The sequence below is a fragment of the Apodemus sylvaticus genome, chromosome 10 (genome assembly GCF_947179515.1).
Source record: "Apodemus sylvaticus chromosome 10, mApoSyl1.1, whole genome shotgun sequence".
NCBI lineage: Eukaryota > Metazoa > Chordata > Mammalia > Rodentia > Muridae > Apodemus > Apodemus sylvaticus.
In genome coordinates, this window is record NC_067481.1 from 61,335,497 (window position 1) to 61,407,585 (window position 72,089).

The following is a 72,089-nucleotide window of genomic DNA, read 5'->3' on the forward strand; positions in this document are numbered from 1 at the left end:
CCTTCTCTGCTGACCAGGAGCTTGGGTTTGTAAAAGCCTGTACAAAACACTGGACAAAGCCAGCTCCTAGTTCTGAATTCCAAAGTGAGCACCATACCTAAGACCTCCCTACAGGGCCCTAAACTCACTGAATAAGGCTATAACCTCAGTGCCTCCCCACCACACCACTGCTCTCTCCTCCTCCCCTTTAAGAATCCCCTACCCCAGCCCAGACTTTCCATGACCCCCTCCCGTGAGGTCAGAAAACCCCCTGAGAGCTGCCCCCAGTAAACCTGCCTTTATACTTACAATTTGGCTCAGTTCAGTTTATTGCATTGGTGGAGAAGCCTTCCACACTACTCATAAATGAGTAAATAAATGATCACTGGGCTATAGTCAATTTAGTTGTCTGCTTTACTCAATGCTCAGCAATTATGTTTTAGTGATAGAGCAGTTGTTAACATAAATTTATTCATCGAAAGGAGACTCAATGCAGAGGATGATTTAATCACATCTCTATAGTATATGGATTATAATAATTGCCTAATCACATGCTCTTGATCTTAAGCATATCAAGCTATGAGAATGAGGCAGAGCTTGTGGTAACAAGGAAGGGAATTAAAGGACCAAAATAACATAATTTCAAGTCCCCAAGATAAGCTGTAATGTAACCACAGAGGCAGGTACCATGTTGACGATGGCTAGGTGTACGTGCCCCATTACATCACTTAACACTCAGCCCTGTGATGCAGGTACCATAATGTCTCAGAAAGGCTGAACACATGTGAGTTGTATGGTTAGTGAGTGAACGAGCCATGATTTGAATGCCTGATTCCTGGATCCCAGGTCCTGATTCCACCTGGGTCTATGTTGGCTTTTCATTGCAAGTTAGACCAATTTCTAAAGTGAAATGATTCAAGAGCAAACATATGTGGAGACAATGACAGAATTAAATATATAAATACTAACAATACTTCTTCCCCAGTCTAGAGAAGTCACCAAGAAAACATTTTCCTTTCTTTCAAAGAGTGGTCTGAGTGGCCACACCTTCAAGAACCTGATGAGGCCAGCACACGTAAGCCTTCATCCAGTCTCTCACCCTGTCCACTTTTGGCTTCTTCTAAACTGCAGGAGAGTTGGAGAGACCGTGTCAAAGATTTGGACTAGACACTCACTAAACTCAGCTTGTGAATAAACAGGAAACCCAACTGCAGAATGTATGATGCCAAGCAAAGACTCCTAGGACAGATGAAATAGATTTCAAATGTCAGTACAGCCACCAGGGGGAGAACTTCAGAATGCTCTGTAAGCTCTAAAAACACAGAAATCAGATCATTTCTGTACAACAGAATGTTGGGGCCAGAGAGATACCTTAGTTAAAAGTTCTGGCTGCTCTTCCAGAGGACCCAGTTATGATTCCAGCATCCACATGGTGGCTCACAACCATCTATAACTCCAGTCCAAGGGATCAGATGCCCTCTCCTGATCTTTGCAGGCACCAGGCAAGCAAGGCCACAGAGGAGTGCTACTCACTGGCTTGGTCCTTGTGGCTTGCTTATGCTACTTTCTTACACACCCCAGGAACACTTGCCAGAGGTGACACCAGCCATAGTGGTCTGGGCCCTCCCACATCAATCACTAATGATCTGCAGGTTTACCTATAGGACAATCCTATGGAGGCATTTTCTCAGTTGAGGATCTCTCTTCCTAAACAACTTTAACTTGTGTCAAATTGACAAAAGATTAACCAATGAAATGAGCAATCAGAACTGCCTGTAACTCCAGTTCTAGGATGCCTAACCTCTTCTTTTAGGCTTTGTAGGAAACTGTACTCCAGTGTACTCATCTAAACATGGGCACATAATTTTTTGAAAAGGTACCAAAAATGATTGTATGTAGTAACAATTTTGGCATTTTTTTATTTTTTAAAGATTTATTTATTTATTATGTGTAAGTACACTGTAGCTGTCTTCAGACACTCCAGAAGAGGATGTCAGATCTCATTATGGATGGTTGTAAGCCACCATGTGGTTGCTGGGATTTGAACCCAGGACCTTCGGAAGAGCAGTCAGTGCTCTTAACTGCTGAGCCATCTCTCCAGCTCAGCATTTTTTTTTAAACACAGCAATATTATAAAAATATATTTTCATTTTAATCCCAGGAATGGGATACGGGGCTGCTGCAGATTGTCCATAACTGCTGACTATGATTTGCCTCATGCTCTGGTCGGGGTGTGATTCTGCCAGCAGTAGATAGTTTCTGTGATGGTATGATGTTTGAATTTCTGGGGACCTTTCAGAGGGTATAAATACTAGGACCCTGAGAGGCAGGGTGGCTTGTTGGTTGGTTGCTGTTGGTTGTGGTTGGTAGCAGTTTGTTAGGTACACAAAGAAGAAACAAGAGGAAGAAATTAGATATCCTGATGGTGAAGATCAAACTTGCCCCAAGGAATTTAATGCCTCTAAGCAGCAGGAAGTAGTCCAACAATAACCTCTCCCCCTTTCCTCTATCCTTTCTTCTCTTTTATCCAGTGTTAGGGGCTGAAAGGGTGGAGAAGGGTGAAAAAAACAAAAAGACCCACAAAGTCCAAAAGACCAACTACCATCGTAAACATCATAAGACAAAGCCAAACAAAACTGTTTCCAAACTCTATACATGTGATGGGTCACGGGAAATGTTGCCTCTCTGTGTGACACGTTGGTGTACTGTTTACCAGGATGGGACTAGATAAAAGTACAGAGGCAAGAGAGTCTCTGTGACCAAAACTGCTGAAGGTCCTTAAGGGACAGGTGTTTTTCCTCAGACATAACTTTCCACAGAAGATCACCATGAATCTGAGCACGCAGGCCTGGCTAAGTTGCCATTAGATGTATCTGCATGTCCCTTCATTCTTTGTCAAGTCTACAGATAAGGACATAGCATTCTGGGATTCCTGGCCCTTGAGATCTTTGTTTCTGGGGGCTTTCATGTCATATAAAACTTTGGTTTAATAAATGTGCAATGCTTTTCTCCTACCTGTCTTTATCATAAATCTTATAGCAATCGGGACGAGAGATTTGCCTTTACTTTTCTGTGTGTTTTAAAGCATGAATTATAAAAATGCATTTCTTAAAAGCTGAAAGGGCCTCACAGGATGAAAGGGGAAACATGAGGTCAGAGCTAGGTATACGGGCACTTCTGCTCTTTGTTCAAATCTGAAAGTTAAGCAGCTGTGAGTTCAAGAGCTTTAAGAATTCCAATGTCATAGTAGAGAGAAATAATAAAAGATAACATGGTCAAGACACCGAAGACGTGTTTGCAGTAAAAAGTATATAGTTCCTGTCAAAGCAGGGACATCACAAGCTGTTAACTGTTTTAAAAGCTTGGATGAAGGAATGCTGCAGAGATGCCAATGATAAGGCACAGGGCAGTGATGTGCAGAGAACATGAGCTAAGACAGACAGAGCCACACTGTGTTCTGGAGCTTATAGTTCAGTAGGGTAAGCAAGAAATTCTTAATATAATGACTATATCGTGCTATTCATTATGTTCTTGAATCTATTGTATCAAGCAAAAAACACTTCAGATCAGGAAAATAATCATAAACTGAAGGAAAACAAGAGATTAGAGGTACCTGTGTATTAGCTAAGCCTGCAGAAGTGATTTAAAAAATAACATTTTTCTACCAACTAAGAGGGAAAAAAGCACTATCAGGCCTACTGTGGAGAAAATTAAAGATGAGAAGGCACAAGCACACACAATTAGGAACAAGAAAATTGAGACAGGAAACTAGGGTGACTGTTACCGCTGTCTCCAATGCTCCAGGAAAACAAACTTGGAGATACAGATGAGGGACAGCACTTCCTCTGAAACACATACATTTTAAGACATGTTCAGAATTCAGATGCTTCAACAGGGCACAGATGAGGAGACAAGGATTTGAGAAAGTGCTGGGGGTGCCACCATCTGCTTGATAACTACTCAGCACCAAATCCTATCAACCTTCAGGAAAGCTAGCCATACTCACTGCTCCCAGATGCCCCTGCATTACACACACACACACACACACACACACACACACACACACACACACATATAGTTTCTGTCTTCAAAATGCAAAGTCCTGTGCGAAGCTCCATCTACGTAAAAACTACACCAAAAATCTGGATGAAAAACAGAAAACAAAGCAAGAACAAACCAAAACAAAACCTTACTTTAAAACATGAGGGCAGAAAGAGGGGAAGGTGAGGTCCAGCCAATCAGAAAACAAAGAAACAAACAAAGCACCCAAACCCCACTAAGTCTAGTTAGCCCAAAAGTTTCTTCTGGAATCTCCTTCAGGAATTTCTTTGTGTGTGTGTGTGTGTGTGTGTGTGTGTGTGTGTGTGAACAGCAGATAATGCTTCGAATAAGTTATGTTGCAATGCAGAAAAGCTAAGCAAAGAATTAAGCTCCTCCCCCACCCCACCCTGCTAGGAAAAAGGTGAACAGATCTCAGTGCTTCTAGATAGGAAGTGTGCTCCGAACAGCTGGGTGTGCTTGCCATTCCCTAGACTGCAGCGTCCCAAGCAGAGGGGAAAGCAGGGCCTTCAAAGGTCAGTTTCTAATCAAAACTGCCCTGTTGTAAATTCCTAAGTCCAAAGGATTTCTCTGAAATGCTCAGGACGGAAAGAAAATGTCATAAAACAATCCCCTGGGAGGACCCAAGATTCTGTTGCTAAACAAATGTTAACCCTTCATCCCCATCATTCTGTTTGGCTTCCCTACTGCTGTTTTAGAAGGAAGAAGAATGTCTTCCCTTAAAAAAATAAAATAAACACACAGAGATCTGGAGAGACAGCTCAGTGGTCAAGGACACTTGCGGTACTTGAAGACGATCCAAGTTTGGTTTCCAGCACCCGTGTCAGGTGGCTCACAACACCCGTAATTCCAGCTCCAGGGAATCCAACACCCTCTTCTGGCCTCTGTGGGCACTGCACGGGTGTGCAGAAATCCACACTCAGACACATACATAATCTTTACAAATAAAGCAATTTTTTTAAAAAATGGCTTTAAAAACAATGATCAAACCCACAGAAAAAGAAGATGTTCTATTTTTTAATGAGATGGAGAAGAACAGTTGCGCACACTGCTGCATCTCCCTGGGACATTAGTGTGAGCTTTCACCCCACAGGTGTGACTACACACATAAAATTCATTGGTTCTTAGCAAAGGAAGTATGGAACCACTGCTAGCTCCAGTCTTAGAGCCATCTTCTGCACTATAGGACACATTTCGACTTTCACAAATCCTTTATCCTTACCTGCCCCACCCTCAGCCCTACACAATGACTGACCCACTCCTGTGTGTGCAGTTCTCTTGCTCTCTACCTCACTACGGTAGGCAGGCTTCTGTGAGTAACTCTTCATTGAACATCATGTGTTGAAGCTCCACCCATTTGGTAGCATGTGCTGATATATTATGCCCTTTTACAGATAAAACATGTTCTGTAGCATGAGGAGGTCATATTTATTTCTTAGTTGTCATGGGGGTTGTTTCCATTCCGGAGCTGTTATAACATCCTTGTGTAAGTTTCGATACAGACTTTGAGTTTGTTGCTCTTGGGATTATAGGAGAACAGGATCTGCTAGGACAAACAGTAACCTTAATCCCTTGAGAACCACAAATACATTCTCAAAGTAGACACACTGTTTATATACCCAGAGGTAGCCTGTGAGGGTTCCAGTTCTTCTGCACCCTTACCCTAGTGTGTGGTTAGAGTTTAGATTATAACTATCCTGGTAAAGGAACATCCTACTACCCCGGCTTTTCCTCATGACTAAGGCTATTCGTGTGCTTCTGAGCCAATTCTGTATCTTCCTTAGACAAATATTTAACCAAGGATTATTGTGGGGTTGTTTTTTCTGCTAGAGGGAGGAGAGGTTGAGGCAGGATCTAGCTAGCTATGTAGCCCAGTCTGGCATCAAACTGGGAGCAGTCCTCCTGCTTCTGCCTCCTAAGTCTGGTGATTATAGGTGTGAACAGGTCTTTTGACATTTTTTTTAATTTAGTTATATGGTTTTAATCGAATTGTAGAAGTTGGTTATATAATCTAGGTACAGGTCTCTTGTCTGATACATGATTTGAAAACATTATTAGTTGGTGGAATGCATTATTTTCACTATGTGTCTTTTGAACCACAGAAGGGGTTTTAAAGATTTGATAAAATCCTGTTTGTTTTCACCTTTTCCCACAATTTGTGTACAATATCTAAGAATCTCTGCCAAATTCAAGCTCCTATATTTTCTTCTGCAAGTCTTACAGATTTAGTCCTTCTGTTTTGGTTGTTGAGCCACGTCAAATTAATTTTTGTGTATGGTTTTACACAGGGGCCCAGATACCTATTATTATAATGATCAGTGTTGCTGGGATTTTCAAGATGGGAGTCTCATTATGTAGCTCAGGCTGGCTTCAGACAATGCTTCTGAGCCCCTTGCATGCTAGGATTCTAAGCGTGGATCTCCAGCCCCCGCACCAACATGCAGGCATCTTCTCAATGTGTTGCTGTTTCTGGCCTGTCAGCACCTCATTCTCTTGTTCGCCACTATTTTAGAGCAAGCTTTGAAATCAGGATGTTTGAATCTTAGCACTTTGTTTTAGGCTATCCCGTAGACCTTGTTAATCACTATGATTTATAATCAGCTTCCTGGTGGTCTAGTTTTCTTTCTATTGCTGTAATAAAACATTTGGAGCAAAAACAACTTAGAGGACGAAAGAGTTGGCTTCCATTTGCAGGATACAGACTGGGCCACTGAGGGAAGTCAGAGCCCGAGGCCAGCTAGCTTGCTATTCCACAGAGCATCACCTCCCTACAAGGCACTAAATGCCCAGGAAGTACAGCAGAAACCATGATGGTTCACATAGGTCATGTAGAGCTCGATGCAGCTCAGAACCGCCAGCCCAGGAAATGGTATCACCACCCATAGTGGGCTGGGTCCATCTATATATCAAATAACAACCCAAACAGCTCACCTGATCTTGGCACTTCTCAGTAGAGACACTCTTCTCAGGTTATCCTAGGCTGAGTTAACAGTTAAAGATAAATACCATCTGATAATCTTACAGATTCCAGCATTTCCCCCCTGTCCTTGTTGGGCTGCATTACAGGGCACTGTATTTGGGGATCTTTTCTGTTGAACATACTTAGTTGGTTCAGCTTCCTGAAGGTTTGGAATTTGTTCATTGAATGGCTAGGAAAATATTTTATAAGAATTATATTTGCAACAACATAGTGTCTATTGGGTTCTTTTTCATAATTTCAGTCTCTGAATTTATAGTCTTTACTAAACGCAGTACTACCATATGTCTTCCTTTCTCAATTATGTTTAATTTTTATTATGTGTGTGTGTACACATATGTGTGTCTGTGTGTATGCATGTGTGCATGCATGTGTATGTATGCATGCGTGGTGTGTGTGTGTGTGTGTGTGTGTGTGTGTGAGGGTATTCTGTTAGATAGAATGGAAAGCCCTTGTCTGACGTTTCACATCATGTAATTTCAGCTACTTGTTGTTAACAGCAGTCTGGAATGTTACATGGAAAATTCCGGAAATGAAAACATCATGCATTTTTAGTTAGTTGCCACTCTGAGACATGTAATGAAATCTAACAATGTATGGCTCTGTCTCATCTGGAATACAAGTTTGTCTTTTGTCCAGCATATTCACCCTGTACATCCTACCCAATTGCAAGTCACTTGGAGTCATCCTCATTGTCGCTACATTCCTCCCAACGTCACAGTTCTTATTTCCAAACATCCTTACACGGTGGTCTGACTCTGCTTCACGTCCATTTACTGTGTCTGACCATGTAGGCATCACCGTCACACACTGATAAGAAAAGCTGAATATGGTACAAAATGATAAGGAGCCTAAAATTCATGCAACTTTTGTTATAGCACATTACTAGTGTTTAATCACATTATTATCAATGTCTTACTATACATAATTTACAATGTAAACGTCGTCAAGGGTATGTATTACAGCATAGTATACAGTAGTCTACTATGTCTTCTAGTGTCCACTAGGGGTCTCAGGCAACTATTCCCCATGAAGAGACTACTATGCACTTATCAACTTTATTTCCAAAGAGCATGAGCTGTACTTCTCTTTTTTCTTTTCACATCTTATAGTTTTTATGTGTGAGAAACTGGCTCTCACTTTGTATATGATCGCAGCTGTGAGGAGAGAGCCTTCTCTCTCACCACTTAGCGCTTCCGGTCATTGTTTCATTGCTTATTTATTTAGTGACTGGCTGAATTACTTTGATGAGTTTGTTTCTTGTCTATTGTACTTTGAATATAAAATGTCATCATCTCCAAGTCCCCAAGCCTCATGTATTGAAGCCTCAGTTCCCAGTTGGTGGCGCTACTGGAAGATGATTGGACCATATGGATGTTAACTTCATCAATAGATTAGCCCACAGATGAATCCACAGCTATCTGAACTATTAGAAAGTAAGGCCTGGTTACAAGAAAGAGGTCATGGGTGCTGTGGCTTTAAGGAGTGTGCCTTGTCTCTGATCTCCTGTTTCTCCTTTGCTTTCTGTGGCAAAAGGATCTGGGGAGAAACTTATCAAGATTAACATAAAGAGAAGCCAGTTGGTGGAGAGAGAGCAGAAGCCCTTCCTCACCTGTTTGGTGGAACACATGGAGAATACTCAAGAAAACCGATAGCATACAGATGTGGGGGAGGAGGCAGGTTCATGGAGGGATTCTACACAGCATCATGTGACTTGTAGCCTAGAAATTTTGGGCCTTTCCCTCAGTTCTCTAGGCTAGCCCCATTCTCAGGCTAGCCCCATTCTCAGGCATGTTCTCTCATTCTTAATCCACTCCCTCTAGTCCCACTTCTAAGCATGTATCCCTGGTCCAATTCTTAGTTGCCAGTCACACAGGCCTGGATACTTCTGCAGGTGCTCAGGACTCCACCCATACCTGTAACCCCCCTGCACAACTCTCCTGCCCTGATAATTCTTCTTCAGCAAAGTCGCAATCAATCCAGCCAACCGTGAACAGAAGCCTCAGAAACTGGGCCCACATAAGCCAGTCTTTCAGTGACAGAAAGTTACAAAGTTCCTCCCCTAATGTTCTTCAGAGAGGCAGAGCTTGGGTGTGTCCATAGGTGCCCATGTTGACATTGGTTTGGGAGGACTCTCCTCTGTCCCTTACCACACCCAGTTGTCAAACTCTACTCATTACCAAATAACCCCTCTACTGTTTCTGACGACGACAATGTCCTGGACTGTAATTGTTCTACAAAGAACTTGCCCAGTGTCTTAGTCAGGGTTTCTATTGCTGCACAAACATCATGACCAAGAAGCAAGTTGGGGAGGAAAGGGTTTATTGAGCTTACACTTCCACGTTGTAGTTCATCACTAAAGGAAGTCAGGACTGGAACTCAAGCAGGTCAGGAAGCAGGAGCTGATGCAGAGGCCATGGAGGGATGTTTCTTACTGGCTTGCTTCCCCTGTCTTGCTCAGCCTGCTCTCTTATAGAACCCAAGAATACCAGCCCAGGGATGGCACCACCCACAAGGGGCCCTCCCCGCTTGATCACTAATTGAGAAAATGCCCCACAGCTGGATCTCATGGAGGCACTTCCCCAACTGAAACTCCTTTCCCTGTGATAACTCCAGCCTGTGTCAAGTTGACACACAAAACCAGCCAGTACACCCAGATTTTGACTCCTTTGAAAGAATACTTTGCATGGTTAAGGTTTGGCTTGGTTTGGACCCACCGTCCCATTTCCTGTATGTGTGTTTGGTTTTCCCTCACAAACCAGAGTGCCTGCGCTTGCTTTGCATCTTGGATTATTCCCAGATGTCTTTGCCATAACCTTCCTTTTCCTTCATAGTCCCTTTGGACTTCAATTTCTTCACTCTGAGGCAACTAGTCACTTCCTTAGGGACAGTTTAGGAGCTGTTTGCTCCTTGGCCCATTTTTCCTTCACCCTGGCACTCTGGGAGCTGTGACTCTGGCATTTGGAGTAAGAGCAGCAGCAAGCTTCCCTCAAACGTCTCCTCATCTCTGCTGAGTCAGGTGCCTTGAAGGGCAAACTCCTGTATTAATGTCTTCAATGAGACTTCCTATGTACTTTCGGCTAAATCCCCATGACATGACCTGAGGATATCCAGAGGCATTCCTGTCCACTACTGTAGTTTAATCTTAAACAGTCCTCTCTACAACCTCGAGCTAATTATGACAAAATTAAACAAAGCCATGCTCTGTCTTCTTAAATTAACACCTTTAATCTGAGAGTGAGCTAAGAAGTAACCAACTGAGCATGCTCAGAAATGTGCCCAGTGCTGCAATGCTTCGATTGTGTAGACTCCCAGCATAAAATCTCAATGCTTCACTTCCTGAGGGAAGGCGCTGCTTTGGAAACAGCTCCCAAAATCTCCTTATTTCCTGCAGGGAATCCATCCTTCCCTACCTCGTGCCTTGGTCACGCTCAGTTCAGCTTTTCTCTCACCAAAGTGTGGACCCACTGCTCTCAAGAAGAGCTGCATTCCTTCAAGGATCTGAGCACTGTGAGGGACAGGAGGCTCTGCCTTCCCGGGTGTAACAGAACAAGCATGAGCAGGACCCGGTAATCATAGCACAGAGTTCCTGTGCCTTCGCCTTGAAGGTGAACCTGCCTGAGGAAATGAAGCCCTGTCTTACATTGCACTCAGCTGGGGCTGGCGCTCAGGAGTGGGAAGGAGGGTAGGATGAGAAATGCCAAAGTCGGGCTCCCCAGGGAAGAACGCTCTTTGGCTAGATGTTACAAGGCGGAGCCCTGTGTTTGGCTCTCATAGTTTAGTGTTATCTCAGTCTCAGTGAACTGGGGTAGGAGGGTACCAGAGAGCAATCTTGGTTTGAACAGCAGACTCTTCAACTTTCACCAACATTTCTTGACTGTTTCTATGTAACTTTTCTTGCTATCTGCTGGGTACCGACTGCAGAGCACTATTTTCTGGTGTGACCTCCTCGCCCTGTGGTTTGGTGGAGATCCTCGCCCTGTGGACTGGAAGCCAGTCTCTGTTCTTGCCAAGCTAATGCTGAAGGTTAAGGAAGGATCAATTCCGTGAGATTGCAGCCAGGTTGTGCTCAGGGTAATTTCTGAGCAGGTAATTTCTGGGTAGTTTGGGTGTGTCTCCCAAAGGTTCAGAGCCCCAGAACAGCAATGTTCAGAATGGTAGCACCTTAGATGGTAGAGCCTGGCGGAAGGCGATTATGCCTCTGGAGGCATTGCTATGGCAACCAACTGACTAAATGCTAGACAAGATCGGTGATCAGCCCTCCAGACAGCAGGCTGCCATAAAGCAAGGCTGCATTACATACTCAGCCCTGTTTGCCTTTCACACAGGATGTGGTGCCACTACAGGGCCCTGACCATAGACAACACAAATAGGATTACCTGGTTTTTACACAGTTCAAACTAAGTAAATCTCTCTTCTTTATGAAGTACCTAGGCTCAGGTATTTGTCATAGCATTGGACGAAGACAAAACCACATAATACATAATGGCATTTAGTGCTTAGCATTGGACACCATACGCCCCAGTGCCCAGTCTGCTGTATGTCAGACCCTAGATCAGACTCAGCGTACTGCAGCAGACAGGTCAGCAAGACAGGGAGACCGTCCCAGGACGGAAGGGCTATACAGGCCTTCCAAGGTAACTGGTGACAGAGAGCCATTTCTAGCATCTTTATTGTAGCCTTCTTCTTACTGAATAAAACCTGAGAGTCAAGAGCAGAAAGTAACGCTTGACCCTCAAGCATAGCTGGCGTAAGTTGTCTGGAGATGATACTAGTAATGTCAACTAAGTTTTTAAAAAATACAACTGTACTTTGTCTCGGAACTCTCCCTACCAGGAATTTAATATGAGGGCAAATTCATCAATATCCATGCATGAGAATGTGTGTGGAAACATTTCGGGTAATAATAAAAAGCAAGGCTCACTTCCTCTCATTGGGGGCCAGTAAATGAAGGTTAGTGCAGCTATGTAGTAAAAGACTAAATCAGACTTCATTCAAAGAAGTAGTATGTTCTGACATGAAGTGAGTTCCAGTTTTTATTAGAAAATGAAACAGAACAGTGTGTGTAGTCTGGCCACTTGGTGTCTACTTTATAGATATCAGTGTCCAACCTATTTTGAACAATTTTTTCTAGAATAAATCATAAGCATATATCAGCTTAAAATCCCCATTATTGGTTTTGTGGTTACTTATGTCTAGAGAGTATGAAGTGAAAAAAAGTTTTAAATTTTTGTTAGTCTGTCTAGATATAGATGCTCCAATCCTAGATTTATATGTATTGTATAATATACAGGTATATTATAATATATTAACCAGTGGAATTACTCACACGGGGAGAGTTGGAGGTCATTGTCAGCTTTCATCTTTGTGCATTATCTACACCAATTTAAATAAAGCATTTTAATGTTTAATTTAAATTGCTTTTTAAGGCAATGTGTATGGAATGAGAATGGTTTCAGAGTACAAGCTGTGGAGCCAAAGTCCTGTTTTCCTCAGACACTCACCTGCATCCCATGGCTGGCTGTGGAATTGGGGCCAAAGTCTTTTTGTCAGAAGTATAGGAACAGATCAACGAGGAGCTTCAGATGGGACTTACAACTCTGCCCCCAGTGTTTAGGCAAGTGTCAGGTGGCTGCAGGTGCCGCAGGTGTTCAGGCAGAAGTGTCAGGTGGCTGCAGGTGCTACAGGTGTTCAGGCAGAAGTGTCAGGTGGCTACAGGTGCCACAGGTGTTCAGGAAAAAGTGTTAGGTAGCTATAGGTGCCCAGGTGTTCAGGAAAATGTGTCAGGTGGCTGCAGGTGCCACAGGTGTTCAGGAAGAAGTGTCAGGTGGTTGCAGGTACCACAGATGCTCAGGAAAAAGTGTTAGGTAGCTACAGGTGCTATAGGTGTTCAGGCAAATGTAGGGGGCAGCAGGTGCCACAGGTGTTCAGGCAAATGTCAGGTGGCTGCAGGTGCCACAGGTGTTCAGGCAGGAGTGTCAGGTGGCTGCAGGTGCAACAGGTGTTCAGGAAAAAGTATCAGGTGGCTACAGATCCTACAGGTGTTCAGGCAGAAGTGTCAGGTGGCTTCAGGTGCCACAGATGTTCAGGCAGAAGTGTCAGGTGGCTTCCCTGTAGGCTTCTGCTACTCAAAACATTCTCTGTACACCAGCCTTACCCAGCCACTAGATGGAAATGCAGGATCTCAGGCCCTGCTCATATGTGGATATGAGTCTACAACATTCAGGAATGCCAAGAGCCTCAGAAACACACTGAGGTCTGCTGAGCCTGATGTCACCCTCTAGAGGGACTGATGCTGGTCTTAAACAGCAAACTGGCCCTCAAGAGAGTAGATTGTCATAAAGTGACAGCAGGTCGCCTCCTACGTTTGGTCCCGTCTATTATATAACCATTCCCTTTTCTGCCTTTTTATTGTGATGTGATGCCGCCATCCAAGAAGTGCAGGTGTGTCTGGGTGTGTGGGGGTGGGTGGACAACAGGGTCTGATGTGCTGGCAGGGACAAGACCCAGATAAGCAATCAAGGTCTCCTTCGTGTTCCTCCGAACACTCCTCTAGGGTAATTTGTGGGAACTCATGGAGTGTTTCCTGGAGCCTGGTCACTAATGTCCCCATCATCTCCTTTTGATGCTCACAGCGTGGAGCCTTCACACCAGAATCCATGGCTTACAGATAAGGGAGGAGAGCGAGCTCCTGTTGGGAGGCAGAGCAGGCTCAGGCTTGGGCTGCCTGCTTTCCATGCTCTTTTTTTTTTCTTCTTCTTCTTCTTGGTTTTTCGAGACAGGGTTTCTCTGTATAGCCCTGGCTGTCCTGGAACTCACTCTGTAGACCAGGCTGGCCTTGAACTCAGAAATCCGCCTACCTCTGCCTCCTATTTTCCACACTCTTAATGCCAGCACTCTGGTTTACTTTGCTCACTAAAATTCAATGACAGGAATTCTCTCATTCTTTCTCAACCTCTGGTGCAGCTTAAAATAAGGGGCCAATAAACACGGAAGATGATAAAGCCTGACACAGCGCATCACTGCAAAAGGCTAGGGAGTAACAGGAGCCTGGAGCTAAATAATGCGCATGACCTTTGCCCTCCTGACAGGGTTAGAAGCTCAACTATCGCACTTTACCACCGTTACCATTCACAGCACCCTTCAGCCAACGATTCAGATTCTTTCTCATGATGATCTCTGCACAGGAGCACAACCCCTGCCATGCCCTGTGCTCCCCAGACATGCTGTCCCAGCGCAGGAGTAGATGAACACTGAGGTTCCTTCCAGGCTGCTAACAACCTGACCTCTGATTTCATTTCTCAGCTCTGGACAACCGGCTGGACACTGTACAGACACCCGAAGGCATCACGTGCTCCCTCCACCTGTGACACAGCTATCACCTCACTCCTGAAGCACCACACGGCAACCCAACTCCCAACTGCACCACGGTCTCCACTGAAGTTCTTCAGCTCACTTTCATTTGGGCCATACACACACAGCCAGGACTCACAAAACCCAGGGGGAAGAGACAAGTGAGTTACTCTGATGTTTATTTTAATGCATCTTAGTCCACACAGTTGGTATAAAATCAGAAAAAGCAAGCAAAAACAAGAAAGGTCTGGAGTCTTAGCATCAGAAGGACACCGTATATACATCTACAGTTGGTGGCCAATACAAGTCATCGCCAGACAGTCCTTGGAGGCACAGAACACTCTAGACCTAAAAATCCAGGGAACTAGCTAGTCCCAAGGGTCTAGACACTCGTTCTGACGCTCCGACCATGAGAAAACTGTGGGACTGACGAAGGCTTTGAGATTTATTTATTTATTTATTGTAGTAATAACAACAGCCTAGCTAGGTACGAGAGCAGTTATGAACCGTTTGTATCAGGTCTCCGTTCTGCTGTACGTCATAAAACTGTTAATTGAGTTTCCAGTGAGTGGTTTAAATGATTAGTAAAAACAAGGAATGGTAAATCTATAGCACCAGTTCACAGATTGCTTGTCTCTGACTTCTCATTCTAACGTGTGGCCCCAGTACTCTGTCTACAGGGTCAAGTGTTCCAGAGCCACCAGCTATTGTTTCTGCAGAGGACTCCGGTCAGGGCTTTTCGTCTGTGAGTGCTTAGGGTTTCACACATCGATTCGGGCAATGGATAGTCCTACTAAATGCACTGGGTCACCCATAGTGTAAAGGCCTCTGGCTGTCTGGGGTTTGTCCCCACACTTTGGTTATCCTATGAGGTTGAGTGGGAGGGAGGTATCTGCTTTCAGATGAAAGAGGGCCACGTGGAGTTTTTACGTCTGAGCAAAACAAAAAGATGAAAAAAAAAAAAAAGAAACAAAACAAAGATACTGAGCTAGGTTATAGTGTTAGGATGTAAAGTTGTTTAAGATTCAACACGAGGCTGACGGTCAACATAAAAAGCAAACAATCCTATGTACATATATGTAAAAAGTGTTATAAATAGGTTTTATAAACCATAGATATTATATACATCTTCAATCGACAGCATTCCCCACTCAACTGCATTCTGTTTGGTTTGGCTTGCATTTGGGTTTGGGGCTAGCTCTTTTTGGTTGGTTGGTTTTGTTTTCTGGTCTCTTTCCTCCCTCCCTGTGTACCCTATGCGCGCTCAGAGCCTGGACGGACGGTACGTCGGGCGCCTCATTCGCGTTTCCGCAGGATCACGTAGATGATGCCGCTGAGGAGGGCCAGGGGAAAGGCCACCCAGGCCAGGATGTAGGCAAAGCCATAGGAGTATTCAGTGTTGGGATGCCACTCACTGTGCCTCACTGTGTAGATGGCCGCCGCACTCATCACGCACAGACCTGGGAGGAGAAGACAGCAGATAACTGTGGGGTTCTAGGTAGGGGTGCACATCCACAATGCTAGGTGGGGAGAATCCTGGTAGGCCTCCCAGCTCAGGACTGGGGGTTGGAGGGATTGCTGGAAAACATATGAAAGGCACCCAACGATGGCCACCCAGGCCAAGACCCCCGCTGAGGGGCCAGCACATTCACTCCCTCATTTCTCCTTCTTTCACCATGACACTTTTCCCAGGCCATTGAGACAGGCAATGAGGCCTCAGGCTGCAAAATGAGCCTGCCTAGTTCTTCCAAGAAGCTGCCCTGTGCAGATAATGCTGGTGAAGCTGCAAATCACTGTATGAACGGGCAGTGTCATGCATGACCAAAAAAAACAGCGGAAGTGAGGTGATTCTGTACCGCTGGTGGTGTCACAGATGAACAGCAAAGGCTTGACTCTCTGCAGACCACAGGGGATCTGGTTCCCTTAGGACTGCTGTCCCGTGAATGTAAGTGAGCAGTACCTACTGGTGACGAAGTCAGACAGAGATTTGTGGTGGAGGGGGAAGGGAGGCAAGGAGGAAATAAGGAGGACAGCAAGGGTGCGAGTCAAAAGTCCCAGTGAGAGGTGACAGATAAAGAGCAGCGCCATTCCACTTGGTGACTCCAAGACCAGCCCTGAAGTGCAAAACAGATGAAAGGACTTCAGACACACAGGTAGATCAGGCCATCCCAACTCTTTGGTGCAGTTACCAGGTTCCAGTTTGACCACCTCTGCCCATATGACAGCTCTATCCCTCCACAGAGAAAGGTCCAATGACATCAGTACCCTAGCCTGGAGCTGGACAAAGCCAGATCTGTTCCCTAGTGAAAACAGGGCCTTTGAGCAGCTCTGAAGGACTATTATAAAAGCAGCAGGCTGTGTGGGATTTGTGCAATTCCAGGGCGCCAGTTCCCTGGGCCACCTACAGCTAACCTCACTGCTATTTGGGCTGCTGACATGCTGGACAGTTCAACTTTGTTTGAATAAACAGAAGAAGGGGGAATGATGTCCCACAATACACCCTGATCAGACTGTCCTTTGGCAACTCAGAGGAGAGTATGCCCACTCAGCTAGCCTCCACTGGAAAAGCCACACAATAGTCTTGGGACTGCTGTGGGACGGGACCGAGGACCTGACATTACCTACAGAAAGTGCAGAGACAGCAAAGCTGGCTGTGTCATGAGAAGCCATCATCCTACTGAAGGGCAATAGCAGTTTAGATGTCCTGGGACCTGTTTGATTAGCCTGGATCCAGGGTCCCCAGTCATCTCGCCCTATTTCCCCCTGAGTACCTCTTCTTGCTAAGAGCTACCAGGGCTGTCCCTGTGTGTGAATCAGTATGGCATACTTGCTTAGCATGTGCAAGGCCCATCTCTAGCTCCATATGCACAAAAGGAAAGGAAAATACAAACTAGGCATTTGTGACACAAGCCTCAAAGTCTCAACATTTTGTAAGGCTGAAGCAGGGAGATTTTGAGTTCAAAGCCAGCCTGGGCTAGACTGTGGGACTCCATCTTAAGACATAAGAAAACCAAGACAGGAAGCAAACAAGGAAGGAGAGTAGGACAAAGATGCCCGAGTCTGCAACATTGAATAGTAATGGCAATCCCAGCCAAGCAATTCAATCTCAGCACCTTTGGAAAGAGCCACTACAGGGCCAGTCGAGAGACTCTTGGTAATTCCTCATCATCTCCACCTCTTTGGGTTCTTCCAGCAAGTAAAGGGTGCTCACTATATGCACACCCTGTCCTAGATAGTGAAGGTTTCAGAATAAATGAGACAAGGCTCCGGCCTTCAAGGTGATGCCTGTCCAAAGGACAGATACCCCTTTCAATACTAAATAGTGTAGAAAAGAGGAATATTCCCAGTGCCCCGAAAGATTAGATGGACTGAGCTCCACACAGCAGAACAGAAGTCTTAAGGGGTGATGGTAATTCAGGTGGATCTTAGAGATGTAGAAGAGGTGGCCAGGTGAAGACAGGCAGGATAGAAACTCCAAGAAGAGGAGACAGGTCAAGGCTAAGACTGGGAGAAAGCATTGAAAACTTCCAGCAGGTGGTGGCCCACCTGACATGATGGAAGGCTGGATCTCATCCAGGGCCAGAGTGACATGGCAAGGGGACAGGGAAGGGAAGCTGTGTGGGGATCTCCAGCAAGGAAAAAACATGAGTAGACTCAGGTGCTGGGAAGCTACCCCCAAGGCCAGATGGGATGGCACAGATCTATAATCCCAACACTCAGGAGGCTGATACCAAGCATCTCAGGGGTCAGCCTGATCTACATCGTGATTTAAAAATAAAATCAGAGCTGGGAGAGATGACCCAATGGTTGAGAGTGCTTGCTTTTTCAGAGGATCTGGGTTCAATTCTCAGCACCCACATGACTGTTTAACTCTGGTTCCTGAAGGGATCTGCCATCTTCTTCAGGCCCCTACTATAATGGCAGACAAGTGAGGCACAGACATGCATGCAGGCAAAACAGCCAAACACTTACAATAAAATAATAATAAAATTTAATGAAAAACCCAAAAAGGCAGAAGAGAGATCACTCCAGCAGCTAAGCAGAAATGGGATTTAGGAGTGGGCGTGGGGCAGGAGGGAAGAGGTGCAGGGGTAGGTTTGTACATGGGTGCAGTGCATCAATGAGTACAGAGAAAAGAATTGGCACAGCACCCACAGAGGACACCACATCACAGCAGTGCCAGGTGGTGGACTGGATATGGGAGGAAGAGGAGGAGGGGGAGGAAGAGGAAGAAGAAGAAGAGGAGGAGGAAGAGGAGGAGGAGAAAGAATGGTGGACCACAGCCATCAGCTGTGCATGCATCTGGGACCTGACAATTCAGCAGCCAGGGAAAGACAATTTAGCAGCAGATCTAGTCATTGAGTCCAGAAATCAGTGGTGATGTTCAACCAATGAAAGACTCCCCAGGACCTGGGGGGCCTGTGCAGGGCAGGGGCAGAACCCACAGAGAAGGCAGCTAGAAAGCAGAGCCCAGAAGCCCACCCAGGGTAGCTGATGGTGGAAGACACAGCCATAGACCACCTCACTCTCATCAGCATCATTAGACCCACAAGATGCTTGAAGAGCTGCTACTATCCAGCAGGATAGATTCTGGAGCCTCTGGCCCTGTTTCCAAATGACCACTGCTGCCCACATAGGTGCCCATACATCACTGTGCTGCCACGTGGGCATCACTGGTGAGAAGTTGGTGATGAATCACTGAGAAGGGTTTCTCTATGTGGTGTCTGGCTTATACTACCTCTGAATCACTCAGAGCAGACAGGGCCATGGAGAGTACACTGACCTCCCCGTCAACTGTTTTATTATGTGTTAATTCCTTCTCTCCCTGCACCGTGTGTGTGTGTGTGTGTGTGTGTGTGTGTGTGTGTGTGTGTGTGTATGAAAAGAAATGAAACAAATAGGAAAGATGAGACTCACTTAGGTTGAGTCCCTCTCAACCACAGTAACTGGGACCAGCCTGGCAGAAATGAAGATACTCTAAGGAGACACTTGAGTCCTTCAGTCTGACTCCAGGACACTTGAAACAACAGTGGATTTTCTCTAGAAATCTCATGCTGGGGGGAAAAGGCACCGGCTGGGGGAGAACTTGCCTCCCTGCAAGAGATTTCACAGGGCTCTATGAACTTGTCAGAACATCTTCCAAGATGAGTCTGAAACCCAGATAATAATGGGTCAAGGGTGGGTGGACCACACCCTGACCGGGGATGCTGAGATGTGCATATCCACGGCCCTCTATTTAAACTTGCTTCAGGAGTAAGTACCCTGAAGACAGACTTGGGGGAAATGGGCCCTGGGTCTTTTTGTCCCTCTTCCTAGAATGGCCACATTGGATAGATCTGCTTTCCACTTTTAATGTGGTCCTTTATAAATTGGCTTGTTAAGGAAAGGTGGCTGGCCCTGACATGGACACAAGCTGTGGCTACCGAGTTTGCTAAGATACCTACACATGTGAGTTGAGCTGGATTCTGCCACAGGGACACAATTATATGGAGGGTCTTCCATGTGCCTGCCCAGAGCTAGTTAGTTGCTGAACATTGAAGCACACAACTCTTTACTTATAACTCTGTGTTTGTGTGGGTTTTCTTAATGTTCTCTCATCTAGTAGTCCTGACCCAACACAGCAAATGTAAAGATAACAAATGTGTAGGAACAGAAATGATTCCAACATCTAGAAGCTGGATCAGGGCATTCACCCCTAAGAGGTTTCGGTTCACAGCTTATGAGAGGGCTTCGCTGTGAATGGAAAGGTCCTAGGAGACCTCACAACGAGATCAGCGCATGCTAATAGCTGCACATCAAGTCACCAGGGACAGAGCCCACACAGAGGTACTACCTGAGGCTCTGCAGGGTGAAACCATCTCACCCTGATTCAGATAACAGCTGAGAAGGGGCTTTTCTGTTATTCCTACAGGGACCTGCCAAGCCAATAAAGTGTGTGATCAAGAAACATAGTTCACTCAGAGACTTTGGCAATGATTCAGCAAACCCGAGAGAGCGGCTGTGACTTTGAGGAATGTACAGACAGCAGGAGAGCCCACACAGCGGTCTCCTGTCTTTGCCCTAAGCTCCTACTCACAAGTATGATCCATACAGACCCCAGCATGCCCTTCCAGAGGAAGCTCTAGGGCCTGGAGAGATGGCTCATCAACTTAGAGCACTGGCTCTAAGATCCATCTTGCAGAGGATCCAGGTTCAACTGCCAGCATGGTAGAAGATGGTGGCTCACAGCCAATTTCAGAGCTCCAATGCTGTCTTCTGACTGCCTCAGCACTAGGCATGCACAAACTATACATACATACATTCTGAAACAAAACTTCCATACATGTAAAACAAATAAATCTAAAGAGTGATATAACAGTTTAAAAATTAAAAATAAATTTTCAAGAAGGAAGCAGTGATGACCCCTGTAGCAGTATCTTCTGAAACTCAATGGATTCTCTACGGTTTTCCACTCAATATACTTCAGTGCTCTGAAGACCTGCCCTTCATGGAACATAGCTGTCCAATGTGGTAGCTACACCCAGGTTCCACATGCTACCATGAGGCTACTTTCTCCTTCTTCCTTTCTCTGCCTTTGTCTCCAACTAACTCTTCTCTCTTTCCTTCCCCAGATGCATTCATTTTTCTGAAATCTTCCTTGATACTAAACTATTAATTCCCAAGTGTGCACTAATATCTCATCTCCACCCATGCACTCCTGTCTCCCCTGTTTGAGGAAAACCCCACAAAGTTGACTTAGAACTATCACGCTCTAAGAGAATCTAAGGTAATCTGAGAGAATCTGAGGTAATCTGAGAGAATCTGAGGTAATCTGAGAGAATCTGAGGTCTGTAGGCAAAGCCCCAGTTTTGGGTTTTCAATTTGAGTGGAAAGATCTACCAGCAATTTCAATGAACATTCTGGATACCTGAGATTCCTAGGAGAGCTCCCTTTCAGCTCAGTTTGACTGGAGTTGACGACAGGCCACACAGAATGTTCTTCGGCAATCCCAGCCACTGTTTTACTTCAACATTTCTAACTCCAGATAGCTTATTTATGTAAGGCCCACTCAGATGACAACTCTCATGGCCGAAAACAAGTCTCATGAGAGATGAGCAGCTAGATTCAAAGAGGCCTACGTCAAAGCAAATCAGGTGCTTTGAAAGCCAGAGGCATCTGAGGCACTGTGCTAGAATGTTCACACTGAGTTCAGAGTTGAAGGAAAGATGTAAATCAAGTACCACAGTAAGCAGACTTCTGAACAGTTAGGGGAGCTCTAAGAATATCTAAATGGAGGGAAGGCCCTTAACCCAGAGGCCACTTGGGTCACATGGGTCCTTATCGTTGGACCTCAGAGCTCTTCTCCTAGGCCTTTTGGCTAAAATCAAGCGTAGTATCTAGAATTGGTGAATACTCACTAGAATGATATTGCAGAAAATGCTTTGACATTTACCTCTAATGATGTGCCCAAGTTGTGGCTTCGTTCCCAGTGCTAGATCTGACATGTTGGAGGCTTCTCTTTCAGAGCCTTGACTCTTTTATATGTGTCTCATTCCACAGAGCAATGGAAGGTTTGTAATTTCAAATATATATGCACATGCATGTGTGTGTACACATACTTACACATGTGATAGGATTGTGGGAGAAAGAGACAGAAAGGCACACAGAGAGACACAGAGAGAAAACGTTTCAGGGTAAACATCCCAATGTCCAATTCACAAATATCCAATACTCTGAAAGCATGCCCTTCAAGTCCCATATGGACGTCACCATCACAACTTACCAGCAAGGATTTGGAAGAATCCAGTGATGTAAAACCGGCCGCCTTTGGTGAGAGTGAAGAGCTGGCAGAAGAACAGGAACAGAGACAGGACGCTGAAGATGACAGACAGGATCATGGTGGCCTGAACAGACTGCAGCCATTCTGGGGGAAGAAACACCTGGTTAAACAAGCCTGGGAACGGGGCATGTGGGGACAAGGGAGGCTGAGCCGCCAATCTGGCGGGAACAGTTCACTCCTGCATTTTAAAAAGATAATTGTCAAGTCTTGTTGAACCCTGAACATTTCTGGAAAGGGATATAGGAAAGGTATGTGTCACTAGGAGTTAAGCACCATTTAAAATATACTGAACTGCCTTCCAAGTCCCCCCCCCCCAAATGTGCTGCTTAAGCTAGCAGACAATTCAGGACTTGTATAGTCTAAGTTGTAATTTTTGACTTTACAACAGAAAAGTAATACAGGGCTAGTAAACACTGTAGTTCACACCTGGAATTTGGAGCTTTTCCTGGGCTGGCCTGTTTGTGTGTAGTATAGTTCTCCCATCACAAGGGAGACAGTAGCAAGAAGTGGTAGTGTGAGGCAACTCCCAGCTAGCCACCATCATGAGCAGAATCATTCCAAACTGTAGTGTGCAGTGTGCAGTGTGCAGGGTGCAGGGTGCAGTATGCAGGGTGCAGGGTGCAGTGTGCAATGTGCAGTGTGCAGGGTGCAGTGTGCAGTGTGCAGGGTGCAGTGTGCAGTGTGCAGTGTGCAGGGTGCAGGGTGCAGTGTGCAGGGTGCAGTATGCAGGGTGCAGGGTGCAGTGTGCAGGGTGCAGGGTGCAGTGTGCAATGTGCAGGGTGCAGTGTGCAGGGTGCAGTGTGCAGGGTGCATTGTGCAGTGTGCAGGGTGCAGTGTGCAGGGTGCAGGGTCCTCAACTGGTGCTGCATGCTGAATGTGTCTTTGATTCATATTAGTTTCTACTTACTAAGCCATAAGCCAATAGTAACCAAGGAGTATCTCTATGTTTATGTGCTTGAGAGTTTAAGTAATGTTTATTGCTTTCCAATATTCAAAGCCCCACAAATGGGCCTCTATGGGAACCCCTTTACTATATTCCAAAAATAATAGCTCATAGCCAATATTCAGTAAGTTAGTATCTCCCAAAGAGACCCCAGGGATGGCTTCAGAGCTAGGGGTTCTCTTATAGAAAGCAGGAAAAAAGACTAAAGATGACAGGCATGCCATGTTCTCTGCCAATTCTACCTTTTCTTGGTCAGTCTGGACCAGAGCCTTTGGCTTCAGCCACCTGTGTTCTATCAAATCACCAGATGGAATTGTGGCTCCCGTGTTCTCACTGTTGTCAACCCTCAATGATTTCAGCAAATCTCTAAGCTTCCAATAGAAACTCAGGCGAAGGGGAGTGTCCCCCGTTCAACATCTGCTGCAAGTTAATGTGACCTTAGATGGAATGAGAGAGGGAGTAAGCTGAGCTCACTGTGGCAGGGGGCATTACGGTGTCCACCAGATGGGTTGCACCATGTCTGCCCTACTCTCACCAAAGCAATACACATCACTGATTTCTTTCTCAGTTAAGGCAAGACAACGATGTCTGAGGGTCCAGGAGCAACCCTGATTTCACTTCAAACAGCCACCACTGATGTGTGTGTTTTCCTGACACTGTGGCTTTTCTGAAAAGTCATTCTGCAATAAAGTTGATGTTACCTATGACATTAAAACACATCTAGCTCAGTGAGATGACACGGAAGACACAAGTTCAAGGTCCCAGTCTGAAACCAGAGCTGTGACCTACTGTGGCTGGGTCCTGAGGGACAAAGCTGGAGCAGATACTATACTGGGTCTCTCTCTCCAGTTCTAAGATCTTTCATGAACAACATATGAATTACCTCTAGATTTCACAAATCTAGAGAAACATGAAATATGTATGTGTTAAATTTATACAACTATGAAAAGTACCCGGGACTTAAATTATTAACAGTTGAACTTCATTATACCTGAGTGAACCCCAAACTAGTTCTCAAACCAGTACAGACTGGGGATGAGGGGGATTTATTCTGTGAGCGTTTGCTGAGCATCCGCACTGGCTGTGGGGATAAGAGGAAGAATGTGATTCTCAACCACAAGCACAATAGACAAAGCACATCACTACCCCACAGTGAGAGCAACCCTCTCCTCAACCATAGGACATGGAGTGAGTTCAAATAACAGCTCCTTGAGTTAAGTCATCCTAGCTAACTACCTAAGCGTTCTACCTAACAAACCACAATCTGAAACCAAACAGAAACCCTAAATAAGTCATAATCAAAATCAAATGAATGGAAGCATCCAAGCAAACAGAATTCAAGCTGGAATGTAAGGGGATCAAAGAGAAAAGCTTTCTTATTCCAGGTTTGTAAATCGGAAAGCCAAGACCAGGGGTCAAGTTATTTCACAGCAAGAGTTGACTCGATGCAGCAGATACATAGGAAATTTATGTCCAAATGATAAAAGCTATAAACTAATTTTAAATGCACATGGGATAGGCTTCCAAACTGTGTATTGGGGGGTGGGGGGCAGCGAGGGACATCTTAGGAAAACAGAGATGATCTAAGCATAAAATATAACCAGGAGTTAGAAAAAGAAAAAAAAAAATAAGCCAGGGCAGAGGCTATAGCCTGGGATATAAGTACTTGCCTTGTAAACATAATGAACACCCAGAACAGAAAAATGAAACAAGCACCAAAATAAATGTGCAAACTTAAAGATAAATAAATAAAAGGATTTAAACCATCCTTTAAGGAAACAGGGCTGAAAGGTAAGAATCTCCCCAGCAAGAAACAACACTGATGCTAAATCGGCCTTCAGAGAAGATGTCTGCCTCTTTTGCCTTTAATAAAAAAATAGTAAAATAGGGGGGTTAAACTGTCAACTGAATAAGTAAAAAAAAAAAAAAAAGAATGTAATACATCCAAAAATAATAGAGTTAGCATAGATTGACACTGGGAAACATGAGAACATGCATTTTTAATACCTGTTATGTGAGGGTGGGGTCAGGGGAGGCAAACATCTATATGGTTGACAGCTTTTAGAGAAGAACAAAAAAGCAACATTAATGATGCTCCTGGACAAAAACACTCAAAGCTGTAAGACTCCAATTTTATCAAAAATAATGAGCAATGTAATGCTATTCTTGTAAATATCTCAACTGGGATTTAACAGAGTGATTCAAAACTTCAGCTAAAAGATGACTGTAGCTCAGTTTGCTGAGTACTTGCCCAGTCTGCTCAAGCCCTTGATTGCAGTTCCCAGTACTGTACAATGTAAGGGTGGTGACTTATTCAAAGTTCTAGGTCATTCTTAGCTACATAGCAAATTCAAGGCCAGCCTGGGTTACATGACACCCTGTCTCATTCTTTTTTCTGTAAAAACGAATAAAGGCAAAAAATAACAGCAAAGTTTTTTGAATCAAGCACAGTAACAACAAATACAAGATCAACAATATAAAATAAATAGAAGAAAAACAGAAAAATAAACAAATTAGCAGACATTAAAAATAGACCTCCAGTGCGTCTATTACCTTAAATAATAAATATTAGTGATACACTCAATAAAATGTATCCCTAATATATAATTAAAATGTTGTACATACAAAGCTTATAAAAATTTTAGCAAAGCAAACCATATGTTCTAGCCAAGACAAAGTTAAGAGTAGGGTAGGGCAGAAAGAAGACTTTAGATGTATAGATACAAACTTAGTATACATTAAATAGAGCTCAAAAACCCGAAGGAAGGAAATACTAGTGAGGTTTCAGCTCAGTTAGGTCTCTAGCTATAGATGCACAAGATTAAGCTGTAGAGGGATCAAAGAGCCAAATGTAAAATTAAGAAGTCACATGGATATGTGACTTAAAAGCAGATAACATAAAGCCAGTAAGCTATGAAGACACTCTACCTCACTAGATAACCAGAGGGTGTATAGGAAACTCATGAAGAATGAGATAAAAATTCTTATCTATCCAAGTGTCAAAAAGAAAAAAAACTTTTTAAAAGATAGTACCAGGTCAGGTGAGATGACTCAGTGGGTGAAAGCGATGGAACAAGCTACAGTGGAAGGAGGGAACCAACTCCTAAAAGTTCTCCTCTCACTTCCCACACACATACTGATAACAAATAGAATTTAATGTCAATCACATCACCTGGATCAAAATGATACACTGTTCACAAAAAATAAGTACAACACTATAAACATTTATACCTAGAAATCCAAAAGAATGTATTTAAAAATTTCAGTGCTTAAGACATAACAACCCTATAATTTGATATCTGTATCTGGAAATAAATACTTGAACATACACCCCCAAATGATACTTAAACAGCAAAGAACGGCATTGAAAGTAAAGGAGTCATGCCCAGGAGCCGCAGCCAAAGCAGCCTTCAGAGGACAATGTCGGCCTTTCGTGCCTTTGCTGAAAAAATATTGGCAAGAAGGGGGATTGAACTGTCAACTCAAACAGCTAGAAAAAGAAAGAAAGAAAGTCAAAACCAATGGAGGACAGATTAGTGAAATGAATCCGGGTGTTCACAGTGGTGTCTCTTGTATCATTGGGAGTAATGAATTAGAGTATCTCCCTACAGCCTCTCTTACAGTCTCCCTTTACAGTATCTTGCAGTAGTGAACTAAGCTATCTGTCCACAATAAACTTGCAGAACTTGGAAAGTGACCAATTAGACAGAGGAACCTTATAAGACCTGAAGACAACCATGAGTAAAAATGTGCACACAGCATGGGTCGTTATGTACACACACCAAAAGGCAGTGCTTGCTCCAGTAGATCCTACAGAAAAGTGACAAACGTGTCAATCTGATGCCCAGGGGAACTCCAGGATCTTTGGTCCTAATGAGGGCAGTTGGCTCAAAAATACTTTGACTGGATCTACATCTTTTGATTTCATTTTAATAAGAGAAATATATTCTTCACCTGTCTGAAGCTTTCACCTCTGAAGACTCAACCAGCCAGGCCAAAGACATCTGCGAAAGCTGTGCCCGTAGAGGACACGGCCCTTATCTGCACCCCTTCAACAGTACAATAGCAACTACTCACATGCTTGGGCAGAGGTTATACACAATACTAGCTACCCACTGAATGTGAGGAACTTGAGTTTGTGAGGATTTTGGAATTAGGCCTGGGACAAATCCATGCTCTGTTACGACAGGCAACTTGACATGTATTATTTTAACACTTAAACAGGCTTAAAAATTATAAGGCAATGAAGATGTGACATCAATGGGGGGGGGTCCCAAATGGCAGAATTTCTGGGCATAGAGAAGAGAGACCCTCTTTTCATCAAATGCCACCCATCAGGCTTTGCTTAAGGGCATCAGAGGACAAACGGAACCAGGGCTTGGGGAGAGCAGCCTCCACGACAGTCCCAAGCCTGGCTCAGGCAGATGGCTGCTCAGGGGGAAGCCTGCAGTGCCCTAAAGGGGCTGCTCAGCTCCCTTAACAGTGCTCCCCAGCCAGAATCATCAACAGATTAGGAAGAGAGGGGATGGGCAGGGCAGAGGGCAGGTGCTTGATTCCATGTGAGACCAGGCTCAAGGACGGTGAGCAAAGCCGTGCTCTCCCTAGCGTCACACGCTCCAGTTGGAGCGACCTGGAAGCGACTGCTGTGTGCCTCTGCCGGCCACCTGCTTCTTGCCTCTTAGAGACCTGGACTTCCCTTCTTTAACTTGACTTCCTAAGCCAGATCACAGGGTTGCAATGATTCAAGCTCCTGTGAAAGCCCATTTAAAAGAGGGTATGGAAGCTGGTGCCTGGAGACCCTGGGGTTCAATCCCATTGCATCAGGGAAGGAGGGAGAGAAGAAGAAAGAGCGATGGGAAAGAAAGCCAAGCCCACTCACACAGATGGTGCTGAGCGGCAGAGAAGCAACCTTTTACATAGTGCCTGGAGGCTCCAATTCAGGACTTCCCCACCGGGGTCACACAAAGCAGTGCTATACTGGTGACCACAGAGCTCACAGAAAGGAGGGGATCTGTGCACCAACCAGAACTCCAGAAAGCATTTGAGACCATCTTGATTTCACTGTGTATCTCTTGCCCAGCACAGCAGATGGTAAAGCACCAGAAGATAAGTATCTGTCTCCACGGCAAACAGACTGCAGTCAGCTGGCCGATTAAGTTCTGGAGGTTACTGGACCTTGGCAGTGACTACTCGGCTGCCTTTGTAGGACAAAATCAGGCACAGCCACCATGCAAACCAATGGATGTGGCTGACCTGCCCAACAAACCCTTATTTAGTAGATCAAGTGGCGGCTTTCCTTTGGGACCTAAGGCTAGAGTTTGTCCACTTTTGTACTAGCACAGTAAGAAGCTAGTGAGGACAGTAGAGAGAAACAGAAGGGGGTTGGGGAGAGACTGCTACCAGTTTGGAACTTGTTTCTGCAGATACAGTGAACTGCAAAGGTCAGTATTTCAACGATGAACAAGCCCGGTGTGGTGATGTTGTGTCCCCTCACTGATTACAAGCCTGGGATAACTTGTACGACAACAGAAACCAGGAAAACATCATTCTCCAGATTTCACTCAGTACTGAAGGCACAGTGGATACCTGGCAAATGTCACTAGAATTCTCAGTGCCAAATCTAAGTTGATCTCGGCCCTTGGTGCTGAGTTCCAGAATGGAAAAGCCCTCCTGCTCTCAGCAGGCTTGCTGTTCCAGTGAGACTGCCAGGTTCCAGGACGACAGACAGACAACTTTCTATTGTAGGCTGTGGCTGTGGCTGTGGGCAGGCCCATCCCCCAGAACACACAGGGGATGGTGGCACTGGATCATCTAAGGTTCCCGTCAAGGTCAGATTCCTGCCCAGAGCCAGCAGAGCAGAAGAGGAAGTCCATCTGCCCCCTCAGCTCTGTTCTTAGCCCAGGGCCTACAGTCTGGTTGGTTAAGAGCCCAGGAAACACAGTTCATCTGCTTCTGTCAGCATCAGCATGGAGCCAGCCTCTACCCCTGACCTCTGGTTCCTCCTGGGAAATTCGTGAATGGTTTTTTGATTCATGAAAGAGAACGCCTGGATGTTTGGAATATAGCTGGTAGATCTGTGAGTAGTTTATCATGCTCAATGATACCAGTTAGATTTCCAAGATCACCAAAAATAAAATGTATAAATAAGTTGTTAGAAACATAAGGTAGATTAAGATAGAACTGACGAGATGAAAGAAAGCTATTGGACGGGTAAATCACAAAGGCAAGGGGTCAGCACCTCCCAGAGGCACAGTGCTGCACTATTTTCAATGTCACATGACAATCCTGAGGGCAGAACCCCACCCCCAAATCCAACCCACTACCATCACACAAAAATCACAATTTTCTCTCATTTCTCAATATGAATGTCATTCCAGAAATAGCTGGATTTCCAAGCAGCCTCCACCCTCAACAATGTGACCTCTGCTCACCCTTCGCCCACCGGCCTGATTGCCCAGAGTCCAGTGTGGGTCCTGTCCCGGGGCCTCGGGCCCTTCCCACAGCAGACCAGCAGAAAGTTTGAGGATCAGGGCTCAGGCAAACTCTGCCCGTGACCTCTGAAGCAAGCAAATCAACAGAGAAGCAAGGCATAGCCCTGGGGCTCACAGAGGTCTCTCCAGAGGCCTGTTCAGCTGGCTGGTTTAAGGAGGTGTTTTAGTGGGGAAAGCTGTGGCTGGGCATTAGTGAGAACAAAGTACCCAGGGGTAGAAAGAACCTCACAATCACACACTCCAAAGATACTTGATAGCAAGCTGGGTGCCACTCCTCCAAAAATCCAAAAAGCTCAAAAAATCTGAAACTGTCCCAGAGTCAAGTTCTTCACCTGATCCAATATGATAAAATCTACACAGTCTGACAGTGCGTCCAGCCTTAGCACAGACTACTAGAAGACACCAGGGCACTTGGCCGCCTGCCCATTTTGCTAGAGGTAGACCAGGGTGAAAGAGCATGGATTCCTGGGGCCTCGCAGACTTGTTTTTCCACTACAGTGCTCTGGAAGTGCCAGAAAAGTCAGCCACTTGCTTGAAATCAGAGTCGGCGCCTTCCCTGCCAACTGTGGATTTAGAATCCACAAAGGTAAAGAAGGGGGAGGGAAGAGGATGTGGCATGGAGAGACAGCTTTGATTTTTTTTTTTTTAACCAATCAGTCAGTCAGCTGAGCCAAACCTACAGGTTCAACTCAGAGAGGCAAGTCAACGTCACATTTGTTGTTCACCCAGACCATACAGTAGGGACCCACCCCAGGACCATCTCACTACCTCCAGAGAAGCCAAGGAAAAGAGGAAACTGCAGCCCTCCCTGATTTGAAGAGTTATCAAACAGAACAAAGACAACTATCACCCTGTGGTGGCTCGAAGGTCACTAGAAAGATTTCCACTTCTTGAGGGTGAGCAGTGGGACAGAATAAGCCCGAGTCTAGACCGGTACAGAGGAAGGCAATTTCCCTTTGCTGATCCCTGCTAACTGCTGTCCGGGGCTCAGAACTGTGTCCCCTTCCTTTGCCCTCCCTTCTCCACCTCAGCACCAGAACCCTGAACACCTTCCCTCAGATTGGGGATATCCGAATGTGAGGATCCAGTGAGAGCAGTTCCTAGGGATGGCTAAATCCCAGAGAAGCCTTGCCGACACCTCTGCTGCTCTGGTTTCCTTCAGCTCCACCAGCTCAGTCCAAGACTCCATTTCCTACCTGTTTCTTGCCCTAACAAACCTAGACATCATTTCCAACCATGCTCTCACAAGCCTTCATGGAATGCGGCAGCAAAAGCTATCACCAGCCTACCTCTTCGTCCGTTCCTTGAAATCCGATGCCTCACGGTTCTAATATTGGCTAAATGAAGGGCTCTGAGAAGGCAGCCTGGCCTGGCCTGGCATAGCTGCTTCTATCATCTTTGTCATCAGGACTGTTACTGTCCATCATTCACACCCAGGACCATCAACTGTAGCTCTCACTGGGCCCCAAATTGTTTTCATAATACCCACCCTTCACTGTGGCCTCCTATGACGTGACCCTTCCTCCTCAGGGACAACTTTCTCCCTCCTTCTGAACCCTGCTTTCCACTCTCAGAACTGTTTCTTGATTATAACCCATGCTCCCCGCAAAACTGTGAGGTCCATGAAGCAGAGACCCGGCCCTTCTCACACTACTGTGTGACCAACTTCTGTATGCAGTATGGGATGACTTCCACATATGTGAAGGACAGATAGCTGCACCTCACTGGTATCGCCTCAGAAATGAAAAGCCTTCTTGGAAGCTGGGTGTCCCCTATCACCAGTAGGCTAAACACGCAGTGGTAGTATTGCAGAGGTATCTTCAGACTGATGGGGAAAGCGGTGGACAGTTGGAGGCTCTTGAATGCCAGTGACTGTATCCTCAAGCTCTAGGCTGACAGACACATCTTCCTCTCAAGTGACCATTCCCTCAGGCCAAGCCAGGCCTAATCTGTCCCTGCCATAAAACGCAAAGGGTATTTTCTGGGCCCTGTGAATCCCTAAGGATGTGGCTTAAGTCTGGTTGTTATGAAGCAGGTCCCGCTATGTTAGTCATATAGTACTGCCCTCCTGGGCTCAGGCAATCCCCTCACTTCAGCCTCACACCTCATGGTTTTAAACAGCAAGGACTGTGAATGTTCCATAGTAACTCCCAGATACTGACATCTGATTAGAAAGTCAGGAGTTAAAATATCCCATCCCATCCCCTAAATTCCACTTTTTCTGCCAGAGAAACCATGGGATCCTGAAAAATCAAGAGCCCTTACTGAAGCAGAGATTATAGGCTGGGCTGGGGAGCCGCAGAGATTTTAAACTGTGAAAAACGAGTCCATACATGCAGAGGGCCTTTGGGGGTTTCCTGGAGTCTGACCCAAGGCTGAGCCACAGCAAGGGAATGCTCTGGTAACCTTGCCAGGATGGCAGTGTCACCAGATGAGAGAGTGAGATAAAAAATCTGGCATCATTTTGGAGACAGAGACAGACGAGACCACCGAAAGCGTTCGGCGGAACTGAGGCTGGCAAGATGCATGCTTTCTGGTTTTCAGCCCGAAACAATGCCACCCACAACCTATTGCATGCTATGCATTTGTTGCTGTCATTTAGAATGGAAAATAAAGGCAAGGAAGGTCTGTTGGATTCTGGTCTGGCCCCTATCTGCCCTCTGAGACAGAGAGGTCCTCTGCAGCTGAGAGGCCCAATTTCACCAGAGAGCCTGCAGGGCATCTCGTAAATGATGGGGAGAAAAAGCAGTCTTGTGTGCTTGGTTATTCCCCTCATGTACTGGGATGAGAAGACACTTTCTAAAATCAAAGATGTCTCCAGAATGGACATCTTTGTTATTGTTGTTGCTGTTGTTGTTGTTGGTAGTGGTGGTGGTAGTGGTGGTGGTGGTGGTGGTGGTGGTGGTGGTGGTGGTTACCCAGGTGATGTTTGTATTCTGATATTAATTCTGCTTCCTCAAGAGGGGCTGCCCATGAGTAGGGGTAGATGACTACTCAGGTAATCTTATGTAAACCTTCTTCCCACTCTAACTGGTCAAATAAAGGCTAGAGCCTGTGACTGGGCAGCGGAAGGGAAAGGTGGGACTGGAGGTCTCAGAGAAAGGAGAAGGAGAGGGGATGGAGGAAGAGGAGGTGGAAGCCAATATGGAGCCGAACCACGTGGCCTAGAGAAGCTGCAAGCAGCAAGGGGTTTCATAGCTGGGGAATAAGTTAGTATAGTGATAGATCTGCCCAATCTAGGCATATAGCTTATAAACATAATAACAGGGCTGGGTGGTTTTTATATGGGCTCACTGGGGTAAGAAATGACCTCAGTATGCTGTCGCCGTGTCTCTCGTCTCCAAGACAATAAAGCAATGTTGTAAGCAGGAATGGGATATTAGTCAAGTTCCACCCAAGGCAGGCTCTACTGTGCCTGATCTCCTCTGGGTTCTCTGAAGTCAATGATGATGATGAGACCAAGGCCAGGTTGTGCCCCTGTAACCCTCCCACACCCACGCAGACTGGGATATGAGCCTTCTGCTGCAGGCCGGGTCCACATAGATGAAATCAAGAGCTGGCAATCTCCTCCATGCATTTAAAACAACAGAAACTCAAACACAAGGCATCCATGCACTTTATAGCAAGGCAGATATGTTGCCCAGACCTCAAGCAGTAGCTCTTCAATATATTAGCACCTGAGTTCACAGACTTGACTTATTTGAAAAGCCAAGGTCTAGTCAAAGCTGTAAGACTCCAACTCATCTCTCTTAGATAAAATCCTTTCTATAACTATTTTCTGATCATGAAAATAAAGATCTCCAGGAGGAAAACCTGTAAGGCAGAAAGGTTTGGGTTTTTTTTTTTGTTTGTTTTATTTTTGTTATGTTTTGCTTTAAAGTGTTGAGAATCTTATCAGCCAGATAGTTTGGAACTCCTGGTAGGATTCCCCCAGAGTCTGCCTTGGGAATGCTTCTGTAAGAAAACAGATAGATTCCCTACCATTTAGAGTAGACCAGGTTTCAACCGAATGGGGAGGTTAGATGGGTCTCTTGAGGTAACAGCTCCTTGCTAGAGTCTGGAAGGATCTCTGGACACACCCCACTCTGGTCCTCCTCCACCATTTCACTCTGTTCCTCTTTCCCTGTGATCTTGTGCTCAGTGGGTCCCCCGCCTAGAGCCTCTCCGAGATGTTCACTCAGCATAATCCAGAATCATTCTCCAACTCCAAACAGCTCCCTCCACCCGACACACACACACACCGACACAAGCACACACTGCAAGCTCTCATGATCCCAATCCTGTGTTTCAGTGACACCACCATATCACTTGAGCTCTATGGCTGGCTGCCCAACACACAGAGAGCCCTTGTGCTCTCTTCTCTTCACTGTGGCACAGTGTGGGTACAACGCACAGCTCTGGGTGGACCAATAGGAAGGAGAACAGTGAGGAAGGGAAGCAGGAAGTATAGAGAAGAGAGGAGAATCCTGAGGTCTGGGGTTTACATCCGAGGGGGAAGGAAATGTTGAAAGTCCAGATAAAAGGAGGGGGCCCTTCCAGCCAACTGCCCTGGACCTTGCCAAGGCTGTCACTTGGAAATGGAGGCCAATGGGGCCTCACAAAGCTTGGAAAACCCAGTGATGGGACCAGGTTTTATTCTTAGAAACTTCATCCTGGATTCAGCTTGGAAATCCAATCACAGAGGAACAAGAACAGATCAAAGCCATCTAATCAGAAGCTGCCTCTGTGTCTCTGACACCTGAGGGGACTGCCATGTCAGACATTAGAGGACAGGATGGCTCCGGAGACCCAGGGCTCTGAGAAGGGGGAGAATCACACGAAGGGCAGACTTCAGCTGTTGGGCAGGTTGGGTGGTGAAGCACTATTCACTAAGATACTAGACAGTGAGAAAGATGGTCCAGGAGAGAGGTACAGGGTGCGCCGGCATGATAGATTGGGTGGGGTCTCATCAACAGCCTAGCAGAACTGTCTGGCAGGCTGCAAATGGGATTGTGGAGTTTGGAAGAGAAAACTGGTCAGGAAAAAAACAAATGCCCACACATGGATTAAGGACTCCAAGATTTTGCTCCACTTGAGGAAGAGATCATGGGAAGCAATGGAAGGAGGGATAGAAAGAGGGAGAGGGAGGAGAGAGGGAAGAAGAAAGAGGGAGAGAGAAATTCTGACAGGATTCTACTCCATTTTCCCAATTCTACTCTATTTTACTCCAAGAAATGAGCTGGAAAGTACCTAGTTATCTAAAGATGTCATGAAACTCATGCATCTCCCAGGTTGCCAGGCTTTGTTAAAAGAGGGAGAAATAAACTCATTGGCCGCACTAAGCTTTAAAGATGTTCTACTCAGTGGAGTGAGTCCTAGTACTAACCAGCCAACTGGTCACCCAGACAGAGTCTACCTCCCCTCTTGCCTGTATTTACTTAAGTCCTGCCTACCCTTTGAGGATGGATCATATTCTGCCTCCCACTAGAAACTGCTCTTCCACTTCCTCCCTGAGCTCTGGGACTGTCTGTTGGCCCCCTCTCCTCAGGCACCTGGCCTGGTGTGCCTCCATAGAGACTCATGTCCCCACCCCCATATCCCCTGACTCCTCACTGAGGTTCAGCATCGCCAGGGGCAAGGCCCCTGGCTGCCAAGGCCAAGAGCTCCGGAGCCTCCCGGCGGGCCCCACAGAGCCGGTTCACCTCAGCAAGTGAGTGGAGCCATTTAGAAAAGCTGAGACGGTGATAAGAGGTTAGAGGCACGTGGCTTCAACAGCAGCAAAGCTGGCCCCCGGAGAGAGGGTGGAGCATCCGTGTCCCTTCAGAGATACAGTGGGTGGGAGCTAAATAGTGGTATGTACCTGTGATGTCCCAGCTATTCAAGGAAGATGAGGCAGGGGGATTCCCTTGAACCCAGAACTCCAGACTAGCCTTAGCTGCAGCAAATTCCATCAGAGGTAGGGAGCCCATCATGTAAATGGGAAGTACACATTGAATGCATATCCTCTACAAATCACTACTGAAAACTATCTCCCAACATTCTAAGAACAAACACAACAGGCTTAATTCTAAGAACCAAACACACTTCATTCATGGAGGTGGCCCAAGGCTTAATTTAAAGGGCCTGACGCTTTGAACATTCTGTTCTTTGTAACTGTATTGTTGCACAACTCATTGCTGAACATCACAGAACAGGCAAAGCAGGCCTAGAGGACTGACCGCTCAGAACTTAGGTGTAACATGCTGACACACCCGGAAGACGTCAGCGCGGTAATTACTACTCGGGAAGTGTAAACGGAAACACCTAATTTAAAATAAGCCTAAGTGGAAGCAAGCCCAGCTTCCCTGGGACCTTTCCTGAGTGTCTCGAAGACCCATTATTGTCAGAGCTGTGGCCTGGGGTTCCCAGAAAAGCCACCAAGCACACTTGGAATCGTGCTAAGAAACTGGGCTAGCTCAGGAAGATGAATATGCCAGGCGTGGCGAAGCTGAGAGGCAAATTTCCTCTTTAAAACAGCACTAGTGCCTCTTTAAGATATGGCTCTGGCACCAAGGGACTGCTATTTACTGAGCAGGAAGAGACAGAGTTCCAGCCAGATAACAGGCTGTATCTTCCATATTCTCTCTTGCAGACAGTTTATGCACAGCTTAGTTCCTCTGCCTCCTCGTTTCAGCTGAAACTCAGGCAGCTTTAATAAGCCTGCCAAAACTGTTCCCTTCCGGGCCTAAGAGTCTTGAATTCTGTGCCAACCCCACGTGGCCAGATGCCACTTGGGGACAGCGCCTGTGGACACCAGGCCCAAAGCCCCAGAGAAAGCGCACTTTTGCAGGAGGCCTTGCCACTTTTGACCACTAGATGGCAGGGGAGAGCCAGGAAACGCATATCGTGAATGTGCAAGGAACTTCTGCCAGACCCTAGAGATGAAGTGGTTGAAACCTGATGCTGTGGCTTTGGGGGGGACCAAGAGCAACCTCATCACATTCTCAAGCACTCATAACCAGTGCATTTGCTTGGCTGCCAATAAGCCATGCAACCTCTAGGATGGTTTCAATTTAGTGTGCCACACACGCTTCAGATGAAGACTCCGAAAAAGGACTGAGGTCTTTTGCCTTGTCCCCAGCCCAAGAACGGTGAAAACTTAAAAGAGTTCCTTACCTGTCCTCACTGTAGATATGTTACCGGTTCCCGTCTCTACTGGGACTAAGACTAAGGTCTTTCATTTGCAATGCTTCAATGATATTCCTACAAAGTTTGTATGAAGAAAATTCCAACCGAGGAGGTGGCTCTCACAGCGATGAGTCACGTTGCTGCCTGCTCTGCGGGGCTGGATATGAACTGGTGGTTCCTCTCAGGGAGTGTGGCATCTTCCAGCAAGGGAGGCGGGGCGGGTGAGCAGTTTACAGTAAGAGTGGAAGCTGTCCTTAACTAGCCTTTCAAAGCCGGAATTCCAGGCCTCCGGGGAACACAAGCCCAAGTCCTGGCACCAATCTCAGTTCCACACATCCCTCAGAACAGCCCGGCTCCCTGCTGAGCACCCCTAGTGTTCCTTCAATTCCATCTTCAGCTTTTTCCCCCCAACACCCCATAGCCAAAAATGCTGAGAGCAAAGGAGAAACACAGTCTTTGGAGAAGGGCCTACAGTCTCAGTTCATGATGCCAAATGGTACCACTGTGGCCCAAGACCTAGGAAGGCAGTCTGGTAACCAGGGCATCCAAACCTGGCCAAGCCATCTGCAGGAAGGCCCAATAGCCTGCAGCTGCAGCAGGACGACACAGGGCATTTGTGATAGAGACAGCCACCACACCCAAAATGTCCACAATATCACTTGTTGCTGTGGGATCTGCTTTCAGTGTGTCCTGGCATGTCACCTTCTCTGCTTACCTGTGTCCAAATTTCTTTGCCCACAAAGAACACGACACAAGGCGATTTGGGACAAGCTGAGGGCACTACTCGGGTAGAGTCATGGTGAGACTGAAGACTCCCTCTCATGTTAGACTCATGACTCTATGACACATTCCACCCCACCCAGCAGGGACTTTCTAGACCAGAGCCTCAAGAATTGATCATTTCAGGTGCAAAAGCAGACCCGTTCCGACCAATCTGAACAGGGCACAAAACAAGTCTCTCACCGCTCGCTGATGAGAAGTAGCAGTGCTGCACGGCTCCCAAGGCGGATGTGGTACAGTTCTGCCAGAGATCAGTCGTGTGTCCATTGCCCATGAGCCATTGCTGCAAACAGCCAGACACGCCCCGTCAGTTAAGCAGTGAGGAGCAAAGGAAGAAAGGAGCAGGGCGGTAGACAGGCCTCATCCCTGGGACACCTGGCCCTCCCCTTTCCTCCCTCACCACTCCCTGCTCAAGTTGACATTCATGATCAAAGAATGAGAGGTGACAGTTTGGTACAGACATCACGTGGAGGTGGGAACACAGTTTTGTGTGTGAAAGGCACTTTGGAAACAGAGAGATTCCAGACACCCAAACTCATACAAATGGTACCATGCACAGAAATGTATGGCATAGCAGCAAACAGGGACTTGCCCAAGGACAACTCCACCCTCACTACACTTATACTTTCTGGGTGTCACTCCTAGCCATGCCTTCTCCAAGCCTTCATTTTTACATATATTTGGGGGTGGGGATCAAGGACATGTAGCCTAGGCTGTCCTCAAACTCTCTATGTAGCCAAGGATGATCTTGAATTTCTGACCCTTCTTCTACCTAAGGACGTGCTGAAGTTTCAGGCACTCAAGTTCATGCCATGCTAGGTTTTTATGCATGCAAACCAAGCTCTGTGCCAACTAAGCTTGTATCTCCTACGGCCATGCCAAGATTAGCAACAGCCATAGTCATAATTAAGATCTTGTAAATAATAAAGCAATTAACATAAATACCAATAATCCCAAACATACTTCTCAGAAACCACACTTCTAGCCTGCCTCACTCACGTTACGATGTTAAAGCCAGAATACATCTTCATTTTCAAGAAAGCAAATTTTAAATGCATCAATCCATTGTGTCTGACAGCTCCATACCAGTTATTCCTTTCCCCAGCCCCTATCAGTGGAGGGCACTCCGGCATGAGACTGTTGAGATCTAAGCAGCTACTTTCTTTCAGTTCCTACCCCTGATGCTCGCCTAACTTTTTTCAAAAAAACTGAAAAGAAGCCGGTGGCAAAGAAGTGCAACAACAGAAGTCCTGGGGCCTCTGGGATGCCCAGCTGTCTGCAACTATCACTCCAGTTTGGCACCTAGGGAAGCATGGCTGGAAACCCAAGTAGGGATCGCTGCCGCCCGCAGGGAGCCTCCCTTGCCCCGCTCTGCCCTGCTAGCCCCGCACTCACGCTGACGATGGTGGAGACGAAGAGCAACACTAGCACTGCGACGTGGAGGAACAGGATCCCCAACAAGAGTAGGAGCATGGTGGCTGGGAGTTGGGCTCGGGATCGGTGGAGCGGTGCCTGCGGGGAGAGGAAGGCGGGTGTGAGGGCCCTGGCCCTGGCCCGGGGGCCCAGCTGGCCAAGAGGGGGCGGCCGCAGCCATCCATATCCCCGCCCAGTGCCCGCCCGCGATCCAACATCTTTTGCCTTTGGAACAAAACAAGCAAGTGGTGCGCACGTCTCGATCGCCCCGGGAGGCGCGCAGAGGAGAGAGGAGTTTCCTGAACGATGAGCCGAGGCCACAGCAAGCCTCCGCCCAGCCTGGGCGCCTTTCAGGGCCCGTGGGACTTGGGAGGCTACCGAGGCCAGGTCCCTCCCGAGTCACAGGGCGGATTCCCCCCCCCCCCCGGAGGGGACGGGAGGCTCAGCGGGCCGCACCAGGCACGTAGCCAGAGGCCTGGGGTCGCCCGCTGCTCAAGGCTGGTTTCCCAGACCCCAGCGCGCCCCGCGTTCCGTTACTTGCCTCCAAGTTTCCACCCGTTTTTGCCAGCGGAGAGCAGTCGCCCCGCCCCCGGCTCGGCCTTGATGCTGGCGGCTGGGAAGCCGGAGAGCAGGCGGGCTGGAGGACTGCCCGGCTCCCGAGCTTCCCGCGCGCAGAGTTCCGCGCCTTCCTTGCGCCCCGGGGGGTTAAGAGCTTTCAACCCCGCCAGCTCCACCGGCTCCCCCGGACGGCCCCACGGACAGCTAGGCTGAGCCCACCGCACACGCAGACCCCGTCCAAAGGCCCATCCCAAGTGGATGCACCAGGAGCCCTATCCCAGGGTGCTGCTGACTGGAGGGAAGGAGATAGTGTGTAAAGGGGCTGATCGAGTCTGAGAATTCTCGCAGGTCAGAGCAGGCAAGATGCGTTTCCTAGGTCCGGAAATAACTATCTCCAATCCCCCGCCCCATCCACTTCAGACTTTAGAGAGCTAATGCGTGGGTGACCTGATGGTGAGTGTGCACAACTGTGAAAATCTGGCTGCAGCTGAGTGGACCAGTTAAGGATAGAACCTTGGGCCAAGGAGACTTCTAAATTAGCTTTGACAAGCATTCTATCCCAGACACGTCCATGTTCCTCACAAGGAGCACATCAAAGACAAAAAGCCAGGAATGCACTGAAGATATAAGCATGATTCTCCTATGATTTCCAGAAAATTACATCGGATGGCTTCAAGTAGCAGAGAGCAGCATCAGGACAGAGCCTGCGGCTAGAACCTGAAGGACCAGAGGGCTGGGTATTTTAACAGTACATCCTCTGGAAAGAATCGCAAGGCCGCCCCAGCCACCCTCTATCGAGACACCGCCACCACCCTGGTCTGGACGATGTAGAGGCAGTCCTAAGTGTGTCTCTTGGGTAGGCTAGGAAGCAGAAAAGGGTCTCAACGCTCCTGCCACAAGGCGGCCCTATGGAGGGTCAGAGCCTTGCCCCTCTTTAGGCACATCATTTCCAGAAGATGTCCAACTTTATCCGCCCACCCTCACTTTCCCTACCAACTTACTTTCAGTTCAAAGTGACAGCCGTCTCAGAGCAGAGTAGCCTCAGGCACAAACTCGGGTGCGTCCTCTGGGTTGCTGGCGTCCCCAAAGACAGCTGTGCTGCGGGGTAGCGCGCGCAAAGCTAGGGGGCAGTGGGAGGCTCCCGGCATTCCCCTTTAATGGGAACTACGCCCTGTTTGCGTCGCTGCAGAAGGGTGTGTCCCGGGGTCAGCGTGTGCGGGGAGGGCGGGCCTCCCCGAGGAGAGGGGGCAGGCGGGCGGGGCGCCCTCTGCCAGAGACAGTTACTCGGATTTAAAGACACCCCTCCCCCGGAAAAACCAGATCTCTGTAAAACCCCGACTTTTACTTGAAGCTGGAGGCCCTGGGGTTCTCACCTCTCACTTACACTAGCTCTGTGGTACCTGGGCCCTGTTGCCCGATACATTGCAACTTCGCCCCTGCCCCCTCATGGGCGAGTGCTCGGATTTCGTACCCACTTCCCTGCCACATGTCCCAAGTGCCTAGTGCTGGGTTTTTGGGAGTACAGAAGTGAAATGTGCCCATGAGGGGACTGTGAGGTTGGATCCCCTCTCCCACCGGCAGCCAGGACCTCTCAGGTCCTGGAACACCTGACTTGCTCTGGGGTCTTAACTGTACTAGTCTTTAAAACACCCATTCCCACCATCCAAGTTTGTACCTAGAAAGTATTCTGGTTTACTAGGATTCAGGGGAGATATCTAGAGGGCTATGCTGGGACCGGAACCCAGGAGAAGGGGAAGGGGGAGGAAAATCCAGGCTTGACAGACAGGGGGCCCTAGGATCCCAGCTCCTCCGAGGCTTGGCAAAACCAGATTTTACAACCGCATATATGCTCCAGGCAAAGTTTGCCTGAGGCAATCTGGCCTGGCTCCCAGCCTTGGCTAGAGTGCTGGCCATGGGGGTGGGTGAGAGAAGTGGCCATCTGAGGTGCAGGAAGAGCAGCCAGAGAAACTAGCTGATTCATGGCCACTTGTGTGTGGCTGCCCAGAGTTAAGGAGGGAGAGGCTAGCCCGCTCTTGGAGATGTGCCCAACTATCAGGTCACCTGTATTGGCTGAATGAGCAAGGAGTCAGTGACTTAAACTCTCTACCACACACCCACGCCCTCCCTACCTGTTAAGAGCAGTGTGTCATACAGCCCTGGGAGCATCAGATAGTTCCATGTTATTCTGCTATCCAAAAGTAGCCACTATTTGAACTAATTGTAAGTGTTTGCTCACTAAATAGAAAAATAAATTTGATGCATTCTTCAGACAATGATCTTTAAAAATTTCTCATCGGACTAAAAAAGAGTATGTGTGGCGCTTTTTATTCAGTGCCCTGCCGATGCCAGGTGTCGTGCCTGGGCTTGGCACACTGGAGGCTGAAAGAAGATGCAGGGCAGTGGTTGAAGCCAGAGCTCTGCACTCAGGGGCCACACCTAATCAGGCAGATTCCTCCTGTCTCTACTGAGCTTCAATGTTTTCATCTGGGAAGGGCGACTGCAGCCTCCACTGAAGGGCGTGGTGATCCTTCAGAACAGGCTCAGAGCCATTAGCTGTGTGTCTGGAACAAAACACAGACCCAGTCCCCACACACACCACTCTTCTAAGAACACCACATTTAACAGTCACAGCCCTTCAAGGCCAGCCTGTCCACCTCGGCACTAAAATAGACTACAGACTATCCAGAGTCACGCAGCCACAGGAGAAGGCATGCGGCAGGAGAATGGCTGAGGCAATGGAAACGGATCTGTTTCCCTGGGTCATTTTTATAAGTTAGATGTGTCCTAGAAGTCATCGCTGTGCTCTTACTTAAGGCCATAAATAAGGCCAAGAATTCTCAGTGGTGTCGCCTTTAACTCTGGATTCTCTTCCCGTGCTGTTTCTTAAGTAAACTTCTAAAGGAAGTCTAATATACATCTTGAAAAGAGCCTAGTTGTGGCTTCATCCACAGCTCCTCCCCGTTTTTGAACTCGGTATCTCGGTCAACAGTCCTTTAGGTCACAGTCACACCACAAGCTGCCAGAAAGGTGACCCCTTCTGTCCCCTGCTGCCTCTTGCTTCCTGGCCAGCTCCCAGGGCTTGAGAGGAAATGCTCCTGAGGAAATGCTGAGCAAGCTTGGCCACACCCAGAGCCTCCCGGCCACAGGTGGAAGTGGCCACATATCAGCCCCACTTGCCCACTGGGTGAACGCTGCAGCCTCACCCTAGGTAGGGCCATCTTGGTGCCCCTTCCCCTTCCAGCCGGGATGCATTCAGATTCTAGATACTCCCGGACCTCTCACTTGCCTCCCCAGCCAAATACACATCCAGGTTTAAAGCAAGACTTTGAGAACCCCTGAGTCTCTGTTACTTTCCGGACCTATGTGCTGTCTTCACTGCAGTCCTTCCATTTGCAGGTTGCAATGGACAGGAGCTGAGCCACCCTACAGAGCACACATCGCCCGGAGACACCATTTGCCAATTAAACTCACCAGACCAATGGTGTAACCCCTTCCTCCACTTGGATTTCTTTGTCGGTCAAGAGCCAAGGATGGGAGCCCTCCCCGCAGGACAGCAGATGCCAGACCAGACTCCCAGCTCTGCTGCTTCCAGCCAGGCTCCCTGAGATGCGCTCTGGTGGAGCTCCCTGTAACTGAAGCTGCACTAGGCGTCTTTCCAGTTTATTCAGGGGCTGGTCCAATGCTGGGATATGTCATGGTGGCCTGAGAGGTTCTCAGCCTCTACTATTTAAAGAGACAGTGTCCAGCTTGTGTATCTTCCAGGATAGAGCGATCCCAAGAGGCCCTGCAGGAAATGAACTTGGAATGAATTTGCAGTGTTCCTGAACCTGAAAGCTCAGGGCCGATCTCCCTGGAAACACTAGCCTACGAACAGGCAAAAGAGGTCCAGCCAATTCTTAGTAGGCTATCTGCAATTTCAAGTGGATCCTGCAGGACTGAAATCTGTGTAATGGGTATATACATACAGTGTTACAGAGTGCAAGAAATCATTGTACAGCATTCCAGCATGGCACAAATTACCCTATCCACAAATACCAGGGAACCAAATATCTCAGTGTTGCCCAAGTCAGGTTCACTTTGCTATGTACCTGCTTAGCAAGAGTCCATGCTGTCTGCTCTTTCTGCTCTGACTCCCTCGGCCCTAGCATACCCTGCTGGCCGTGTATTAGACTGGAAGTTAGAGAAACATGTCTTCCGGCTCTGTCTTTAATGTATCCTTCCCCAGATTGCTATTAAATATTGACCTTTGTGAGGTCACTCATTTCAGGCTAACAACCCTCTACAGAAAAGAGTTCTGACCTCTCAGGCAGGGTAGACTGGAAGAGCAATTGGGAAGTCGAGAGCTTAGCAGATGATGCTTGGGGCATTTTCTCAGCTCAGCCCATCCCCTCTATCTCATAAGAAGGGTCTTCGTCACTAACAACTGCAGATGCTCATCTAAGGGAAGAGGTTTGATTGAATAGATTTCCTGGAATCCCAGCGATTTCCCCAGTCTCGTATGATCAATCCAAAGCATTTGAGAAAATCCTCGTCTGCCATACAGACCTCACAGCTTGCTGGGCTTCCTAGTCAGGGGCAAGCCTGAATGGTCCAATTGGTCCGCTCACAGCCAGCATCTTCTAGTCCCCCCACCCCCCGCCCCAAGTCACTTCTTTCTCCCTTTCCATGGCCATTTCTATTTTCCCAGCACCCGTTCTTAGCCCTGACTGTTGTACTTAGAAGACACTGAAAACATGGCCAATGATCCCACTAGGGCCCATGCCAGAGAGACTGGCATTAGTGGTAAGGGATGGACTCAGAGTCCAGTCACTTGTCCCACTGCATCCCCAGCATGTCACACTGTCTGTCCATCTGGGTATTCTGGGGTTATTATATCTTTGTTGTTCCTTCCAGATTCCCTCTGTGGTTCAATATAAACTGGGTTGAGGCTAGGGGTAGGCTGCTGTATTATGCAAGACATGGATTGGACTCATCGGGTGAAACAGGCAGGGGTATGGACAAAATGAGTCCATCCTACTCCTCCTCTAATGTGGTCTGCACAGAGTTCTGGAAAGCAGGGTGCACAAGTCCTCTGATCTTTACTGATATCCCCCTCCCATGATTAACTTGAAGGCTGCAAACAGACAGAAGCTGTTAGCCCTTGGCCCAGGAGAGAATGGTCACATCAGAAAATATTAGTTATGACCTCCAAGACTGAAATTTGAGGAAGAGATCAAGGGTTGCAGGCATGGATTTTGCATCTGGGCCTATCAGGTCCCTCCATGAGTCCAGTCTTCCCTAGGCCCGCCCTCTCAGCCTCTGTCTCCTTCGGCCCTCCATCTCAGTGGCCAGGCCCTGGAAGACCTGCTGACTATACAACTCCCCACACTAGTCTTCACCCATCAGGACTGCGTTGTCTGCCTCCTCCCTCTGGAGCTCCCTGAAGAAAATGTCTTTCTGGTTCTCTCATGCTCCTGTACATAGCCCTCTCCTCAGCCAAATAAGACTTCCTGGAAGCCATGAATAACATTCCATTGAGCCACTCGCCACGATAATCACATAGAACAGACATCTAGTCATGTTTATCATTGTGGATGTTTGCCTCCCCCTTTATACGTAGAGAAAATAAGAATCCTGTATCTTCACCAAGGAAACAGTGAAGTCAGCCCAGACTGGCTAATCCTACCGGCTGAGTGTTTCTACTGCACTGAGTTTTTGAGTCTCTCAGGAATGATCACTCCACTCAGAAGTCACGGAACGAGTTAATAGCATTAGCCATTTGTATTTGCTGAGCGATTCTATTAAGACCAAGGATCACTTCGTGTGAATCAAATCACTAATCTTTGCAAGGACCGTATGAAATGGTACCACTAGCATCTTCTTTTATAAGAAGGAGCCCAGCGTGACACCTCGAGCTCACACTTAGGCCCCATTCTGGCTTCCTCCTCTTCACCACATCTCCAATGTCCCTAGCACACTCCCTATAATTCAATTTTCTTTTATCATGAAAGGTACACTTTATATACAGTTAGCCGCCCACATTTCTCTTTCTATTAAATGGGAAAGTTATACCTTTCCTTTGTTACTGATTTCCAGCATCCAGTCCATATCACACGCATCTGCCCAGCACCTGCACGGGAGCAATGCTGCGAAGTAATAGTCGAGTCCATGAGACTATTGTCTTTGTGGAGCAGGACTCAAGCAGGCTCTGCAGGAGGAAGCCCTTGGTGCACTTGGCAGCCGATGATCACATGCTGTTGACTAGAGCATCCTATCTAGATGGAAGCACTGTGACCGTTTCCATGCGAGAGAGCCAGGGTAAAGATGCATGTGTTCCCCCCCGCCCCCCCCCCCCGGCATCAGCTCAAAAAGGCCAGGCTGAGACCTAAGGCCTGCTTCCCTGCTCTGTGGTTTTTCATTCTGCACACTTCCGAAGAGCAAAGGAGAGGTGAGCCTGAATTTGGCATGTGTCCGGGTGGTGAAGTGGCCACCGAAGCATCTTCCCTCATCACTATCTGGACAGTGTTCACACAGCAAAGGGAGCCTGTGCAGCCTCACGGCAGTCCGTGTGGGAGAGTTCTTGGTCCAACCTGGATGCAGCTGGTCTGGAAGGATTTTCAAAAGTCAACTCACTGGCTCTAGATGCATCTACACTGTTCTGACTTTGTGCAAGAGCAGCTTATTAGAAGAACAGGCGAAAGGGGGGAGAATGCATAGAGAGAAGGAGGGATGATGGAGGCATAGAGGGGAGAAAGGGAGGAATGGGCCGAGAAGTGATGGGAAGATGCTCTATATAAACAAGGAAGCAGAAATCAGCCACACACACACACACACACACACACACACACACACACACACACACACACGTGCGTGCGTGCACCATTCACACATACCACATGCACGTATACACATACCACATGCACACACGACCTAACTTGGCAATTCACAGTTTTATCTCAGAATGAAGTTCATCTTCAGCTCCTTCACCTGTGGGAGAGAGAACGCACCGAATAATTATGTTGCAGACACAAAGAAAACTACAGAGCACAAACAGCTCTTTGTCCCTGAATGTGTTGTGCTTAGGGAAGCCAGATTCCAGAGATGCAAGTGGAGGGAGAAGGCTGCCTTTCTCTGACATCTCACGAGCTGACAGAGAGCGATTTGAGTGAGAGAAGGTCAGAAACAGACATGTATTTGCAATGCTGAGGCTTTTCTAAAGCTCCCAGTCCTAAGAGGCAGACTTATGCTCCAACAGAGATGGGGCGTGAGCAGTCTCACCGCAGAACTTATAAAGGAGGAAAGAGGACGATGAGGGATTGTCCAGGCTCCTACAGACCAGCTGTGGTCCTTTTCATTTCTTTTTTTCTTTTTTATTATTAGATATTTTCTTTATTTACATTTCAAATGTTATCCCCTTCCCTGGTTTCCACTCCAAAAACCCCTCTCCCTGCTTCTATCTCCTCCCCCTCCCCCTGCTTCTATGAGGGTGTTCCCCCAGCCACCTACCCACTCCCACTTCCCTGTCCTGATAGTCCCCTACACTGGGGCATGGAGTCTTCACAGGACTGAGGGCCTCTCCTCCCATTGATGGCAGACAAGGCCATCCTCTGCTATGTATGTGGCTGGCTGGAGCCATGGGTCCCTCCATGTGTACTCTTTGGTTGGTAATTTAGTCCTTGGAAGCAGTCTGGTTGGTTGATATTGTTGTTCTTCCTATAGAGTTGCAAACCCATTCAGCTCCTTCAGTCCTTTCTCTAAAGGCAGCCTGGACTTGATATGTATGACATACAGAGAGACGACAGAAAAGACTACTAACCAAAAGGGGATGCTTGAGCCCTACAAGCATGAAATGACCATTCGCCTCCAGCAGGAAGAACAACAGGGGCCTGGGGAAACAACCCCACTGTAGCCCCAAGGTGTCTCACTCACACCCAGAGGTGTGTGCCTCTGAGCCTGAGGTCTGAGAATGACACCGAGGCCAGGTGTTCTCTCCCTCTGAGAGCCTCTGTCTACCTTTCAAGTGTGAAACCTTAGCTACACCAGGATGGTCACAGGCAAAGGTCAAAAGTCAAACCCTTTTGTGAAGTTCAAAGGGAAAAGTGGGCAAAATTTCAAGCGTGTTTCCTCTTCATTGTTATGGTCCAGGAAATACCTAATCCAGGGAGCTTCGGTCCACTAGCTGGGAGGTCGTGTGGAGATCATTTAAAGATGTGGGCTTGGAAATGAATTTCAGAAATGTATTTGAAAATAGTCCTGGATGTGTGAAAAGCTGCTGTTCAAATATCTTAATTATGACAATTCCTATAATGAAAGAAATTATGACTATTCAGTAAACTTTGGTGCAGCCATAAGTTCAACTATTGTAGAAATCGTTAAAATAATATAGAGGTGGGGAATAAGGAAATGCAGAGACATGCGTAATACATATACAATATTATACTCATAATGTATTGAGCACTTTCTCTGGGTCAATTCTAAACATCTCATTTAACACACTCCTCTAAGGACAGAGTGGCTGTTACCCCTAAGACACCCACACAATTGGCAAGACACTGGTGCCCAAATACAAACTTTGGCCATCAGACCATATTCTTAACTACTCAACAAATAGACAATCTTGTTTTTTTTTTTTTTTCTTTTTTATTTAAGGAATTGAGGATTGAACCCTGGTCCTTTCACGTGCTAAGCAAGTACTCTACCACTGAGCTATCTTCCTAGTCCTCTGGTCCTTTTTAAGGCTTTTCTTTGTTCATTTGTTTGTTTTAATTTTGGGACAGGGTCTCACTAAGTTGCCCAGGCTGGCCTTGAACTCACTCTGTAACCCAGCAAGACTTAGACTCCCACTCGCAATCAGAAGTAGCTGTGGATTATAGACCTGCGCCACCAGGTTCAACATGTGTGTCTCACAGCTCCATGGTAACAGCAATGAAGGTAAACCCCATGATTATGAAGTGCGGCTGACCTCTGTAAGAGGTGCGTGTTGTGGCTGGGATAGCCATTCCTCCAGCCATGTGCATGCTGAGACTTTGTCAGCGGAGGAACCTATAAACAGTAGGACCTAAGTAAGCCAGCAGGGTCTCAGAAGCAATGTCATCAGGACCCCAGCCCATTCCCACCCTCTCTTTGTTTCCTGGCTGACACCAGGTAGGCATCATTCCCATTGTGCACTCCACACTGGGGCACTCTGTCTCAACGTCAGCCCTGCTGCCTAGAGCCAGCCAACCCTGGCCTGAGATTCCTGAATCCTCCCTCTAAATTAAATGCATCTATATTTTGATTCAACAATGGACGGGCAGTAAATACACCGTGTTTCCATGCTCTGACTTAAAATGAGTAAACAAACTGTGGGGAGCTAAGCACACCACAGGGCTAATTGTAGTGACTAGTCAGACATTTCAGCACCAGGTCTCCAGCACATGGAATCTGTGGTTTTCTGGCACAAGTGGAAAGAGTACAAACAGTCCACCCCAGGGAAGGAGCAAGAGGGCCAGGAGCCGGGGCTTGCTAGGCACAGCTGCACAGAAAGGTAGGCAATTAGTGTTGGGCTGATTGATGTGTTTCAGTGTTGATGGTAAGATGCTAAGGTTTATATGCATTAAGAGTTTGATAATCCTATACTTTACTTTAAATAATATATCAGATGATTCTGAAGAAAGAAAGTAGGCCTAGATCTGTTTTTATCTTGAGGGGTCCTTATGGAGTCCAGAATTTATTGGTTTAGGTTCATGGCTTGGAATGTGAAAAAGAAAGGAAGAAAGAAAGAAAGAAAGAAAGAAAGAAAGAAAGAAAGAAAGAAAGAAAGAAAGAAAGAAAGAAAGAAAGAAAGGAAGGAAGGAAGGAAGGAAGGAAGGAAGGAAGGAAGGAAGGAAGGAAGGAAGGGAGACGGAGGGGGAGGTAGAGGGGAGGGAGAAGGAGAGAGAGACAGAGAGAGAGAAAGAGAGAGAGAGAGAGAGAGAGAGAGAGAGAGAGAGAGAGAGAGGCCACAGCATGTGGTAAGACATGTGGTTCAGATGACTAAAACAATACTGAAAATGGTGGTTAGTTTGGCTCAGGGGAAAGCCCTGTGTGGCTGGCATGGTTTGCCACCTACTACCATATTGTCTTTTCCTTCAGTTTCTTCCTCTTTCTGGCTTAATGCCCAGCCTCAGAGTATGTGTCCATACTTAAAATATGAATAATATTAACGTCTGAATTCCTCTCCCACATGAGCTCCTCAATCATTAGAAGACATTTATGAATTCCGTGTCTCAGTGGAGTGTTTTCATGAACCTTCCCAGGAGAATGGACAATGTGATATCTTCCTCCACTTTAGTCCTATGTAGTCTTGGGTTACTTAATATGTAACTGCATCACAAGTTCCTACGAGAAGACTGGATTCCAGAGTGTTTCCTAAACATGCCGAGCTACAGAGAACTGCTCCCAGGTTATCTCCAAGATTCAGAGTCACTGAATATCACTCTTGAAAACATTGGCCAACATGACCTTCTCTGACACTAATGCTATGAGCTTCATCCATGGAGGAAATGCACTATAGTCATCTCAGAAAATCAAAAGGCGGATTTCAAGGCAGGAAGCCTTGGCTAAGAAGTTCCAGATAACTTTCCAAATATAGAAAAAAGTACCCGACACTGAGAAGTCCCAAACAGTTTTGTCACTGTGAACCCAGGTGAGAAAAAGGATAGATGTATCTGGGATCATGTGGTGATCGAGTGTTGGAAACACAAAGATCCTTGTACCCACAGACATTCAGAGAAATCAAGAGCATTAATCATGAGGGAATACCTGCTCTTCCATCCAGAATGCTAGGAACTAGAGGTGATTGGCAGCCTGGTGATCTGCATTATTTATTAGACTAGATCACATCAAGCTCTTACAACCAGGCCTGGAGGTGGCTAGTACTCTTAATGACCCTTACAGCAAAGCTCCCAATACCAGCACCAGAGATAGTAATAGTGTAAATGACCCCTACATTATCTGTATAACCAGAGGTTCCCCCGAACTCCCACAAGAATCAGAGATAGCTAACAGCCCAAAGGACTTCTAAGCTATCAGTGACCAAGACCCTTCCCTAGGCCCATAAGCTAATACAGGTAGCCTATCTCTAAAACCAGTCTTCTTTGGAGAAATGAGAATCATCCTGGATTGAGTTTTGATGTAATTATTCTTTCTTGTGAACTGGAGATTGTATTATATCAGGAAACTTTTTTCTAAATGGTACTGGGTTTTAAACATGCTGGCAATGAACCACCAGGGATCAGACTCCCTAAGCCAGATCCAGGTTGATGAAGTCTTTCTGAGTTTTCATTCTTACTGTTTTGTGGTTCACTTCCTTTCCTGGACACCTGCAGGGCCCCCCTCCATCAAGACAGAATCACAGTGTTCCCAGGTCTTCAGGATCTGCCCTCATACATTTCCTCCCCATTTTACAGCATTTCATCTCAGTGAGTGGCTTGCTGTGGTCTTTCACAGCTAAGATGGTGCATGAATGAGCCAAGTATGGCCTTTGAGTATTGGGTTATTTAGCTCACTGTAAGCTGAGATGCATCAATTCAAAAGCCAAGTGATTTCAAACAATTTTTTATACATTACACTATTTTAAAAGTAGTTCTGACAATCATGGTTTTGGCCATATAGTATCTACCTTCTTTGCATACCTCAGCCCAATCATCTACCTGTGGGCAAGTTGGAGCCTTATGGTTATAAGATCCCAAGTTGCGATGGCCCTTCAGAGTTCTCTGACTCAGAGGACTGCTGAGTGATATTGATACTACCTAGACATGAGTGGGCCCTCTCTGATGTTCCCCTTCACAAGAGCATCGTTCTATCTTCACCTCTTTGTGCTAAATCCCCCAACAAACATCGGGCTATGGAGCCTCCATCTATACACTGCCAACGAAGTTTGTCATGTTCTAGGGTCTCTTATTATCATGGAGTTCTCAAAGGCCCATCCCCAAAGCCCTTTGAGTGAAGCCTTACATATGGATGGCTGGTGAAACACAGAGGATCCCAAGATCACAGAACTCAGCAATGTCCCAAGGAAATTGAGGAAATGTCCAGAGGAACTGAGTGTCAGAGTGCTATCACACCACAACTTCTTCTAATAATCCAGCAGATTAAATCTTCAGCGACACATTAGAAAAATTAATGATTACTCTCTTAGTTTTCTTTCTATTGCTGTGATAAAACACCAAGCAAAACCAGATATGGGAAGGAGGGGTTTAGTTCATCTTACAACTGTCAGGTCATATATCACTGAGGGAAGCCAAGATAGGAACCTGGAGACAGGAAGGACCTGAAGCAGAGACCATAGGGGGGGTGCTGCTTAATGACTTGCTCCAGAGAAAGTCTTCACTACAGCAAACTAAGGGTGAGGATGAACTCAGAGGTTCCTCGGTATGAGGCCAGGCAAAGAGCAACCAGGAGCACACTGGTGGAAGTCTATGGCATCTGTATCTGCAGACAACACTGCAGGCATGCAGTTTTGGCATCTGGTTCTCAATCCTATCCCTTAGCACACAGTGTGTGAATTCCTGGGTGGAGCTGAAGCAGGCTGGCCATCTACTAGAAGCTTCCCCCTGCAGTATCAGTTTCCTGCCCACACCAGCGCTTTCTTCCATCAAGGAAACCAGAGCCTTACCGAGGTCACTGGACTTTGCTGATTTCTTCCATGGTGAGAGAGGTCTGACTTTTTCCAGGTAGTGACTAAGTGTATTTGGCATCCATGGCACTCTACAGAGGCCAAACTTTGGGACAAATGTGCTTTTAACATCTTCAGTTCAACTACATGATGAGAAGCAAGACTGAAGACCTCTTAAAATGATATTCGTTCAATAGATATTTGTTGAGCAGCAACTGTAGCTAGGAACAAACAACATCGTTCAGCCTGCAGATGCTTCTCAGCCCTAATGCACACCTCCCTCAAGAGATGGATTCTAATTTTCCATTCTTTAAGTTTGCATCTGCCCATGCTAGTGTGATATTAACAGTGCAACACAGGAAAGGCTGTAGCAGGAAGCCGAGACATGCTTCTGTGTTGAGAGCTTTTGGTGCTGCTTCTAGGAATTTGGCATTTGTCACTGGGCTCAGACAGGGAAGTAGGCTCAGATAAGAATATTAGAAGCAGTGACTGTGGGGTTCTGTTTACTACTTTACTTAATTATTACCTTGAGTGATCTCTTGACTTACTGCTTTGCTTAATTACTATCTTACATGATCTTTTTGTTTACTACTTTGATTACTTTGTCTTTGGGTTTTTTTTTTTTAAAGATTTATTATATGTGAGTACACTGTAACTGTCTTCAGACACATCAGAAGAGAGAGTCAGATCTCATCAAAGATGGTTGTGAGCCACCGTGTGGTTGCTGGTAATTGAACTCGGGACCTCTGGAAAAGCAGTCAGTGCTCTTAAACACTGAGCCACCTCTCCAGTCCCACTTTGTCTTTGTTTTAAGAACTTATCATGGTTTTTGGATATACCTAGAATGATATAAAAGCAGACTGGGAAAGACTAGAGCTGCTTCAGCCTCAGTACGGGCTGATGCCATGTTATAATTTCATCTAATTGTTTTTCTTCCTTTTCTATCCTCCCTCCCTCCCTCCCTCCCTTAAGACCCTCTTGACTGACTGAGCTGGCTTGGTCACTTCAAGAGACTAAGAGGCAGCATGATAAGAGATTCTCAAGCACCACTCCAGCTACCTCTGCTAAGATCCCCCAAGTGCACCAGAGTCTGGCCTGGAGCAGAGAGATGCCAATGGAAGCCACGTGAGAATTGTAAGAGCCAATCGCGTGCTATTTTAGGCCAAAAAATTTTGAGGTGGTTTGCTACACAGCTTAAAGTAACTGATACTCTAATAACCCTTGATCTGGGGGATGGTGCCAAGCATGTTACATTTAGGAGCAGGAGTTTATGTCAATGGGGAGAGAGGCGATGTTCCCTGTAGTAGCAAAGTAACTTCTTCTTGCTCCCAAGCTTCTGAAGCTTAGAAACTTACTTTAAGAGTTGACTCAGCTGCATCTCCAAAAAATGAGAGTGGCAGAAAGCTTTAGAAGCTACCCAGAGGCCTGTGGTAATTGCTGGGCTTTATGGAGACTCTCAGATATTTCTGAGAGTCTAGTTATTCTAAGGAGTCACTCACTCTGAGGAGTCATCTGGAGAGTCCTGTGTGTTTGTGGTATGCTCTGAGGGTCAGTGGAGAGCAAGACTTCCCTGTGAGCTATTGTTATTACTGGGTACTCGCTTGTTATTTCTAGTTTGTCTTAATTAGTTACATGAGTCTGTATGACTTGGAAGACAGACATGTCTACTAAATGCTATGGGACATCGGAGCACTAAAGAACTGGAGAGGATGGGTAGAGGAGGTAGAGGAGGAGGGAGGAAGAGAAGAGGAAGAGTAAGTAGGAGAAGTAGGAGGAGAAGGAAGAGGGGGAGGAGGAAGTTGAGGAGGAAGAGGAGGTTTCTAATATTTCTTCTATAGCTCTGCTTACCTCTGGGGGACCTTAAATAGTCTATGAGCTTGCCTAGGTCCTGTGTGCAGCATCTTGAGTAGTTTTGCTGGAAAATGAGCTAAAGCTGGCTCTACACATGTATAATCTCAGGCCCAGAGTCACAACACTACACGTATCTCACACACTAGACAGTTAACAGTATTCTCTGAACACAGAAACAATGACTTTTTTTCCAATCTTCAGAAAAAGGCTTATGAAAACCAAACAACAAAGGGTTGATAAAGAACAAAAACCTTACTTTAAAAGGTGCTTTACAATAAGAACAAGGAGTCTCAACACTCAACTCTTCACAAGCTAAAAGTTGGAGCAGGAGACATAACGCTACAGTTAACCATAGACCTTAGTTCTTGCCCAAAAGCTTCTCTAAGGATTCTAGGTGAGGTCTGGAAAGGAAGTGCAGAACATCCATGGCCTGAGCTTCAAGAAGTGTGCCCCTCAGATGCTTCAAGACGACAGAGTCTGGCGTGAAGGAGATGGAGACCTCACATGACCATGACACTGTGATACCAGACTCTCGACTCTTCTCAGCCCCAGGAATTTACTCATGGGTCTCTTCTTGCAGTACTGGAAATCCAATGGTGTGAGCTTGTTAGAGACTCATCCACCTCATCTGTGTCTTATCTCTCAGGGGTAACCATTCTTTGCTGACAAATTTCCAGTGTTCTAGTTGTTCTATGTATTTGTCTGCAGTGACTGTGTGTCATGTCTACTAAGAGATTAAAGACTATCTCTCTTGCTAACATGGCCAGAGTTCCTTTGGCGTTTTGGGGGTCAGCCCACGGCTCCCCCACCCCAGTCATCTGACCTGAGACGCTTCTTCTGTGAGTCCCCTCCTGACATCTTCCACCTGGAATGGCACATGATGCATCGGCTAGATGCCCATGAGAAACACTGTCTGAGTATGGCATGGCTTTCCTTCTCCGTGCTCATGAACCCTGTGCTTTCTCTCAAATGCTTCTCATGTCTGAATAAGAACAATTGCTGCCTCAGAGATCTTCATTCTCTTCCATGCCTAGTAATATAAATTCCTGCTAGCTCTGTGTTCCAGTAGTTCTTCAGCACAATAGCACTGAGATGCTGTAACATTTCAGGTTACTGCTCTAGTGGCTGCCTCAGAAAACCAAACACATTGCATAGCAGTTTCTTCCCAGGTTGAAACATTTCAGCTCCAGGGAGACTCCTTAAGACAGATAGTAAATAACTCAAAATAGTTTGAGGAAGTCCCTGAGACTGACCAGATTCATTAGGCCCCCTCCCTCCTAAGAATAAACAATAAATACTGCAGAGAGCCACTCTCGAAGGAGCAAAGCAGACTGGAACAAGCAGAAATCAGCCAAGCTGCCTGGAAGAGGCTCAAAGCAACTGGAAAGGACAACCTGAAAAGAATGCTCCTCAGATGGTTGAACTGCCTGCAGGCTGTGCAGTGTGCTCCAGGTTCGCTGCTTTGTGAGGCGTCACCACACTGAGGTGAACTTTGGTGATGTAGCTGACTTTGAGTCATCTCTGTGCCTGTAAATAACCCCTCGTCCACACTCCTATAGGTAATCCCAATAAAAAGTCACTTGATCATTAAATAGGACTTCAGTGGTATCCATACTTTGGTCTTTTGTGGGTTCCTTTCTTGGGGTGAGTAGATATATATGTGCTGCAACTCTCCAGGAAAAGTCAGTCACACAACTCTCTGAGGCACTGATGATGGGAAGGCAGTAGAACTCAGCTTTCTACTGCCTTATTCTGCCTCTTACCCTCAAGTCCACACTTTACACTGTGCCCAGTCAAGCAGCTTATATCATACTTCAGCAAAATCAACATCTCTGTGTATCACAGGCCTATGAGCTTCTCACAGATTGCAGATGCCATGAATAAATGATAGGTCTAGTTACGTTTTATTTTCCATTATGATCATCCTTCTATGTTATAAGCTCATGAATTGTCATGGCCTCTCTTATTGTTTTGGGGGGTATGCTAAGTTATGGTGTGTGAAATAAAATAGGTGTTTGTTGAGTGAATGACTGCACAATTAGAAAGAGAATCTCCAAGTCTCCATGTATTCTGCAGTGCGCCTGTGTGAAGAACAACCATACTGCAGCAGTCTGACATTATTTCTAGAAACGATAGCTAGTTAGTGTCCATTCTAGCACTTAGATTGCTAGATCAAGGTATAAGAAAGGAAAGAAGATTGAAGGAAGGAAAAGAAAGAAAAAGAAAAGAATAATGGATTAATGCAGCCAGTACTACGGAGTATTTCAACTATGCTTCTTTAGTAGGTCAAGAGGTCAGTAGGGTATTTCAACTATGCCTCATTGATAGATCGAGAGATAATTGAGGTATTTCAACTATGCCACGTTGATAGTTCAAGAGGTCGTGAGCTTCATCATTGTCATCCCCAGTGTCACCTCCAGTGTTTCCTGGATGTGTCTGTTGTGCGTGGACTCGGAGAACTTTCCAATACCCAAGCAAAAGTCCTCCTTTGCCTCTCGATTTTAAAACTTAGGATTCATGCCATTGAAGACTTACCATCGTTATTACTGCCATTTTAGACAACAAGAAAATGAAGTTCAGAGTATAGAGAACTCCCCTCCCCAAGCCCAGCAACAACCCCACAGGGCCTTAGCTTTCATCCCATAAGGCTAAAAACACCACGGTGTTTGGTTTCTAGAACAGTAGATTTAGCATTTGACCAGCAACTGCCTGGATCACAGCCAGGACTTCAGATGAACTATTTGAAAGGCTCTGCTGAAGTACCGTGTGGCTGGCTATTTAGTCATGTTCAAAACATCTGAAGGACTGAACTATGTTTATCCAGACCTGGCCATTCCTGCTCCCAAAGCGGCTTTCCTGGAGCACTCTGCAGGGTTAGTCTCTGCCAGAGAATGTTCCTCTCAAGTCAGAAAAAGAGCCTGGTTGGACTCTGTATGCGCAGCTGGTGGGAAGGAGGCCGTGCAGCTCGTAGCCTGCAGTCAGGGCCATGGGAATGTGGGAACACACAGCTTTCTCCCAAAAGCGTATAAACACTCCACTCATCACCCAGCTCTCCCCAAACATGCATGGGACATTGCGACCACATGAATTCCGCAGATGTCCAGCCTGACTTCTGGACAAGCCTGGGTTGCGACATCTGGCTTCTACTGCTGCTTTCTTAGCCACAAATTCCAGCCACAGGCTGCTTGTGGTTCTGTGTCCCAGCCCTGGTCTCAACACGCAGGAGCACAAGGATCTATGACAAATGGCAGTGGCCGCAGGACAGGTTTCCTCCTCTGGAGGCAAGGAATGGCAGGGGAATTCAAAGTCACATGGTTCCTCAGGCAGACCCTTTCATGTCTAGTTATTGTTTTAGGAAGTCCCACCTACAGGCTCAGTGCTACACCTTTCGACTTGTCTTCCTCTTTGCTTCCTCACAGCTTTTACAAAAGCCTGCTCTAAACATCTCACAGACCTGTTTTAAGATATCAAAATAAGGACCGTTCTCCATATACCTGTCTGGGTCTCCTGGGGCCACAAAATAAAGTCCAGCAGACTGGGTGTGGTAGCTCAAATAACAGGAATTTACTTTCTTATAATTCTGGAATCAATATTCCAGACCTGAGGTGTCTGTCACCGGGTTGCTCTCTTCTGGGATACCTTCTCGGACTTTTCTCTGTGTTTGAGTCCATCATTCGTTTCAGTTGGACAAAAGCCCCTCACAAGCCTCCTTCCCGATTTGTCATCTTCACTTTAAATACCCTATATCCAAACTCAGTCGCATTCAGACGGACTGGCAGCCAGACCTTCATCATATGAAATCTGAGTTGACATACCTCAGCCTCTACCCTCTTCACAGGAAAAGGCAGTACTGCCTTGGCAATTAATGCAAGATCCCAATTGCACTCTCCTCTCCCCCCACCCCATCCCCCATCCCAAGTGATTGACTCTCCATTCAGAGAAGCCCTGGAGTCTCTGCTTTTCAAAGGGGGGTTTTATTAGACTGGCTTAGAGGATTGGAGACTGGGTAATCAGCTGACTGCCTGCATAGTAGAGATGTAGAGAATTGGCAGCTGCTTAGGCCAAGAGCTCTGCCTCTGAGGAGGAGCAGTTCTGTGGCCACTCTGTGAGGCTAAAGGCATGGAAACTCCCTAGAAATTTACTAGTGGGAATCTGATGAAGAAGCTGGCGTCTGATGAAGAAACTGGAGGCTGATGAAGAAGCTGGAGTCTGATGGAGAAGCTGGAGTCTGATGGAGAAGTTGGAGTCTGATGGAGAAGCTGGAGTCTGATGGAGAAGATGGAGTCTGATGGAGAGGCTGGAGTCTGATGGAGAAGCTGGAGTCTGATGGAGAAGCTGGAGTCTGATGGAGAAGCTGGAGTCTGATGAAGTCACTAGAGTCTGATGAAGAAGCTGGAGTCTGGTGTCCACATGTGATGGCAGCAGCAATAGGTACCCAGGAAGAATGGAGCCCACATGGACTGCCTGGTTTCTTCCACTTCCAATTTTGTTTCACCTTCTGGTTTCCTTTTTGCTCATTAGGATTCTATTTCCTTGTAGTCTATCTCAGAGTCAAATGTCCTTTCTGCCAAACCTCATCCCACTCCTCTAACTCTGTTGCCTGCTGCCCAGCCCCTCTTCCTATAGATCCATCACAAGCACAGCATCTTCCCAGAGCCATGGTTCTTGGATTCGGTTGGCAAGAATTGTATTGAGTATTTTTCATGAAGGTCACAGCTGCATCGTGTATAGACAACATCTTCTGTGGCCCATTTCCCTTTTCTCTGGCTCATATAATTTTTGTTCTCCTTTTCTGTGATGCCCCTGGGCCTTGGAGGAGTTACTATAGATGTTCTATTTAGGGATGAGCACTCCAGTGTCATGTATTCTCACCATTTTGCCCAGCTATCAGTCTGTGTTACCTACCACCCACTGCAGTAAAAAGTCTCTCTGGAGAAGGCTGAGAAACTCTCTAATCTATGGGTATATAAATGAGTATTTAGAAGACACTTGGACAATGTGTTCATTTAGCAAAATGGTATTAAAAGGTCTCTCCTGTGGGGTATATGATCTCCCCAGTCATGGGCTCTTCTCCAGGTTTATAGTAATAGACATGAATGCACTCCTGTAGACAGGCCTCAAATTCAACCAGAAAGTACTTGGTTACTCTTGTAATAGTCATGTTACTGTTTCTCCAGTGAGCATAGAGTGTCTGGCAAGTTATTAGTGCAGCATACAAGGTCTACCACTGGGTAAGATTGTTGATGAAGTTTTTCTTCTGTAGTGGTTGGTTTTAACTGTCAACTAAATATGCTTAGAATCACCTAGGAAGGATTGTGGAGAGATCAGGTTGGCCTGAGAGCATAAATTATCTTACATATATATGTATATATACATATATATATGTATATATATTATTTTTTATGTTCTTTGTTTACATTCCAAATGATTTCCCCTTTCCCAGTTCCCCCCTCCCCATATGTCCCATAAGCCTTCTTCTCTCCACCCATTCTCCAATCACCTCCCTCCTTTTCTCTGTCCTGGTACTCCCCTACAATGCTAGATCAAGCCTTTCCAGGATCAGGACCCTCTCCTTACTTCTTCATGGGAGTCATTTATTATGCTAATTGTGCCTTGGGTATTCAGAGCTTCTGGGCTAATTAATATCCACTTATCAGAGATTGCATTCCATGTGTATTCTTTTGTGATTGGGTTACCTCACTTAGGATGATATTTTCCAGTTCCAACCATTTGCCTAAAAATCTCATGAATTCATTGTTTTTAGTTGCTGAGTAGTATTCCATTGTGTAAATATACCACATTTTCTGTATCCATTCCTCCATTGAGGGACATCTGGGTTCTTTCCAGCTTCTAGCTATTATAAATAAGGCTGCTATGAACACTGCTGGTGGGATTGCAAGAGGGTACAACCACTATGGAAATCAGTCTGGTGGTTCCTCAGAAAACTAGACATGACACTTCTGGAGGACCCTGCTATACCTCTCCTGGGCATATACCCAAAGGATTCCCTGGCATGCAATAAAGACACATGCCCCATTATGTTCATAAATTATCTTGATTGCTTTAATTGACGTAGGAAGAGCCAGCCTGGAAGTGGGTGGCATGATTCCCTAGTTTGTGGCCCTGGACTGTGTAGCTAGAGAAAGCTAGTTGACTATTAAGCATGCACGCATTCATGTCTCTGTGTTCGTGAGAACTGTGGTATAATGAGCTGCTTCCAGTCTCCGCTTCCCTGACTCTCCTGCAATAATAGACTGTAGTCAGAAACTGTGATCTGAAACAAACCCGTTTCCCCCTTAGCTGCTTTTTGAATATTTGGTCACAACAGGTAAAATAAAACTAGAGCACACCCCCCAAAACCTGACCTTCATCTTACTAATTATTATATCCTAGTTGTACTAAACTATGCACAGTAGAAGTTTCCACCTTAGCCGTCCTTAAATGTACAGTGTGCTGATATTAAGCACATCAATACCATGATGCAATCTTTACCACTATCTATCCTCACACCACTTTTACATACAAAATTCTACCCATCCCGCTTCCTCTAGCTTCTGGAAATCGCCATTCTGCTTTATAAAGTGGTTGCTCTAGATCCACCATATAAATCAAATAACATAGCTTATGTCCTTTTGTAACTGACTTACTTTGCCAAGACTCACTGATGTTGTAGTAGGTGTTATAAACTCTCCTTTAAAGACCAATATTCACTTGAGTGAGTATATTGTATTTTGTTTATTTATTCACTGATTGATACTTGTGTTGCTTCTACATTCTGGACTATCATGAAAATAGTGCTTTAAGAGTCATTTTATAAATATCATTTTTGAAGGCCCTCCTTTCAATTGTTTCAGGTAATACTAGAGGAGAAATGCCAAATAATACAATAATCCTATTTTTAATTTTAAAAGAAATTATGTTCATGCTTTTTATAACAACGTCATCAAAGTACTACTAACAATGTATGGGCAGTCAATTTTTCCACATACCCTCACCAACACTTTTTTTTCTTTGTTTTGTTCTTAAGATAGGAGCCAACCTAATAAGTATGATGCAGGACTGCATTGAAATTTTGCATTGCATTTCTCTGGCAGTTAGAGCTGCTGAGACTCTTTGCAGTTGCTTATTGGCTGTTCATAAGTTTTTGAAGAAATATCAGCTCAAGTCCATTGAGCATATCTACCCCATTGGATTGCTGCAAGTTTTGCTGTAGCTGTTGAGTTGTAGAATTATGGATTATGGATAATGGGCCCTTACCAAATACACTAGCTGAAGATATTTTTCCACATCCTTCAGGACAGGCATTTACACTCCATTGACTGCATTCTTTGATTTCCAAACTGTGCCCTGGTCCAGCTTGCCCATCTGTGTGTGAACTGCTGACTCCCTTAGATGAGCCACACTATCACTCTCAGTCCTTCAGTGCCACCACTGTCCTCCATGCCAGTGACTCTAGTACTTACTAGAATAAATGATTTTCTCTACTTTTTCATAATTTGACCCACCAAAGGGTGTATTTTGCTCCTTTCTCTAGCAGTGTTGTAGACACACCTGGCCTTTCTTTCACTACCTGATCCAAGCTCCTTCCTGAGGGAGAAGCAGTGGCTGTCTGACTTACTGGACATTGAAGCATGCGGTTCAGCAGTAGGCAGGGTCGCTGTGTTGAAAGCATTGGACAAATGTTCTCTCAATCTCCTTGGTGTCTTCTGAAGCAGCAAGGCCATCACTGGCCTGAAAGGTGGCATGTTTTCTGAGTCTGAAGTCTACTCCACGCCCAGTCTGTCTCCTTCATCCTATTGATATTTCACAAGGTGACCCTCAGACAACAAATATGAAGTCAGGACCTGGAACTAATTCCAAGAATTCTCAAAGCCAGATAGAACCTGAGCTTTGCATGTGTGCTAGAGCTCTTAACTGTTGTACTAACAATCAGCTGGACAGATCAGAAGTGGGAATCTCTCTCTCTGTTGCTTACAGATGACATATATGCCCTGCAGTAGGAGTCAAAGAGAATGCACCCCTCTGCCACATATGTGCTGTAAAAGTGGGGTAGAAATGAGAAGAACTGGTCAATTAAATAAATTAGGCACCTCTCACAGGGGAGAAAATCCTACTTGAGACCATTGAGAGGAAAACGCTGATAGTATACAAAGGAAAATTCAAATTCTCCTGAGAGTCCAAGTGTTCACCTTTTCTAATACTAGGAGAGATGGGGATGTGTGCACTAGCCGCCCCTAGGGACACAAAGTTCTCTTTCACTGTTTTCACAAGTCACCCTAATACACATGTCCAGGACACACAACCTACCTCATTTAAATACTCTTTTTCAGAGATATTCTAAATTTAAATGTCTGGTAAATTACCTTTTAAAGCAATAGTCATTAGTTTTGAGTCACTGGGACCAAAATACCTGAGAACAGCTTCAGGTAGGGCAATTCGGTCCATAGACAGTTGGCTCCATCGCTTGGGGCAGAACATCATGGTGAACAGATGTGGCCTGGAGAAGACTCTTGGCCTCATTGTGCTTGGGAGAAGCAGATGAAAGAGCTATTCCCATGAACACACCCTCACTGTGCACTTCTTTAACTCGGCTCCACCTCCTGCTTTTTATCACCTCCCTTGGACAGCCCTCTATTATGAATGCAGCAAGGGTCAGAGTGCTCAAGTTCCAATCACATCTCGGAAAAACTCATCAGCTACACAATAAAGCCCCCAGTACTTGGAGCTATGGGGAATATTTCATCTTCAAATTACAGCACTCACCTTCCCAGTAAGAAAACCTTTCCATGGAAGGCTATAGAAGGTGGTCTATCACACATGCATCTGCTCAATGTCATCTACCTTAGTTCACTGAGCACACCGTTCTATTGTTAAATTCTCAGTTAGGCATGCATGCCTATAAATATTATATAATGAGCACTGTCACATGAGGTAGAGATGTTTGGTTTTGCTTCATGGTTGGCTAAATTACTATCTCACTCCATTTGTGTTGCTATAACAAAATATCACAGGCCTGGCAATTTATAATGAACAAAAAATGTTGTGGTTTATGATTATTTGGGCAAGAAAATCCAAGAGCGTGGTAAAGTTAGAGTCCATGAGAAAGGGTGGGGCTTACCTTTATAACAAACTCACTCCTACAATGATGGCATCAATCCATTCATGACTAATGATCTAATTTTACCTCTTGAAGCTGCCAGCTCTCAACACTGACATATTGGGGACTTGGCTTCCAAACATCAACCCCGAGGGAAACATAAATTGCCTATCTGTGAAGAAACTTTTTAAATAACTCGAGATAAGAGTGATACAAATTCAAGGCAGATGATGACGTTTTCTTTCCTGCTGAAACCATGCTGTAGGAAACGATGTGTTCATTCGTTGTGTGAGTCACCGCCATAATTGGCTAATGTGTCTTGCATTAGGAAGATGGAAGCTAGCTAAGTGGGCACTGATGAAGGATAGTGCCACCAACTTGCTCCCCCACGCCTCTTCTCAATACTTAGTGTTCAATAATATGCACATTAATTATGATATCAACGGATGCACACTCCAACTGAAGACTAGAATCAAGTGGTACCCATCATTGCCTAGTCACTTGTTTTGCTGTTTGTTTTCTTTTTAAGCATTACTATATAGCCTTAATAAGGTCAGTTATGTAAATAATGTTGAATGGTTTGTCCATTTGGCTGAATATTTAGCAGTTTTAGATAAAAATTTTAGATGAAATGTCTATCTTCTTCTTCCTCTTCCTCCCCTCATTCCCTCTCCCTTCATCTCTGTCTCTCTGTCTCTGTCTCTCTATCTCTCTGTCTGACTCTGTCTCTGTCTATATAAGTGTGCGTGTGTAGACCAGAGGTATAGTTCCTCATGTGCTACACACATTGGTTTTTGAGACAGTGTGTTTAGTTGGCTTCAGGTTCATCATTTTCTTATCTGGCCAGAGAGTCCAGAGATTTGCCTGTCTCCTCCTGTCTCCCCTGAGATCACAAGTATCCACCAAGCCCTTGTGTGGGTTTTGGAGATTATACACAGGTCTCTATTCTTATGGAGTGAGCACTCCATGGATGGTGCCTACTGAGACCCTAATTAATGCTTGGGTTAAAAGGGACTGGATTTTAATCAGGGAGCTCGTGACTTCTCAGTAGCCAGGAGGACTCAAACTCATTATTTAGAATCACTCCCACTAAACCCAAAGACCCAGAGGTGCATGAGTGGGATTCCCCATGTGTATCAAGTAGTAATGACAGTGCAGTGATCAAGGGCTGGTCAAGCACAGAGGCAGAGCAGGACCCACACTGCATATTGTACAGCAGCAGCGGTGGCACTTGTGTGGTGTTTAGCATTCTGTCAACTTGACACAAGTCAGAGTGACCAAGGAAGAAGGGACCTCAGCTGAGAAAACACATGGCATCAGATTGGCCTGTATGCAAGCCTGTGGGGCATTTTCTTGGTTGATGATTGACATGGAAAGGCCCAGATCATTGTGGGTGGTGTGAACCTTGAGCGGATGGTCTTGGCGTGTATAAATAAGCAAATGGAACAAAGCAGGAGGACCAAGGCAGTACGCTGTGTGCCCCATGATCTCTGCTTCAGTTCCTAACTCCAGGTTCCTGCCTTGAGTTCCTGCCTTGAGTTCCCTCAGTAATGGACTGACTGTAAGCTTTAAGAGCATCAGAGGAAATCACCTAGAATGTGAACATAAGGACTCTTCCTCTGTATGACAGCTCTCTTGAAGTTCAACACAAGGGCTCTCTTGTCTTCTTGGCTTAAGGAAGAAATACTTTATCAAAGTATTTCTCTTTTTCTTAATCCACTTGTGATCAATCGAATAATTTGATCTCTTGGGGGTCATCCAAACATTTACTATAATTACTTGATAGCCTATAAAACATCCACAAATAAAGCATTATATGAGTCCTATTCATTGTACAGAGAAAAAAAAAGTACCAGGAAGCAGTGGGTTTGGGGTCATGTAGGAACTGCCCTATTTGGGCTCCCAGACTTTCAACAAATGCTCTTATTGGCTGAGCTTTGGTACCTTAAATTTCCACATGGAACCCTCGTATGTCCATAGCTACTCGTGGCTGGTGGCTACCATTCGAGGCAGAAAAGATACAGAGCATTACTTCTACTGCAGAAAACTGATGGAGAGTGCCAGGAGACAGGAACACCAGAAGAAGGACTATGCAGTGCCAATGACATCATTGGACAGTGTTTATGGGAAATGCATAGAACAGAAGTCATAACTCACAGACAATAGAGATATGACTGAAGTAAGTGGAGGAGACAGCAGAACCCCTCTAGGATGTGCTCCAGTGTGCCTGTGAAATTAGATTAGTGGGATGCAGACAAGTAACTGAAGCTAAGCATCTCACTGCAGCCAGCTGGGCTCATGGATGATTTAAAAAAAAAAAAAAAGGAAAAGGGGAAATTCACCACTAAAAGGTAGCTGTAGCCACTTTGATACAGGAACCTCTAATGTTAAAGATAGGAAACAACCCCAAAAGATATCTTGAGGTTTAAGATTGAACGGGTGGCTTTCACATCTCTGCATTGAAAGGAAAAATTGGGGAGTGGTATTCAGCTCAGAAGACAGTACAGTTTATCCCAATCAAGTTACTTTATTTCAGTGGTTCTCAGCCTTCGTAATGCTGCAGTCCTTTAATATAGCACAACCCAACTATAAAACGATTTTCATTGTTACTTCATAACTGTAATTTTGCTACACATAATATTGGTGTTTTCAGATGGTCTTGGGCAACCACTGTAAAAGGAATGTCATTTAGCCCCCAAGGTCACAACCCAGAGGTTGAGAACAGCTGCTTTATTGCTTTATTAGTTGAATATCAACCACTGCCCCAATTTTTCAGTCTCATTTTCTAGATATTTCCATCATGTTATTTGTTATAACCCTTTAAGCTGGATTGGACCTTGGTAGACACACTCCATGTTCCTCGAGTATACAAATGTCTTCTGCTGGTAAGGCTGGAGAGATTGTTCAGCAGTTAAGGGCACTGGTTGTTCCACAAGAGGAGCTGAGTTTGGTTCCCAGCACCCACATCAGGCACCTGGAAACACTAGCTTCAGGAGAGTTTATGCCTCTAGTCTCCAGCCTTGTCAGACACCTGCGCTCACAAGCATGTATCCACATGTAGACACACACCTACACACAATTAAAAATAATATCAAATCTTAAACAGCAACAACAAAAGACCATACCAGTGGCTTTTAAGGAGTTTTGATTTATGTCAAGATCAAACTCCTATGTTCAGGACCAGCTATGGGGAGTATATAAAATATTGGGGGTCTCTTTGCTCAAAACACATTAGACACTTAGATTGTGACAAGAGAGAACATAAACCAGGCCTGCTCTTTGTGCATATAGGGCCCTGCTCACCTGTACAGGGTTATGCGTATCTGACTCCTGGGCACAGTTGTATAAATGACACATCTTTTAAAATTGTGTCTACCTAAAACACCCTCAGGGGCCTCTCCTTATTGCCATGTTTCATATTGACTTGCTACTTCTCAAATCATCTTTTAAATGACAACTTCAAAAGCATATCCCAAGACTCACTGTCTCTTACAATTCTCTTAATTAAATTAGCTCTTCCCAAGTCTACCTGACTGATGCCAGTCAACTCTACTGACTGTAAGCTCTGAGAGAGCATGGTTCATTATACTGTGCTGTCCTTCGGGGTCTAAGGCTGCACTAGCAATTAGAGCACAGCCAATCAAAATACATTGATTGGGAGAAAAGTAAAGGCTGAAACACAGTTTTCCATACAGCACATCCTCAGAGAATTACGCTTCAAGAGCAAGAGCAAGGCTGGCCCTGGAGGGGAGCATGCCCCAGTTGCCTATGCAGGTCACTTCCACCCATGACCTCTGACTTGGCCACACAGGGAAATGAGACCTGTGGGTTTCAGCATGATACTCTCCTCTGTCCACTGGATGTGACAAGCCTGTGTACTTTAAAGGATCTTTATTAATGATTAACATTTTTCTCAAAGTCCTACTGGTTTTTAATCTCTGCCTTGAAGACATAAGGTGGACAAAAAAAAATTAGTCATAAAATGAGCTTCTGAAAATCCTGTCTATCTGTGTCTCTTTGTCTCTCTGTCCTTTCTTTCCTTCTTTTTTCTTTCGTGTGTGTGTGTGTGTGTGTGTGTGTGTGTGTGTGTGATATAGAGGAGGTTGGATGTGTAGATACAGGTATGTACCTGCTGCAAGTGCTTGTGGAGGTAAAAGGACAACTTATAGGAGTTGGCTTCTCTCTTTCCCCAGTGCAGGCCTTGGAATTGAACTCAGGACGTCGGGCTTGGTGGCAAGCACCCTTACCCGCAGAGCCATCTCATTGGTGTGAAAATAGTTTTCACAATAAGGATGGCTCACCAATTAGTAACAGTAACTAACTCTGAGGAAAGATATCCTGGGGTGGGGTGAGAGTGGAGAGAGAGCTGAGCCTCTGCTGCAACACTGCTTGCTTGTTTTTATCGGTCTAAACTTTCTGTAAATTTGACTTTCATCATTATTATCAGGATATTCTAGAAAGTTAAAAGCACACCACAGTAAAGAAAAAATATCCCAGCTCACCACCTCCTGCGCTAAGCCTTTGAGCTTCATGCCACAGTGTCTTCCAGTCTATTTTAACTTTGTAGTCCCAAATCTACTAAATATAAAAGTTAATATAAAACTCATCTAAGACCATTGCAGAAGTCATTTGTTATTAAAATTTTTTCTTCAAGATAATTTTTACAATTTGTATTTATTCTGTTGTATAATTTGACTAGTTTATTTTTAAAGGAAAACATGGTTCTATACTATCTTGCGACTTTAAATAACACTAAAATGCACACTGTAAGTTCCCTAATTCATTAGCTTAATCTTGAAATTTAAAACTCAATTAACAGCTAGGGTTTATAGAACCAAATGTACTTATATTATATATTTAACATTTAAAATGTACCAAAATACATATTTGTATTTTAACACTGTGGTGGTTTGAGTAAGTTTGACCCCCATAGATTCACATGTTTGAATGCTTGGAGGTAGGGAATGGCACTAATTAGGAGGTGTGGCCATGTTGGAGGAAGTACATCACTGTGTACGCGGGCTTCGAGGCCTCCTATGCTCAGGCTCAGCTCAGTGTAGAATCAGAGTCTCCTCCAGGCTGCCCGAGGGAGACCATCCCCTTCTGCAGCCTGTGGCTCAAGATGTAGAACTCTTGGTTCCTCCAGCACCGTGTCGGCCTGCACGCTGCCATGCTTCCCACCATAATGATAATGGACTTAACTTCTGAAACTGTAAGCCAGCCCCCAATTAAATGTTTCCCTTTATCAGAGTTGCCTTGGTCACAGCAATGAAACCCTAAGGCAAGCATACTTGAAAGTTAAAACTGAGCAGCTGACTGATAGACACCCATCACGAACTGGCTCTCCTGAGCTGTTACCACTGCACTTTGTGGACTGGTGAGCTGACAGCCAGTGGACCACTGGGATGACTAGGCATGCTCTCCCTTTGTGTCAGGAGTTCCAGTCTACTGAACTGTTCAAATCTGTCGGACAGTTATTTGTCCCCAGCTATCCTCTCACCATGGATGTGTCTGTATAGCCATAGAAAGATCCTCCCCTGCCCATATGCTTGGCCCAGGGAGTAGCACTATTAGGAGGTGTGGCTTTGTTGGAGTAGGTGTGTCACTGTGGGTGTGGGCTATAAGACCCTCATCCTAGCTGCCTGGAAGTCAGTATTCTGCTAGCAGCATTTAGATGAAGACCACAGAACTCTCAGCTCCTCTTTCACCATGCCTGCCTGGATGCTGCCATGCCCCTGCCTTGATGATAATGGACTGAACCTCTGAATCTGTAAGCCAGCCCCAATTAAATGGTGTCCTTATAAGAGCTGCTTTGGTCATGGTGTCTATTCACAACACTAAAACCCTACCTAAGATAATCAACATTCTTCAGCACCATTGCCTTGTGATTTATCCAGAGCCCTTCAAGCACCATAGATAGCCCAGGACTGCAGCCCATTGGACCCTGCATTCTACTGCCACCTCAAAATTTGTATTATAGAGTGTCAAGCTTCTTTTGGCTCTATAAGCAGAATAAACGACAGTATAAATCCATTCCTGCTGATGTGGATGGATGTAGAGGGAGCTACAGGTTAAATCATATTTCTTGACTTCCAAGAGTCATATATTTTAAAGGTTATTTTTATAAGTTTCACCTACTGTTAACTTCTGCACCATTTTACCAGTTTCATGAATTAAGACTACATCCTATTACCTTTTTCAATGGGTACATTCTTACATTTCAGGCCCAATTTGGTCAGGAGTGGTACAATTTGAAGTATGGATATAACAAACCTAAGCAGCAAGTCTAAACTGGATCCCTCCACCCCACTGTCCCACTCTCATTGCTTTGTAAAAATAAACACCCGAAACGATCACAGCAGCAGGTCAGTCTTGCCCTCCCATCTCCCCTCAAGCCTCTTGACTCTCACTAGAGCTTAAATAACCTCTTCCAGTATGGGCAAACACTTCCATTATCCCTGCCCTGCTCACTGCTTCCCAAAGCACTCCATTTCCCCAGCTCAAAAGCTGGTCTTCATCTGCTGTCATTTCTTCTTGATTGTTGTCAGTCCAGTAGGGAAGTTAAATAGCTATACTTTTGTCTCCTGACCCCGCTGGTAGGCATTCTAAGTTTGGAGTCCCAGCTCTCCAGTGGACACAGGCTCAATTGTTTAGTCATCACTACAGCCTAAATCTGGGGAAGCAGAGTTCAAAAGTCATAGTGTAAAAATATAATTCACCATTCAGTACTTATACTCAGCTCTCGTGTGTGTGTGTGTGTGTGTGTGTGTGTAAGAGAGAAGAAGGAGAAGGGCTGCTGTACTGGTCAGAATAGGTTAGGTTCAGATGCAGTAACAAACAGCCCAAGAGACTCAGGTGCTTAAAAATGAGCAGATTTATTTCCTACTTGTGTTACACAGACACAGGTCTGGTAAAGTCAGCTTTCTGTGGTCACCTCTTTTCTGCACTGTAAAAAAGTAGGTTTTCTTACCTAAAACTTATTTTATATTTTACAGATACTGCCTGTATCCTGTGTTTGTGAGTCCTTCATCTGTGAAATCAACCAACCATAGACTGAAAATATTTAAAAAACTGCATGTGCACTAAACATACAGACTACTTTCTTGTCCTCAGTCCCTAAACAAAGCAGTAGAGCAGCTGTTTACCTAGTCTTTACATTGTGCTGGGCATTGTACTTATGTAGAGATGATAGTATATGTAAGGAGGTACATGGGTTACATCACATGGAGATACATGTGATGTCATTTCAGAAAAAGGACTTGAACATCCATGAACTGGTATCTGCAGAAAGCCCTGGGACCAACCTCTACAAATACCATGGTATCCACCTAGTCTGACTCATGCTCCAAATCTTTCCTATGAACAAAGTCAGTCATTTGTCTTTTGTTAAAATACCTCATTTAAGTGGACCAGAAATCTATTAAACTGCCATCTTTAGTGAGGCTCCACAGCACATGCCCACTGGGTGACTTTGTCTGTTTTTTTCCTTCTGAGGACCAGGAAGAGCATCACTTCTACCAGTCGTTCCTTTATAGAGTGGAAACACACTTGGGTGGGGCGTGTGAGTCATAGTGAGACAGAGAGCAGTGTGCTGTCTCCCGCTTTACTAGCCTGTCTCCATCCGTGGCTCCCCTTATAAAAAAAAAAAAAGACCAGTAACATCCTATGTAACCACTGATTTCCCTCATTAGAAGTTTCTGTGTTCTCTTCTCTGAAACCCTTGGTCAGTCAGACAAACCCAGGCTCCTGGTAGGTGTCACGTTTCATGATTCCAAGAACATGGTGTAGCTTGATCACCTTCAGTTGCTTCTTCAGCCTCATGAAAAGTTGTTGTATTTTATTATAAAGTCTCAGAGGTTTAAAGTATTTCCTATGATGTGTCGGGTTTCTTTCATTAGATATCTCTTGGGAGAGCTTTGAATGTGGGGCTGAGTTCATTAAAAACAGGGTAATAGTGTGAGGTCTAGCATTACTTCTGGGTCTGACAAAGTCACAGCTGAGTCTTTAGCGTTACATGACATCAGGTGTGGAACAGAGAGATCACAAAGATCCCAGATGATTTTACTTGAACTGAGAACTCACCTGGGGCTGCTGGCCACAGGTGGGGGCGTTCTTCATGTGAGCTTTTCTATGTGGCTGCCTGGGTTACCACACATCACGGTGGCCCCAGATATCTCAAGTGTTGCTAAGTTACCAAAGGTACAAAATCAGAAGTTACCAGGTTTTCTCAAGGGTCAGGTCCAGACCCTGAACAGTCTTCTGTTGCATGGTGGATCGGGTAACCAAAGTCAGTTCATCGTCGAGGTGGGGGACTTCGAAAGCACAACTGTTTCCCTCAAGAGCTTGACTAACATCTCCAGCCCTCACCTTAGGGAACAAGAAAGCTTTCCTGCCCCACCCAGAGGTTATATAACATTGATGCTCTTGGGTCTTGAAAGCTAAATCTTGCTCCTCTTCTTTAAGTTTTGAGACTTTGTCTTCGCATAACCCATGGAATACACTGGGGTCACGAAATAGGACATCTGGCCAGTAATGAGTAAAAAGATATTTCTCAAAAACAGAGATTTTTTTTTTTAGAAGGTACCTTAGGTTTCTCAACTCACAGCAGGACCAAGAGCATCCTCTCCTACTGAGGCAGACAAGGCAGGCCAGCTATGGGAAAGGGATACAAAAGTTCATAACCCGTTCAGAGACAGCACCAGCCCCACATTGGGTAGCAAATGCTGATGTTATGTCATGGGGAGTTTCTGCCCTATTCTTTGCCCCTTAGCTCCTGAATAAAAGACACAGAAACCTGATATTTTATTTACAAGCTGCTGGCACTGTGTTGAGCAGGCTCTGAGCTATTCTAACCCAGCTAGGAAATTAATAACCAAATAAACACCCCATAACTTGCCACCTGAGCCTTGCTTGGCTGTTTGCACCCCAGGAGGAGCTTCTCTTCCATGTGTTCATGGTCCATCCTACCTCAAGGGCGCTTCCTCTCCCGCCTCCTCTGACTTCTCAT

At 45.8% G+C, this 72,089-nt stretch overlaps 1 protein-coding gene across 2 annotated transcripts; it reads right to left on the reverse strand.

Moving 5' to 3' along the window:
• Positions 1 to 15,320: 15,320 nt before the first annotated feature.
• Pmp22 (peripheral myelin protein 22) lies at positions 15,321 to 43,127 on the reverse strand. Of its 2 annotated transcripts, none has more exons than XM_052196716.1 (5): positions 42,990 to 43,127; positions 38,943 to 39,059; positions 37,731 to 37,830; positions 22,131 to 22,271; positions 15,321 to 15,828 (listed from the first exon to the last, which is right to left on the reverse strand). In XM_052196716.1, exons 2-5 carry the CDS (start codon positions 39,018 to 39,020, stop codon positions 15,665 to 15,667), a joined length of 483 nt encoding a protein of 160 aa, XP_052052676.1. In that variant the 5' UTR covers positions 39,021 to 39,059; positions 42,990 to 43,127; the 3' UTR covers positions 15,321 to 15,664. The 2 variants fall into 2 exon arrangements, with proteins under 2 accessions (XP_052052676.1, XP_052052675.1); XM_052196715.1 differs by lacking the exon at positions 42,990 to 43,127 and adding an exon at positions 40,520 to 40,686.
• Positions 43,128 to 72,089: the final 28,962 nt, after the last annotated feature.

Excerpts from the sequence above, each read along its gene's own strand:
- Pmp22 (XM_052196716.1), bottom strand. The coding sequence starts at position 39,020 with ATGCTCCTACTCTTGTTGGGGATCCTGTTCCTCCACGTCGCAGTGCTA. Across the intron at positions 37,831-38,942 it reads TCGTCTCCACCATCGTCAGC|CAATGGCTCATGGGCAATGG; the intron begins GTGAGTGCGGGG and ends GGCTGTTTGCAG. Across the intron at positions 15,829-22,130 it reads ATTCTTCCAAATCCTTGCTG|GTCTGTGCGTGATGAGTGCG; the intron begins GTAAGTTGTGAT and ends TTCTCCTCCCAG.